The 57,251-nt window shown below is 28.4% G+C and overlaps 2 protein-coding genes and 1 long non-coding RNA gene across 16 annotated transcripts; 2 read left to right on the top strand and 1 right to left on the bottom strand.

Annotated features, from left to right (window-relative positions):
* Window positions 1-201: 201 nt before the first annotated feature.
* On the bottom strand, window positions 202-56,387 carry Prestin (solute carrier family 26 member prestin). Of its 14 annotated transcripts, none has more exons than XM_088197771.1 (18): window positions 56,167-56,387; window positions 30,475-30,624; window positions 7,635-7,723; window positions 4,744-4,905; window positions 4,535-4,680; window positions 4,368-4,449; window positions 4,210-4,286; window positions 3,331-3,495; window positions 3,151-3,255; window positions 2,814-2,947; window positions 2,554-2,716; window positions 2,401-2,481; window positions 2,172-2,335; window positions 2,022-2,102; window positions 1,825-1,948; window positions 1,551-1,751; window positions 1,350-1,476; window positions 202-1,184 (listed from the first exon to the last, which is right to left on the bottom strand). In XM_088197771.1, exons 2-18 carry the CDS (start codon window positions 30,513-30,515, stop codon window positions 1,036-1,038), a joined length of 2,091 nt encoding a protein of 696 aa, XP_088053897.1. In that variant the 5' UTR covers window positions 30,516-30,624; window positions 56,167-56,387; the 3' UTR covers window positions 202-1,035. The 14 variants fall into 14 exon arrangements, with proteins under 14 accessions (XP_088053897.1, XP_088053899.1, XP_088053902.1 ...); XM_088197773.1 differs by lacking the exon at window positions 56,167-56,387 and adding an exon at window positions 31,169-31,228; XM_088197776.1 differs by lacking the exons at window positions 30,475-30,624; window positions 56,167-56,387 and adding exons at window positions 15,316-15,453; window positions 25,755-25,952.
* LOC148229385 (mitochondrial fission process protein 1) lies at window positions 28,550-33,839 on the top strand. Its single transcript, XM_088197787.1, has 5 exons — window positions 28,550-28,609; window positions 28,703-28,848; window positions 30,543-30,670; window positions 30,731-30,828; window positions 30,896-33,839. Exons 2-5 carry the CDS (start codon window positions 28,803-28,805, stop codon window positions 31,068-31,070), a joined length of 447 nt encoding a protein of 148 aa, XP_088053913.1. The 5' UTR covers window positions 28,550-28,609; window positions 28,703-28,802; the 3' UTR covers window positions 31,071-33,839.
* On the top strand, window positions 36,280-41,481 carry LOC148229386 (uncharacterized). The gene is made up of 2 exons (XR_015811331.1): window positions 36,280-37,983; window positions 38,250-41,481. It is a non-coding gene; the product is annotated as an uncharacterized LOC148229386 (long non-coding RNA).
* Window positions 56,388-57,251: the final 864 nt, after the last annotated feature.

The raw sequence follows: 57,251 nt of genomic DNA on the forward strand, positions 1-57,251 counted from the left end.
AAGTATGCATAGAAGGAGCAACACTTCCATGACAACAGTATGGGCACAACTAATATGTGACATTCTTACTCCAAATGACAGCGTGAAATGATTGTCAATAACACTAAAAATATTTTCAGTTGTTCCATATAAAAATCTCAAAAATCACCATTTTAAGTTATGCATGTCTTCTTCCTAATCGATGATATAATAAAACACTTGTTGAAAATATACATATATAATTTTTATTAAGTTATACCTTTATAATGCATATTTAAGAACATCCATCACAGCCTCGAATAAATACGAATATCGTTTATAAACTTTTCATTTATTTATATAATATAATTTGTAAGCTTTGCACTGATGAACGTTTGTTACAATGTTTTTGTTTTACACTAGCCGAATTCATACCGCGACACTTCACAGTACTTAAATATCATTCGCGACACGTGTTCAAAGATAACGAATCTCTAGAGCACGTCATGGCACTGTCTGTTTCAATACTGATAATTTCAAACTCATCGAAAGATTATCTTAAACATTAACACCTGGAAGACACACGATTACCTTCATCGTTGTACTCACGTATTTAATGGAATTTAAAATTCATCACATTTAAGGAATGCTACTTACACGTTAAACTATCACATAAAAATAAATATTTAAAATAGTTTCAAAAAATAATTTGTGCTGATTGGTCGCCGTTTGACGACAATCGTACATTTGTGATCAACGTTAACGTTATTTAATCTATCAAGCTCTTATTTATTTATATTTGGTCTTATACGAATAATATAGGGATTTATATTACCAATTAAGGTAAGCCTCGATAAGCAAATGTCCGTATTACAAAAATGCATCTGTTACACGTCTCCATATAAAATAAATAGTATAATCTCACTGGACAATACTGCCTACGATTGATTTTCATTAAGTGTATTTATTATTATTACAGTTATTATATATGATTTAAATAAATAACATAATGATATGGATGCGTCACAGCATCTTCTCGTTAATGTCAGTGTTGATTGTCACTTTTAACGTCTTTCGTCAGATGCTCGTCATGATCGACGGAGGAACTTGCATTTGAGAGGCGGCAAAGAGTACGGCGTCGTGCACTGACGGGAAAGCCGTAAATCTGATTTTGTTCTGATCTTCTTCGAGATTGTCGAACTTCTCCAAAATTTCCATGATAGGACCTGATAATTAACAATATTAATATTTTTATTATTTAGGTTGAGAAAAAAGGAGTCCAACAAGACCGATCTTTTTTATAATCCACACATTAGATTATCTTTAAACAAGATACGTATTGAAGCATGTTCTTACTTTAACAAAACGAAATAATTAATCGAATCACTTACCATTTGCTCTAGCTAATAGCATCTGGACTCCCAACTTCTCCATATCTTTATAAACACTCCTCAACATTGCTACACCGCTAGCGTCCATATAGCACATAGCAGTCAAATCCATGATCAGGTACTGTATCTATGTAATCAATTTAAAAATATATTTTTCATGACAATAAATAACATAATCAATAATTATTTATCAAAACTTACCTTATCCGTTTGCGAATATTCAAAACTGCTCGACTCCTTCGAGAGAGTGTTTTTGTACAATCCGTTTTCTAACGTGTTATTATTTTTGCAGATGGACGGCAAATTGATCTTTCTATACAACGTCGTTTTAAAACCGCTCTTGCTGGCAAAATTGAGACTTCCGCAATAGTGGAAGATTTTGATTCCGGGCAACTCCATAGCCTGTGCATTGTGAGGTATGATTAAATATTTATTTCAACAGTATTTATTTTTTATGCATATGAATGAAATTTACCGCTTTGTATCTATTAACGTCCAAGTATATATCTGTATTGGGAACACATCCCAAAAGACACGTGTAAGGACTCTGCGCTCTGATGAACAAAGTTCCAATGCTCATGAGCATACCGACGAGTAATCTTAAATCATGAAATAATTATAGATTAGCATATCTCTATCACAGAAAGACTAATTCTTGCTATAAAAATATACCCAATGTCGATATCGATGAGAACGACAACACAGAATGTGACAATCCACACAAAGGCGTCCAATTTACTCAGTTTCCAGAACCTATAATGATTATGATTAATCACAATGTGATATTTAATTACGTTTCTTATTATATAATTGTATGCGTACCTCGCAATGTCTTTTCCTTGGATCAACATTCCTTTTAGAGCTACTACTATGATTGAAGCGAGCACTGCTTTGGGAAGAACCTCAAAGAATGGCCCGATCCATAATAAAACACCCAATAATATAAAGCATGATACAACGCTCGCCAATTGTGTTCTACCACCGGCCTGTAATTAAAAAATTATATTAGATTGTATCATAATATTATTACAATAACTACAATAAAACGTACCTGGTATTGAATCAATGATCTGGATAAACTTGCGCAGAACGGTAAGCAAGAGAAAAATGATGCAAAAATATTTCCAGCGCCCTATAATAATTTGATTTAATTGTTATATGTAATGTATAATATAAAAGACGGTATTCTCATATAAATACATACAATTGCAAACAATTCTTGATTTGAATCGACTTCGTATTTTTCCTTCATGGCGAAGATCAACGCCATTGACATTGTGATTGTGTACGAAACCATAGTTATTGTGAAGCTGTCTAATGCAATCGTCGGCAATAGTTCTAACCGCGGTAACATTGGAGCAGGGATACTGAATCATTCAAAATCTTATTAGTGCTAATATATATATATATATATATATATATATATATATATATATATATATATATAATAACTATATATTTTACCCAGTAGGTATACTTCCGACGAGGTTGACACCATACAATCCTTTAAGATCAAAATACTTTGAAACTAGCGTTCCTGTGACGACCAAGATGAGTTCAATGGGCACTGGTATTCTGCTCTTTTTACTTATCCATGGCTAAAAATGATATTACAAATTTTATTTATATGTTACATTTAAATAATCTAAATCTCAAGAATAGACATGTATATTTTTTGCAAGCATATGTATGCTCTGGTTGTTTTAATAATGTATTACTAGTCGCATAATATTTTCGTTCTGTATTCAGTATTTATTCGTCAAAAAACAAACTTAGTATTAAATATATATTTAATAAGTACCTTCAATAGTTCATTGTTGACCGATAAAGCAGTGATGGACAAGACTGATATTACAAACGCTGCCCAGTTCATGCCCGATAATTTACTGAAGAGGTCAATAACAATCTGTAATATATCAAAAAAATCCAATTAAATCTAACTCCATCAAATAATAATAAATGATAGAACACTATTAATTACTTTGACAATCTTAAATTGACCCTTTTGCTTAGCTAATTTGATTCCAAAAAGATCTGTGAGCTGCGATGACATCACGTGAATAGTAGCGCCAGTGATAAAACCGCTGACGAGAGGTTCGCTAAGCAAGGAGGACATGACTCCCAAACGGAACACCCACATGATTATCTAAAAAAAATACACATAAATTTATATATAAAAAAAGTTTTCTCTGGTTATTCTAAGAATGTATTACTAGACTGTCATACTCAATTCTGAGCAGTCAATTTATGTAGGCGGAGTCATGCTCAGAACGAATAAAATTAATCTATCAGTAATACATTCTTAGATTGATAAGTATATAACTTTATGCAGATAAGGTACTAATGTTTTATTATGTTAACTTTTGTAGCAAATTTTATTCGTATTATTACTGGACGAAACTGGTTAGTCATTAAAATAACATTAAGTAGGAAGTTATATGCCGTGAGTTCTGTGACAGACCACCCTTGAACATACAAATGTGACTGTGAACAATAAAATATATACAGTAGACCCCCCCAATAACACGATAAATTTTGGACGTGTTATTTGTGTCTGTTAATTTACGTGTGAGCGACCCAAAGGGAGAATATCACACCACACGCGCCTGATTAGTATGTATGCATTGCAAAAAATTGTATGGTAATTTCTAGTCCCCCAACTACACGCACCCAATTTATCGTGTTATTGGAGGATCTACTGTATGTATTTACAATGATATCTTAAAATAATAATTTTTGTAATTTAATATTCATATTTTGCATAGTAATTTTGTCAATCATTGTAATCCGATAAGGATCACTAAAATCTACAGTCAAGGTGTTAATTTTTCCTACTTTTACTTATAAATAAATATAATACCTGAAATACTCCGACCATGAAGCATACGGCCGTTCCTATTTCCATCCGCGTATATTGTTCACCAACGTGAGACATATCTAAAATTTTAAGATAATATTAATTATAAATATTTTTTTATTTTAGATACCAAGCTATAAGATTGCATATGGGATACTGACCTGTAACCGTCGTATTGAGAAATGATGATATCGGATTTGCAGTTTTAACATATAAATCATTTTCTGCATATGTTTGAACGGCCTGTGAAAATATGTATAGTAATTAATAAAAATATGCTATATAAATTATTCTTAAAATTGTATTATAACTTCATAACAAACTTTACCTTTCCAGTCATTAAGCATATCACGGCAAACGTTCCCATGGACACGTGCCTAGAAGTGCCGAAGATGAAGTATATGAAGACAGGGAAGAACGCCATATAAAGGCCGACTATGGGTGGACAGCCACTGAGCATGGCGTAAGCCATACCTATAAATTAGTTAATTATATTATTGTCCAATTATTATTGTTTTTTGTATATAAATATTTTACCTTGAGGTATGTGCATGACTGCGATGGTGCATCCTGAAATGACGTCGCTGAGCAAGTCGTCTTTCAGAGAGTACTTTGGCAGCCAGGTCATGATGGGTAAGACATTTTTTATACAGGTGTCTAAACCGCATGCTCTTATTACACTGCCGCATTTTTCCGTTACTGAAAAGAAAATATTTTAATATAGAATTATTCGATTTTACTATTATTGATTGGGTCAGTATTTGAATAGCTTTAATAAATAATATTTCACACATAAAAATGATACCGTTGCTAGACACTATGCATTATGAAATAGCTCAGTAAAAAAATGTGTAATAAAAAATTTAATTAGTTTTATGTATTGTCATTATGACGTGTTCATATCTACAGTCAGAGTCTTACTAGCTGTTTGCTTTTAAGTTACTGACTTATTATTATTAACTAGCCATAAATTAATCATATAACTGAAGATTTATTCTTAAAAAATTACATTTAATTTATTGCCAATAAATAACACTGGAGGCGTAAATGCTAAAAATGTTTATGATGCACACATTTTATATTACTTTCATTACTTATTATGTATTTGATCATTTGATTTATAATATTTTTTTATTGTAAAGCACAGGCGCAGTGTTACAATTCAGTAAACACAATCAACAACTACCAAGTAGTGAGACACCAGACTGAAATCAATTTTTAATAATAATTATTATTACTACAGCTTACAGTCAATTCTATTTTAAATATTTAACCATGAGATTATGAAAATCAATAAAATCGTGCCGTCGCTGTCACGATTTTTTTGCTTTTGACGTGAATTTTTGACTTCTGAGAAGTGATAAGTGTTTTTGAATGCTCATATTGACCAAAATTCGGTTTGAATACACTTTGACCAATACTCTCATATCAGAAGTCGGTAGTAATATCGGTAAGAATAGCTATCATATTTTTAAAACTGTAATATCCAAGTGCAGACAAACAATGAAGTAATATGCGAGACGATTTTTTCCCTGAGAGTTAAGTTGGTTTGGTAAAGTCATGTAGGTTAGGTTTGGGTTTGAACAGCAAATGTACGTGTTGCAACTGTCAAATTGAGTTTCATAGACATATAATTTCAGCTAGCGCCTATCAGTTAAATTATATTTTCGCTAGTAGAAATATATATCTACTGGTGAAAATGTATTTGGACATGGACGTGAAAAAATAACTTCATCGAAAAGTACACATTTACTGTAATATTATACATCGCATGTATATAAATAGTGAAAAGTATGTAAATGTAAATATTTACTACATATGAAAAATTTGAAATCATATCATTTTAATAGGACATGCCAGACATATATTTTCACTAGTAAAAATATATGTCTATCAGTAAAAATCTATTCCGATATGATTTCACTGAAATGACATATTTTATTAAAATATTTACGGAATAGATTCGAGACTGCTTTTTACATTTTCTTCGAAGGATAATTTGAGAATTTCTGGTTTAGAATCAGAGACGTCATTTCAGCCTTTTCCAGGGGGGGAGGGGGTTGAGCCAGTTAATGGTTGTTTTTATTTTGATTTCATTAAATTTCAATTAAATTTGATTTCAATAAATTTAATTTCCTTGGTGTTTCATAGTAAATGTTTGATTTATTTAATATTGTTATTTAGTATAAAGTAACTCGTTCCTCATAAGTAATTTTTCTAATTATAAATATACTTTTAAATAAAAGAGAACTTATTTAATCGTAAAAGAGAATATTCCCCCTCCACTAAACACACAATTTGCTTATTTTCAGATAATATTTCATTTAAGTTTATTTATATCATAAAATATTTTTTTATTCTATGAAATGTTTGTATTTCATAATTGGTGTTTTTATTTGAATTAATTTAACCTATGTTTATTTTTTATGCTTAAAACAAGAATCTTTAAAAGATGTATTAAAAAAAATACCTCATCTCAAAAAAGTATTTACATCTTTGTAAATATTAGTATAAATATCTGATGAACATTAAGCCTATCATTAATATCATTATGATGATTATTTAAAACTATGACGCAATTAAGAATGATATACCGCTTATTCAGAAGTCTGAAATAATCGTTTCAGAATTATGAATATGGATTAGAGATTCTAATTGTTCGACAGCTATTATAGTAAAACTAAAAATATTGAAATAGTTTCTAGAGTATAAAAATCACATGAAAAATTTAAATAAATCACATTACTCATAAGTACATTAAAGTTTATAATTTTAAACCTAATTTATCATAAGCTGTATTGAACGTTTCATATTTAAATATAGTTCCTAACTTTGTCTTGATTGTTCCTGCTGTTGGAAACACCCGCACAGTAGCGGTTGATGTTTAAATGGCAAGTCTCTGTTCATTTTTGGAAATTATTTAAACTAACAGCATTTTAAAGCTCGATTTTATCACAATTGATAAAATCGAGCTTTGCATTTCATGTTGCAAGTTGATGAATTATTCGTGAAAGCAAAAAGTCTCTTCCACGTCGGATTTTTAAAATTCCACCCTTAGAAAATAAACTTGTGTGACTTTTCTTAATAATACTTGCCTAAGATAGCTTCTCTTTTAGTCAGACTCATAACACAAACTAATCATTATTCTTATTAAAAGTTCTTAATTCAATAGTTTACATTTAAAAAAAATGTTAAATTTCCAATAACATAGTGCTGTAACTAAGTTATAACAATATTTAACATAAGACTGTCTAATAAACATATATAATACTATTGTAACTTGAGCTTTTTCTGTATTTACATAAAATATGTGAATTTTCAAATTGATTTCTTGCAAAATAGCAAGTTTGGGTTACTACAGTATTTAACCGATGATGTTTATTTCCTTTGATATAAATTAAAAGTATATATTAAAAAGTGTTTTTTACTTGTCTTGGTAGGCTTGTGATATTCGGCTTGTGTGTTCAATTCTTCTTGCAGGTACACCGGCCGGACGACATTGAACGAATCCGACGTCCTGAAACAATTAAAATATTTCTTATAAGTAAACCTATCAATATAATAAAACCAATTAATTTATCGTCGAATTAAACCCATCTCACTTCGCCTTCTTGAACTGATAATTAAACATGGTAGACATTTTTAGCTATCAGTTCTGAGTAGAATGTAGTCTCTTTCAGACTACATTCAAGCTCGGTGGCTGCGTTTAAAGTGAATCTTGAAGCGTTCGTCTTTTACAATTGAACGCTTTGCACCCGAGCGGATTAGACTTATTTTTTACGACATTGTCAAAACGTAAATTGTGTTATCTAGCACCAATGTAAATTTGCACAATATTCTCTGCTATTGATCTTGCGACGCCCTCTTCTTACGAAGAAACGCCAAGACCTAATTTGACCACATTAACTGAATGAATCAACACTCTGCTAGGTCACGTAGACAATTGAAAGTGTGAATAATTGAAATATTAAAATAATAATTAATTAATATCTAAAAACCCATTCTATGTATGTATTATATATTTGTATATTCGGTAAAGAATTATTGTTAAATGTAGAGAATTTCACTTTATATAAATGATTTGAACAAATAGAATTGATCCACTGCGTTATTAAATGATCTTCAAAATATTTAATAGAATTCATTTTTAGACTAAATATTAAATATTATTTGCACACGCTCAGGCACGCACGCTGAGTTGCCGCATTCTCGAACCTACGTAAGCGATAACGTCATCGTTTCATAGCATGTTTCTCAAACATTGTATACCTGAGATACATTAGCGTTAATTATATTTCTTTTACCTATATAGTTTACTGTCGTTTAAGTGTTTCAACGGGTGCTATGCTAGTTATTTATAATATTAAGTGCGATGCGACAACAATCGAATATTCGCTGTGTGTATCCGGTGGAAACAGCGTAACTCAAACAAAGGTCTAATCAGGCATGTGAAAACGATAATATGTGTAAATATTGTCGCAACAAATATTATTAGTATAGTATAATCGTTCGAAAATAGCTAAGCTGCGACAAACATTTGTTCTCGAACATAAAATCAAACAAATAACGCAAATTCGCCAACTAACTAGCAACAGTCTTACTTTGTAGCTAATCAGATAATTGCTTTAAAAACATCGACGGCGGCTTCTGAAAACAGCTGTGGAACTTCAGCTTAGTTATTCGCTGAATTTAGTCGAATTCACATTATAAGATATTTGATCTTAGAATAGAAAGCAAAATTCAATAAAAGTAAGTTAAGTTTTTCTATTGCATGTATGTATATATGTATATATATATACATATGTCCTCGATTATGATTTTTTAACGGCGTCCTATAATGCATTGTATAAGTACATTTTTCTGAGAAGGTGTTGACGTACGATATTTATCCCTACAATAATTTAGAGCCATATATTCGCTTGTATGACGCAATACAACAATAATTAGAACCAAATCTATTCAGTCATTAAAAATATATTATAGGAAGCAACATTTTTTCCACTCCATTTTTTTCTACAATTATCCTCTACAAGTTAATCATTTTTTTTGTGATTCGAAAAAAAATGTGTTTTGGAAGTAATAAATTCTTTAATGTCGTTTTAAATATCCGTTTTTGTAAAATATTTTTACCCAAATAAAAACTGTTTCAGGGATCTAAATAGATGATGTCGTTTGGATCAATGTCTTTAGTATACAGTGGATGAGAACTGAATATACAAGAAAATCCATCGATTTTTTTCTATCGTCTATTTGGATACACGAGGCCGAGCGCTGTCTTGGTGTAAAATTACCCTTCCTTAATTCATAAGTCTGGGTCGTTTTTAAACGAATTAGATATGCACACTGTGTCTGTTGTAATTATCTGGCTATAATTCAAAAACTCATTATGAATTATGCCTTTCATATCCCATCAAATGCATAACATTATCTTATTAAGGTGTAATTCTGTTCTTGGAATTAGGGATTGATTGCCTCCAACCACTGCCTTTTACGTCGCGTGTTAAAAGTAAAAAATATCCCTTTACCAAATAGCTTCATTGGTACGACTACTATTAATAAACACTAAAAGAATAGTGAAATTATCGTTAATTTATAAAAAGTTTTTTTTTGCAGATATATGAAAAAAAAAACGCAAAGACTTATGGAACAACTTGATATATAGGTACGTTTGAGTTCAATAGATAAAATTAATTTTTAGATACAAGAGATTTATTTATTTATTGCGAATCTTTCGTTGTTCCATTTCAGGCGTTAGCCAATATAAATTAGTCTTCGGAGAATCTGCCTTTTAGCTAGCAATGAGGCATTCAAGGGAACGTCAAGGAATCCGCCCTCATTCCCATCGATGTGTAAGTACTAAGTAGAAAGTTAATACTTATATTGTTTTAAATAACTAGTACCTATGATGAATATTTTTTAAATTAAACTGCACAATGTTTTGTTACAAAGATAATGTAACTGAATGCATTTCAACGTGATAAACACAATCAACAACAACAAATTAAATAGTGATACACCAGACTGTAAATCCTTTATTTATATTTTAATAATTTTAAACCGTTATTACAGACTTAGCTCGATTTTATTTTAACTATTCATCCGTGAGATTAGGAAAATATTATAAAACCTAATCAATGATGATCGACCTCTAGATCTCCCAGATACAATAGAAATTGAAAACACAATTTCTTCAAAACAGTTTATATGGGATTCGAGCCCAGATCTTTCAGGTAATAGTCACCGATTATCATAGCACAATTTTATCCTGAAAGTTAGTAGCCATATTGTGATGTTGTGTAACAATACAGACCTGCACATTTTAAGGCAATAGTCTCAGTGGCGAGTGCACTTGGGAGGCCCATAACATAATTTTGGAGGTCCTCTTTTTCGAATGTTAAAAAAACGCCACACAATTTATTAGAGATTTTCATATTGTTTATATAAAAATATCTCCTTATTAATATTGAAGGCGTTTCATTGAAAGCAATGATTAAAAAATATTGCATTAATTATTTATTCAACAACAAAAAAAAGGAATTCGATAACAATACAAATTTAAAATTTAGACTATATAGATAAAATGTAAAAAAAATAGAGGATATACGTATTATCGATAATACGTTCATAATCTAACGTTTGAACAGCGACTTATCGAATTCTGTAAATAATTTTAAACTCTTTTTAATACAGAAAACGATCGTTCACTACTTGTAAATGAGTATAGCCCTCACCAGCCCTCCTCCCCCCTTACTTCCAAATAGCGTTTCTGTTTGGTGATTACGGCAAAAGCAATACAATTGTGCGGTCACCGTCGCAGTAGAAACACTCAGTTATATTGTGTTCATATTAAAACTCTTTATAACAATAAGTGAGAATCAAATGAAGCACATCTAAACCGAATTTTGACCAATAAGAGAGCGCAAAAACCAATTATCCCTTCTCAGAAATCAAAAATCCACGGCAAAAGCAACAAAATCGTGCCGTCGCCATCGCAGTGCCACTGCGCCGACACGATTTTATTGCTTTTGACGTGAACTATTGATTTCTAAGAAGTGATAATTGTTTTTGCGCTCTCCTATTGACCAAAATTCAGTTTGAATATACTCTAACCAATGCTCTCATGTCAGAAATCCTTAGTTATATCGGTAAGGATAGCTATCATCTTTTTACAATATAGTGTAATATCCAGGTGCAGACTAGCTATGGAGCAATATGCGAGATACAACATCTGCCTGTACTTATTCTTCCGATTATTTTCCCCTAAGATGCTTAGTTTGTATATTAGACTTGACCGAATGAAAGTTTTAAAAGTACAACTAGTTTTAGAATTTTCATTAGGTTAGGTTTGGGTTTGAACAGCAAATGGACGTTTCGCAACTGTGAAATTTAGTTTTATAGACATTATAGAGCAACATATAATTATCAGTTAAGTTATATTTTCGCTACTATAAATATATATCTACTGGTGAAAATGTATTTGAACTTCACTAGTGAAAATATAACTTCAACAAAAAATACATATTCACTGTAACATTTATACATCGCATGCAAATAAATAATGATAAGTATGTAAATGTATATATTACTAGGTATGGAAAAGTTAAAATCATATAATTTTACTAGCACCTGCCAGATAAGTTATATTTTCACTGGTAAAAATATTTATATATATATCTAACGGTGAAAATGTATTACAATATGACATTTTAAAAAATATTTTTGGGATAGATTCGAAACTGTTTTTTTTTAGATTTTCTTTTAGGGATAACCAGAGAATTTCTGGCATAGATTCGGGGACGTCATTTCAGATTTTTCCAGGGGGTTGTCAAAAGTGGGCCTGTCAGTGATCGCTGTTTTAATATTTAGATTTCATTAAAATTCCTAAAATGATATGCATTTTTTCTGGTCAAATTAAAAAAAACTCCCCCAAATGACGTTCCTGATAATATGATAATAATATATGTAATAAAATAAACAAATTAATTTTATTTTACCTATGAATCAAAGCACAAATAACAAAAGATTTATGTATCTTCAACATACTTGAGACCTCGACCATTAAAATTTAAGATCTATAACTTGTTTCTTTCATAAGTCTGTATGCATGCACATAACCGTACCAAGGGAATCCATAGTTCAGTTTGTTTCAACATAAAAAATTGAAAATTCCTGGCTTATATATAAATTATTTTGAGACCCCATATTTATTCACAGAACCTATTGATCCCAATTCACCTTGCCATCGCCATGACATTAAATAAGTCAAAAAAGACAGTAGCTCAATGCGACAATAATTTACTTTAACAACCGAAACAAAGTCTATATATATATATTAGCAAATGAAAATAATTGAACAAAAAGCAACGCCTCCCGGTCAAGTGTTTTATAACAGGCATAGCAAAGTACGAAAGCCAGCAAATCTATTAAATATTTCATTGTTGGATTCAGGCGCGTGACGGAATATGAGTTTTTAAAGAAACGTCCGGGGTCTAAAAATAAAATAAATTCGATTTGGGTGATTTTTCTTGTTTACTTAAAGCAACTTCACGCTTAAGAAAGCATTACTAAAATATACTTACAAAGCAAATAAATGACAGAACGAAAACGAAGTGTGTTTCATATTTTTTTGCATCAATACAAAACTTGAAAAATATAAATGACCATTAAATTTGCACACTAATTACGGCTCATCAGTTCGGATTCGAACCGCTTATAACCAAAAACGTGAAATGAGCGTCGCGCCGTTTTATTTTGGTTAATTGGCGCCGGTCATAACAATAACATACAATTGATCTACAAGGATATTTTGGGCAGTTTTTATAACGAAACTAGATTCTCAAGAAGGTCGCGGTCTTGGGACAGGGCCGCGAAATTCGCACAAAAATAATCAAGGATTTACAATATTTTTTCAGCGAGGCTGTATTAAAAATATATATATATATATATATAATAGTTCAAGACGTACCTATGTTTCTCGATGTTATCGTTTGGTAACATCTGACCTGGGTTAGTGCACAGTTAACTGTTAGGTACTCTTTATCTCTGACGTTTTCCTCTATGCGGAAAATTTATAAAAGTTTTCCTCGGTTGTCCTAGCGCCTAGTCAGCGCTGAGCGTACTAGTCGATAGTTCTAGAGATTTGTATGTACGGATTCCATTATTTTAACCCTAGATTCATAAGTGCAATGAGAAATTGTGTCGTGTGATGACCTTGCTCTGGTTGAAATAATAAAATGAAGACGATTAGATATGGAGTGTTGCTTATATCGCGAGCAATCGATACATGTATTAAGTTGAGTCATTAATAGACACATAAAAATATTTATTTTACTCTTGTATGTCTAGTATTTTTAAATATACATTCAGAAAAAGAAAATCGTTTCACACGTATATGTTAATATTTAACATATATTATCATTATTAGAATATATATGAAGTAATAATTATATTTATTTAACTTATTTTTATTGGTAGTGTTTTTATGCGTTTCGTTGTCTTCCCAAACTTCAATAAATAATCATAAATTTTTTGGAGTGTTTTTTGTAGAAACGCGGTATAATCTAAATATAAACAAGTGGATTATTAGCCAAAGCCACAGTTGACAATATATATAATTACTTGTATATACTTGTTAAATCTGACGTGTGAGTTGCTTCTCAGCTATAAATTGTAATATACCAATTTATATAACACAGCACAAAATGAAATATTTTCATGTAAAGATTACTTGAAATGTATGTTTAGGTGTATTCTTGGTATAGATAGAATTGAAAATAGTCAGTGTTGTCTAAGTGCAAAAGTTCTCTGAGGCGATAAAATATGACTACTCATCCTATAAAGGGTCATATATAATTACAATCGCAAATAACGAAAAGTTTCGCACAGTCAACGAAACAGCAGCTGAAAAAACAGATCGCTTGAAATACCTCTAAGTAATGACGTCATAATTTTTAAAATTAGCGATATGTCGGCCTGTGTTTTAAAATCAAAAAGAAATTACTGAAAATACTTGACGAGATCACCTTTTTATTCAAATAAATCCACAATAAATCACACTATTCAACATATTTTGTTGTATCACAAAAAGTGTGTTGACTATCACTCTTGAAACGTGGTATGGAATTAAGAACTCATATAATCATATATATTTAAGAAGAAAAGTGTTTATTTAGAATCTTCTTATTCCATGACATAAAACGCACTTATTCTATATTTTAAGATAAAATCCTAGGAAATCTTTTCTATGAGAGCTGTTTAATATATAATTTAAATATATCAGGGTGCGATTTAACAGGGAATTATTTTAAGATGCATGTGCATTTAAATAAATACATTGTGCCATAAAACAAATTGTTTGTGTATTTATGTAGGCTTTGAAAAAAATTCATTGCAGAAAGTTAGTCATGGGGTATTCACTGTTCTGACCAATGCTCGTTCACACATACAATTCGTTTTATGTAACGATTTTATTATGTATTTCTCATTTAAATTGTCCTCCATTTTTACAGCCTGTGATTCTGTAAATACGAAAAGCCAATAGGAACAGAACTGGAATTTGTTTATCTACCATATCAAAAATAGCAAATCTTTTTGGTTTAAGTGTTGTAAATTCCCATTACCTTCTATAATTATAATGACACAGTTTTAACCTGAAGTACCCACTCGTATTGATAGTACATACTTATATTTAAATTTGATAAACATAGTAAATAATATAATGTTCCGTCAACACAAAAACATCTTTATTGATATTTAAATATAAAGATCTGCATTCAATTTTTTTTTTTTAATATTTGACAGTTGATAAAAATAATCAAGTAAAATTTTGTTTACGGAAGTAATTACTATATCATCCACTGTTATATACATGAAAACTAAATTTATATTAACCTCAAACTTGTCCTTTGAACGGAAACATTTATTACTGTCTACAGTTTGGCACAGGTGACCATAAAATACGTCAAATATAATACAGACACGAATACTCACATGTAGTATATGCGAGTGTATATGTTTCAGCTATTTTAATAATTCAAATTACCAGTCAAAACGCGTCTAATTTCGGCCATGATTTGACACATTATAAGGGCATATTATTTTTAAACTTACCATTTTGGATAGAGTCTCTCAGTTTCAGAATGTGACATATCGCCAACTTAAAATATTAATATCACAGTTTTCACTATTGCACTCAAATCAGTGTATCAAACACATTTTTTTGCGAGTCTTTTTTTGAAGCACAATACTCTATAAAATGATGTCACACACACACATAATGATAATGATTGATATTGTTTGGCTAACAACGAGTCATTAAGCAAAGTATTAAAACGACGCTTTACTTGACCTGTGCCACGAGATCATCGCGCACTTTGTACGTAAATATGACGGTAAAATAAATACAAAGAGACCGAGTACATTTGATATTAAACAGTAGATAAGATCTAGTGTGAAGTTTAATAAGAGTGTCTTGAAAAATATGTATAATATAATATAAGTTGTATAACCAAAATCGTTTATATTTGATTGAATCATATAGATGAAAATAAATTGTATTTGAGTCAAATATTAGTAAAATTATATATGACCAAAATATCATGAATAAAATAAGTATTAACTTGTTTTTATTTCAAGATACTAATAAAATAACATGTACATATTTGAATTTGATTTTTTTTTAAATTCATACCAAAAAAGTTATTAAAATAATTACTTAAACTTAAAACCATATCGCATTAAAAATATTTTAAAAAAATGATGACGGGTATACATGACATGACCTCAAATATTATTGTCATATTTTTTCGATAAAATTCGTTTAAATGTCTTATTTTTGTAAAGAAAACTAGTCCAAAATTACAGCTGAATATTCAATAGGAGGTAAAGGCATTTTAACAATGATCATAAAATATTTTTATTCGAAGCATTAAAATGATTGATAATAAAATATTTCATTTTACTTGATATTGAAAAAATAATGACAATTTATGGTTAGTGCATTTTGAAAACAATATTACGACTTAAGACAAGTGAGAATCGAATGAAGCACATCTAAACCGAATTTTGACCAATAGGAGGGCGCAAAAACAATTATCACTCCTCAGAAGTCAAAAATTCACGTCAAAAGCAATAAAATCGTGTCGGCGCCGTCGCAATGGGAACGCTCGTTACCGAGCGTTCCCACTGCGACGACGCCAACACGATTTTATTGCTTTTGACGTGAATTATTGACTTCTGAGAAGTGATAATTGTTTTGCGCTCTCCTATTGACCAAAACTCGGTTTGAATATACTTCGATCAATACTTAATTATCACCATCATAGTGTGAATGTTCGGTAAAGATTTATGTCATTGTGCAAAGCATATAGTATTAAAATCCCTTGATTTACGCGTTGCTCGTTTTACGTGGTTTCACTTTTATGCGGTTAAGAAAAAAACATTTTTTTTAAATAATCAAATTCATACACATTTGGTTCCACATATGTACAAATGCAATAACCTACTCCCACTTATTGCATTTGACCTACACCTGGATCATCTTTCACTGTTCATGCAGTGTCGCTGAAAATATTGCTGGTTTACTTTAAAGTTAAAGATATTTGAATTTGAAGATCTTTGCATTTAAAAAAATATTTTTTTATAATTGACAATTGATGAAAATAGTCATCTATTGTTCAATTCCTATTCCTAATCTAAAATTTAAAAAGCACACTGTCCAACCCAATTATAACTACAACGCAACAAACAAAATAACCAGGGTAATCGTCCCTGGGTTCACATAAACTAAGATCTCATTGCGCACCCAAAAACGGGTAGTGTTCCGGTTTATTATTTTTTTAGAACTACACTACTGCTGATAATAAAAGAACACGTGTAACTACGTAGTTAAATGTCAAATCACATTTATATGATATATTTGCTTCCCATAAAATAGCGTAGTTAACTTTTTGGTTCAAAATATTTTTATTTAAAGGAACACATACAATTTATTCTAGTAAATAATATTACTCATATTCGAAAAACTGTCAATTCACATGTTCTTATAAACTTTCAATAAATCAATATAAAATATAGAGTATTCACTTGTCTTATGCATTTTTGAATTCATAATTATTCACTAGTGTTTTTGATGATGATTTGGCACAATGGAATTATGTACATCGATTGGATATTTTTTTAATTAAGCTGAGTAATTATATCGTTTCACGTGTTGTTGAATACTATTTTCACTCAATATGAATGATTATTAAAATGGCCATATACAAAAATACAACACTAATGATGCATACTTAGAGTACAAAAGAAAAATAATATTGCTTCCTATTTGTGTGCTCTAGTACGATTAGTAATGTCAATTTAACAGTTATAGAATAAACAATGAACGCAAATTTTCAATGCACTTCGCATCGATGAGTATGGACGAAGGTGACAACGGTCATTATCGTCACCGTGACAACTATGGCGCAGTCAGGGTAAAAACGATCCGGATCCGAATGATGATATCGCGCTTGAAATCGGCGACATACTGGCGAAATTATTGACAGCCGAGATTTTTTTCTCGGTGATCCGCGAGAGATAGAACGACATACGTGAGGGTCGTATCGCAGATTAATGGAAAATATTTATATTTATCATAGCAAAAATAATGAAATAAACAATACGATTGGCGATAACGCGACTTGCGCATACTCGTGTTTGTGACGTTCAACTGATAGCACTATCGTAATGTTGATTGCTTGTGAAACGTAAATGAGCAGAAATAATTTGAGCAAGTTTAACCGCATAATTTTTATTGAAATCAAAAATACATATTGGTTTAACAGACCTGAGCTACAGTGTGTTTAAAATTGCGATGCTCAATGATACATTACCACCTTGTTTCTGTTTATGAGAATAGTGTCGTAAATTTAAATCAGAAATAAACTTATTTTATAATGGAATAAAAAACAGTAAAAGACCGTCCGCTGTAACTGATGAACTCATTTATAAACTCGGTAACCCAGCGTCGGCACGATTTTACTGCTTTTGACGTGGATTTTTGACTTAATTGTTTTTTGCGTTCTCCTATTGGTCAAAAGTCGGTTTAGATGTGCTTCATTCGATAAGTCATAATATTGTTTTACAGTTTTAATATGAATTTAGGCACATTTTAATTTTTATTTTGAAAGTCACTAATGTAAATAATTATTTGTTTTTATTTTATAATAAATAAATATGTATATCAAAAATGTAACAATTTGTATACTGGGGCTAGCTCCAAACTGACTTAGATTATTCTCATCTCATGGATGAATATCGTACTGATTAATTTAAATCGAGTCGTACATATTAGGTATTAAAAATTAATGAGCTATTTCAGTTTATAAATAATATATATTCAACAAAAAAATAGTAGTGATGCACCAAAGTCTGCAAATCAGTGACATATGTTTTATTAATTTAATATATGGCACATTTTTTTAATTATTTAAATGAATTGAACGGAAATTATATAATACTCATGAATACATGAAATATGGGTTTTGAATCATTAATGGTCTATACCAATGTTCCTTATTAAAATCTTTGCGAGCGTTGGGTGCCAAAAAAGAGACTATAATTGATATCAATGAAATTGTTCCTAGTATTACCAAATGCATTGAGTTCCATGTTAATTAATAAATAAAATATTGTTTTAAATCATATAATAAGTAATTTAAAAATTATTATGTGTACAATGTTGCACCTTTATGATTCATTTTACCACTGAAACCGATAGGAATCGCAATTAAAGTATGTAGAAAACCGCAAAAATGCAGTTACATAAAAATAGAATAATAAAATATGTTTAAAATGTATTAAATTCAAGAAAATATTTTAACTACGCTCTCATTATTTCGCCATTTGCGCTCGCTTTTCGGGGTTTTGACAGATATAATTTTATTAAAAGTTAGTTGAACTTCCGCGTTTAAAGAATCACATTTTGTATTTGAATAACAATGAGTTCCGTATTGAAAGAGAAGAACGTTTCTTTCTGTGTTGATTTTAGTTTCTATTCTCATTGTATTATATTCGAATGTACTAGTTATTTTCTTCGCATATAATATAGGGTCAAATATGTATTTATTTCTGTATTATAAATTAGTATTAAGCAACAATGTGTTAATTAAACAATGCATATTGATAAAAATATATGTTGAATATGACACGTATAGATATATTAATATGTTTTATAGACGTCAAATTACTTATTTAGATAAGAAAATCGATTATTAATCGGATTAGTCAATGGTTTAATTTACGGAATAAACAGAAATTTTCGATAGTAATAGAAATCCAAACATTACTACATACATATGTGGTTAATTTAACATAATGCAATTTATACTACATAGAAAGTTAAAGAAACTCAAAAACAAATTTGTTTATACTTTCAAATATAGTTATTATTAACTATATTTTTAAATGAAAAACTTTAGTGAAACATGATCAAATTTGACGCTGCTTCTCAATAACTGTTAATATGATCCTCAGCTTATTGTACTTTCAAAAAGAGCAAATATATCAATTACGCGCGTACGCACGAATGTCATTTAATTATTGACGTCGAGACGAAATCAATATCGTTGTCGAGAAATGGGAAGAAAAGTGACACATTTTATTCACGAACTGAAAATATAATATTGAAATAAAAACCATCTAAAATGATTACATATATGCACAAAATCCTTCACAACATTCATACATACATTATCTCGTTCAAGGATGAGGTTATATTGTTTGATTTTAATTTTAATCACTATCCATAGCAAAATATATATGTACTCGGATCACGTTTTTGCAATTGCAACAACCAATGCCTTTGGTTGCTTACAGAGGAAGTGGTAAACTTTTTATTACAGTACAACATTTAAAAAGCGCTAAAATACGTGCCACATTTGCAAATTGGGTTTGATGTTCGAATCCCGGTGCGTAAATGAAGATTTTTGTTAGCGAAAATTCTGCAAATTTACACGTATGAAGTCGCGGGCGATACAAAATAAACTAAAATAAGCTTTCATGCGTCTTGGATCTATTTCGAGCGCACTTTGGATTTCAAGTCTCAATGTCATCATACACAATAGTGGCATAACTAAATGAAATGTGCGTGAAAGTTGCGATAATAACACGCCGTAATATCGTCTTAATTATTCGAGATAAAAGTAGTTGTATAAGTACATATAACTATGTATCATTGACATGGACTTTAATATTATAGACTGTCTATAATTTGTGAACCGAAACCGACGTTGCACGAGATTTTGATTTTTTAAATAGATAAATGGAATAATGGTGCTTAAACAAAATGTTTATTTTATTGCAATTAATCATCTGCTCTCTTTTTCGTCATATAATGAAAGTATCCGTTTCATTAAAACTGACTATTCGAGAGACGAGAATCTTGGTCGAACACTTATCGGTTAAAAACGGGAGACTAAGATATATAATATTTAGGGCAAGGTCTACTTTATCACTTTAACATAGTCAACCAATTTTTTTTAAATTAAAGCAAATTTATATTATGTTTTTTTTTGCTTCTAAAGCAATCTAATTATTTTAAGGTAAGTAATAAACAAATTTAAAATATATTTTTGAAAATGGATGTTGACAAAATTATGGCTAATTTAGAATCTTATGTATGTAATGCAATGTATAAAAAGCAATACGTAGTAAAATATAAGTGCATCTTGTTTTTTTTTTCATTGTGTGTACATGAATATTCAAATAAATGAAATATTAACCATTATACATCGGTTTTAATTTTCTATTCAAACATTTTTTTGACTTTTTAATTAAATTTTATTTAAGCAAAATATGAGTACCCCGTTAAGTAATGAAAAAATATCCGAAAACCTGGTCATGAATTTGGCCGGAATTTTTTTTCTGTTAGATATTGACAAAGCTTTCGACAACAAATTTATTAACCATCGTTAATAAATATATTTTGTAAATGTTCCTATTTTTCATTTTATTTTTACCACATATAATATAACAATTTATTTCTAACCTTTAAAATTTCATTTAATTTAGTTTACATGGCATAAATTAACATTTTATTGCATATTATAACTCCCAAGTTTGTTTCGCATGTGTATACATATGCTGTTTCTTAAAAATTAGAATAATTAAATGCTTAGTCATTTTCGCTCGCACGTATGCCACTTTCTGAAGATGATTTGCAAAATCAAACTCTTTCAACATTTATTGCGGAAGTTTCCTAAGGTTTACTTCGATTTTTTCAACTAGACTTACCGCGAAAAAGTGGAAAATCCCGTGAATGGACGTATTGACGTTTCGCGTGTACTATGCATACATTGAGTAGGTAATCGATGAGGCGAAACAACGTGCAGCAATTATGTTAAAATTATTACTAACACGTCAATTGATTTCAATTGTTCAAACAGTAACGAACGTAACAAGTAACTCACTGGAGTTTCACAATAGGGTTTTGTTTGTGGAGAAGACGAAAGAAGAAATTGATTCGCAAATCCTTATTTAATTAGACTACAGAGTTGAATTTGAAATAAAACATAATGGGTTATTAAATTAAATAATTGTGCTAAACGTAAATCTGCATAAATTGTTACTTTGTATAAACATACAAAGTAATTATTTTTAATAATTAAAAATTACTTTTAAAAATATTATACACGATTATTTCAGTACAGCTTAAAAAACGCATTTTTCATATTTACCATGAAAATTATATAGTTTTTTTTTAGAGAAAAACACATATTTTTACAATGAATTAATAAATTAAATATGTGTTTATAGGTTGATTAATAATATCACTCTTCAATGAAACGGCCTTCTTATAAGCGAGTTTTACTGTACAAAAACCCAATCATTTTACTGCACATTTTAATAAAAAAAATACTATTGTAAAACATGAAAATGTTAAGGGTCCGAAATGAGGTCACTATTGACTGTTAACACTAATATTTGATTTAGTATTTGTGAACAATAATTTAATAGTCAAATATATAATACACGAACTAATAGTATGTGAATTTTGCAAAGTCATGATGATAGTGCAAATATATATTTTTAATCGGTTTGAACCAGTATTGAAAATATTTAAAACGATGTTATTTTATATATGTTCTTGAAAAAATGTATTTATGTATTTAGTTACAAAAGATTTTTCTTATTAATTGGCAGACAGAAATAGGCGTTCTAGTTATTTTCATAATTCCGTTTTATTATTTGAGAGTTTAGAATTTTTATTTTCATTTCTCGATTTTCACGAAAATTCTCGATAAATTGTGATATATAAAAAACTACATGTAATTTATAGTATGTAATTATAATAATACAGTATAGTATTGTTGCACAGAGACCTCGATGATCATTGAAGAAAACAAACTTCAATCGGATGATGATTTGTTACAATGGAAGTGAATAATCAAATGACCAGAAGGGATCGATCAATTTCGATTGATTATAGAGCGTCAAGTTACGAAGGAATTTCGTGCTTCTGTATTTATTCCAGAATCGTAGAGAAATTTGCAAATAATTGCTTTCGATTCTTCACATTTTTCATATTTCAAACAAGATACAGGTACAAAAATCTCTCTTAATTATTGAAAAACCGATATTACTATTATTCTACTAACAAGAAATTTGTTTCACTCATAATTTTTCCTTCTATGTATACAGGTACGTCATTTGGGAAGAGCAAGTGGAGGATTTGCCCCCCTTGAATTTGGTCAGAAAAATGCATGACTTTTAATGAAATCGAAATATTAAAAAAACGACCACTGACTGGCCAACTATTGTCTCCCTCCTCCTTGGAAAATATGAAATGACGTCTCTAATTCTATACCAAAAATTCTCGGGTTATCCCTAAAACATTTTTTTTTAAATATTCTTGAAATAGATTTTAGTCTAATGAACTCATATTAAAATACATTTTTACTGGTAGATATATATTTTTACCAGTGAAAATATAATTTATCTGGCAGGTTTTCCATATGTAGTAATATATATATTTACATACAGATGATGTACAAATATTACACTGAATGTATATTTTTTAGTGGAGTTATATTTTCACTAGTGAAGTCCATATACATTTTCACCAGTAGATATACATTTATACTAGCGAAAATATAATTTAACTGATAATTTTATGTTGCTCTAAAATGTCTATGAAAATCAATTTGACAGTTGCGAAACATTTATTGCTGTTCAAACCCAAAACTAACCCAATGAAAGTTTTAATACTAATTATAGTTTTAAAACTTTCATTAGGTTACGTCCAAAATACAGATTAAGCTAATTCATCTCAGGGAAAATATCGTATCTCACATATACTATTTTTTTAAACATGATAGCTATCCTTACCGATATTACTAAGGACTTTTGATATGAGAGCATTGGTTAAACTACATTTAAACCGAATTTTCGTCAATAGGAGAGCGCAAAAATAATTATCACTTCTCAGAAGTCAAACATTTACGTCAAAAGCAATAAAATAGCAGTGGGAACGCTCGGTAACGAGCGCTCCCACGCTGATAGAAAAGTCTCATTATATAATATATGCAATTTTATTTTTGTTGATGTATGCAAATATTATATTTATATAAAAAGTTTATATACTAAATTTTATTTTTGTCTCGATTTTATTATCTCAATATTATCAGAAATAATTAATCATGATGTTGATGTATTTTAATCAAAATATCAACGCAAGTAAAATTTATCTTATGGCTAATATTGATTATATTATTTTTTAAAGTAATGATAACAATGCAATACTATTTTTTTAATATACGTAGAATTTATTAAACAGAAAAAAAATATTTCTATGTACTTTAAATACAATATATAATATTTGCAGCATTAAAATATGCTAATTAAATTGTTTAAAATTGTTGTTAAAAATTGTTTTTGTACTGTACAAAAAGACTATGTATTTGTTTTGAACGTTTTAATATATGTGTAGTTAAAACTCATAAAATACAGGATGTGGTTAAAGACATTAAAATTTTTAAATAAAATGCTATTTTTATAAAAACATATTTTATCAGTGTGTTTACTTTAATTTTGGTACCCTTTGGTTACGAATTTACGATTTATTTGTAGGTTTTTTAACAAGATGCAGTTGTGGACTATTTAATTTAAAAAAACGTCCATCAAAAGCCGCAAAAAATAGTGTGTAAAAAAAAATGTAATTAGTATAATATATTAATATCTACTATATATAATATTTTTTAAACGGAGTTACGATTTTTTGTAACTAGTTGAAAAAATACTTTTTAATTTAAATTTTTAAATGTTTTTATCTCGTGACTTTTTAAAGATTTAATTTTTTTAGCCGTTTATTTACGAGATATATTTTTTGAATAAGTTTTTTAACGTTATCATTCACACTACTGCAGTTATCGTGTCCTCAATAAACCACATAAATGACCATCACAAAAAACATTTGGAAAATCTACCCAATAATATATTATGAGCTAAATACTGTTATCTATTATAAAATATATATATAAGAAAATATAAAATTAAAAATATTGATTAACACTTTGATTGCCATGATCCGATACAACGGCTTTTGTTACTCTAGCGATAATTGTATTTGCTTCAGATATAAATATATATTTTTATGAACATTGTTTTTTATTATGTAATATATCGAAAACTACTATTACTATAAACTTGTTCAGCAGCATTATTTTATTCAAAATTTTCTTCCATTAGAAAATGTTGAGAATAAATATTAAGTAACTCTAAATATTCAAATAAACTAAGTGATTACAATATAGTTGGATAACAATGAAAAAACAGTGCAACAAAAATGCTTGAAAACTTTGACAATATTATTTAATACTAGGAATATAATAACAACTCAAAAAAGTCTTACAAGTAAAATATAAAAATTAATATATAAAAAGAAACTTAACTGTTTAAATCTTTTTTTTGTTATCATAGTGACTTAGTTTTAAGACAAAATAACAAGAGGCACATTTATTAACTGAACTGAGACATTTCAAAGAAAGAATAACAAAACAATATTAACGAGATGCCTTATTCGATACAATTTAAGCGATGTATCTAATATGTTAATATAAAATAATATTTTAGAAACATTAATTTAAGGTAGAATTATTGATCCAGAAAAATATAAATAAATGGCTACAAGTTTACTTATTTATTTGTAGATTTATTTTTACATAGTAAAAGCTTAATGCTTAGTAAAATGTGGATTTCAATATTTATGTGTAAGGAACAAAACCCCATAAAAGCTGATAATATGCACGGTAAATAGCATGAAAAATAATGAAGGTCAATAAAATATTGTGAAAGAGAGAGTTTCATAAAATAGGCACTATCAGCAAAGCTATTCTAGAACTTCGTCGTGTGTTTCGCAAAACAAGTGATCATTTTTGATAGGTTTTCATTTATAGTGTTACTTTATAAACTCAATGTATAATAAAATATCAATAACATCAAAATAAACAAACGATTTCGGTCATATTCTCATGAATGAAACATTGATTTAATGAATGAAAATTCAGTCTTACTGCTTCCAATGCTCTTTTTATTTATGTATTATTATTGTATAGAACAGTATTGTCACAAACACACACAAACGCGAACTGGTCGATAACAAAATAGTATAAAATCGCTATCGACTGTACGATGAGTTAGTTTTGTTTTCAGGTCGATTTTCAGTGCGTAAGTCGAGACATAACCTCGCGCAAAGTGGAAAAATCGCGACTGATGCAGTCGCATTGCGAAGCTGAAACGCCGAGGGGCAAGGGCGAAAGAAGTGGTGGGGCACTGGCCCCCAGGGGCGTCGTCCCTTGGCCACTCTGACCGACAAAACTGTCGCGGAAGCGTTGGAATCGGAATCAAATAGTACACTGGCTCGAATACGAAGGTATAGGTTGCGAATTTCAAGTTAAATATATAATTGTGTATACGAGAGAGATTAAAAACTAAAGAGAAAAAGAGAGCAGCACTAGACTTTTTGTAAGGTCATGTAAACTGTCATTAGTGTCTCTGAAAAGTTTTATATTAACACGTTAATTTTTTACTAGCGTGGATTACATCACTGAAGCAGACATTGTGAACTCTTTGGAAACATCTGGTCTTTCATACACAATGACTCAATGAAATGTTAAATCGCATGGTCTTGTCGGGCGATTGACGTCACCAAAGCGTGAAATAATGCGACCTGGGAATTTTTCACGCAAAACATGTGTGGAAAGTTACGCCTTCTTGTTAGAATCACGTCTTTAAGATCAATATCTTCGATTTAGTACCAAAAATACTTGGTTATCATACACCTAGAGCGTTCACCGTTCACTGTTGCAGTCCGACCTTCATATTTTTCAAAAAAGTTAGGCCCACTGACACCGCCTGACCACAATGCGCACCAAACTACCTTTTGGGCATGTAATGCTCTCTCGTGAATCACATATGTATTTTGTAAGATTTAGAGATAAGAATGAAACCATAACAATTAAATATTATTAAACTCGACACATTAACTTTGTTATGAAATATAAAGAAAGCCACATGGAATGCTAACGAAATGTGTGCACACACCAGCAGTTGCGCTGGCTGAAATTCTTTAAGTTTTATCAGCTTTTCGTCTATATCCGAACCTCAAAAATCACGTAGAAGAGCAAAGATTCGTCAGCATAAGAAAGAGAAAAACGAAGCATTTTCGAGCTAAGTTGTGCTAATGTTACAGAGGTTTCTTAGCACAGATACATAGCAGCTTCACGCCACAAAACACAAATATTTAAGAAAAATGCAAAATAAAAATTTGTAAAATACGAAATTATAATATTCCTAAAAAAAATAAAAACAGTAGTTTATTGATTACGACATGATAAATCTCCTAGCTGCGCTGTTTTATAAACATAATCTACTTTCAGATGGCTACATTTTTATCCCTAGGTATTATTGCAGTCCGCGAAGAATAGTAAATATGATTTGTGTCCCACGTTTAAATTATGGAATTATGAATACATGATAATTTTATAATGTGTCCATAGTATCGTATCGGTAAAGTGCTAGGATCATAATCTATATTTGACTCCCGCATTTTACCATCCATAAGTATGCTATTAATTTAGCGGTTCAAGATATAAAAGCCATATGTTCAATTACATGACAATATAAACAAGTACTTTTAAAAAAATTACAGCCATAAAAAATTAACTTATTAATTTCTATAAATGTATAAATAACATTTAAACTACATTGAAAAATTTTCATATTGTAATTTTTAACTAATATTTATCATTTGTTGTTAATGGAAAAACAGCGATTTTGTAATATGTTTTTTTTTATAAAATAAAGATGATCAATTATTAAACAGGCTATTAATAATGCTTTGAACAGTATCGCCGTACATGTACGGTGGTCAATCTTTCACTGTTTTAAGGTGTCCTAGATAGTTATATATTAAATAATAATAATCAAAAAATATTATAGTTATATAATACATTTATTAATATGATTTAATGTAAATGATTTCTATAAAAAGTAATACCAATAAATTAAAGAGTACAAAATAAATAAACTGAACAAAAACATTTTAAATTAATTTTATAAAAACTATTGAGTGCCTTTGAATTGATATAAAAAATCCACAAAAGTCGAATAACATGTAAAAAAATTAAAGTAATTTACTAATAGGAAAATGTTAAAATAAATTGATAAAATACACTAATACAAAAAAGTAGTAAAATAAATCATAGCAATAAAACGTTAAGAATCACCGATTTTTTCTATATTTTACTTTAAATGCAATATAAAATAATAATACATAAATAAAAACAGAAATAATTATGGAAAAATACTTTAAATTAACTCACTCTCTGTATACTCACAAATTAACAAATGTGTATAAATTAACTCACTACTTAAATCATAAAGGGTTAAGAAATACTTAATCAAACAAAAAAATCATTATCAGTAAAACTGATATATTTTGAATAAGCTTACAGTTTCTAATCATTCAATGAACTTTATTGTTTGCTTAAAGCAAATAGTTATTAATTTATTTATATGTAATCGCACCTATCAGTTGCATACGTCATATTTAAAAAATGCACATATCTTATATTGTATACAATAACAATAAATTATCTATAGAGTTGTATTGCATTTCATTGACGTATTATTTTTTTATTCTATCTTATTTAAAACATGTTAATTAATATGCAATATTGAACAATAATTTTATAAAATAGACGCGAGTGACAAACAAAAAGTTGCTAAAAAACTAGTGAAATTGCGTTTATATTCGATTGACTGTACGTTCAATATGACAATCAGCTGACGAAGGTCACCCTAGTGACCATGGCGACGGCGTGCTACGTAGATCGAACATATCTTACGTCACGCACGAAAAGTTCACGTAAAAAAGCTTCGAATGATTAAGAATTTTCATCACTCGTCGTCGGACCGAGCGCTAAATGAATTTATTTATTTAACAATTTAATTTATTTAGTTTCTTCCGAACAAACGTCAGATGGTGCTGGCCGCTAAAACAAGTTTTACGACCTACGTCACTCGCCTTTTTCTTGACAAGCGGTATCGTGAAAATCAAAATGGCCGAAAAGGACTTCTTCAGAGACCCGCCGGCGAGATATTTAGGTATTTATTAAGTTTTCTAAGTCAAACACGATGTATTATTGTTCAATATCAAGTTTTACGTTAAAGGTAAAACATAACCTAAAAAAGTTTATTATGTAACAAATCTAAAGCATATCAAAGTTTATAGGTTGATAATTTACGTCATATGGCCAAAACCATTGTGATTTAAAATTGTGTTAATTACTATTTTTAATACTTTTATTGACGACGTGGATGTCATACACATTAAATGAAAATATATATTTTTAAAGATGGCGCTTTATAGCTTTTCAAAGATGGCGCACGAAATATTATTTTTAATAAATCATTTTATATTTAAAATCAAATAACAATAATATTTTTATTTTATTTAATAATGTCAAATATAATATATTATTAATTAAATTTTTATTATGCTATTTTAAAAGATGGCGTATTTTATAAAGAAGTATTATATTATTTATTATATGGTAGTATTCATTGAAAATAGTCTATATTAAAAAATAGTATATAAATATTTTTGCGTAAAATATTTTGATCAATTAAATTATTTTTGTTACAATTTCCAATTCTAATATTTTTTTAAAATATTTATATACTTCAAATTCTTCGTAAATTGAGATTTGAATCTCTTAAAACTATATTGTTTTTTCACTAAACTGGAGTACTACTGTTATTTATTTTCTTATTTTATTTATATTTAAATTGTGATATCCCAATTAAATTATAATATTTGTGTTAATTTATTATAAAGAATTTTAAATTTTAATATTTATTTCTAAGATTACCGATAATTTAGGAAATTCTAAATATAAATAACAATGTAAGAGTAAGACAAAGCTCAGGAAAGTCAGTGAATAAAAATTTCTGGCAATTTTCTCTACATGGATACAAAATCTCTTCATGGATAACAAAACAATTTACTATAACATACAATTTTAGGTGATTAATATTAGGGACGTACTATTTGTGTTAGTGAGCCAAAGAAAGGATATCTCACCACACATACGTATTGCAAAGTATTTTCTAGTCCCCAACTACACGCACCCAAATAGCACGTCCACAATTTATTGGGGGCTTACTGTATTTGAGAAAAATGTAAAATTTATGAAATATTCTAAATATTATTTACAAATAAGTAAATTCAAACAAAAATAATAATTTGAAAAAATCGTGATATTTAAGATGAACGTAAAAAGTATATGGCAATTTGCTTCATTACATAAGTTGCAGAAGACGGATATAAAAGGACTTTCTCCAGAACCCAATATTTGAACCACGAATAGATATAACTATACCTACAATATTTTTTTGAGTTAAAACTCAATTTAAATTTAAAAAAAAACATGTTTTCAATTTCGTGAAACAGTCGAATTACATGTGTTTTCAAACTCATTAATCTGCTTCTTACATTAACGATTTAATGTAAGAACTGTTGCCATACAAAGCTTAGATTAACTAAAAAGTAAATGATGAAATTAAATTTAAATTAGCAAAATAACTACGATATGAATACTGAAAAAAATTGTAGTGTTTTTTATATTATAATTTCACTTTACGTGCATGGTTAGTAATACATTCTTAAAACAGCCGGAGTGTACCAAAAAAATGTTTTTAGTATATTTATATTAATTAAAATTTACAAACCTTTCGTCCTTCTTTATGTATTCGTCGCTAAAGAGATCCATTTTTCTTATGCTAATGTCCTATTCCAGGTTACTCTAACGAAGTGGGCGAAGCTTTCAGGAAGATAATCAAAGACCGCTACGTTCACCTCAGCTACGGCGTCGCATGCACCTACGTAGTAGCAGATACAGTTGATAAAGCATACAAAGCAAAACAGGTAATAAAACATAACACAATAAACATAATTATTTTGAACGCGTAATATTGTTGTGTTTAGAGTTCTGGATCTAACTGCAAAATGCTCATAGCAGCTGGTGATACATTACTTTGGCAAATGTTTGCTTCTGTTATCATACCCGGTATCACTATCAATCGGTGAGTGCACTATAATTATGGGATGATATCTTATATGTTATTATAATTCACTATGTTTAATCGTCAGAATATGTGCCGGAACGCGATTTGCACTGGACAAAGGAACAAAGCTACCGGGACGCCAGTTGAAGCTGGTCGCAACGTTCGTAGGATTATTATCCATCCCGTTGATCATTCACCCCATCGATAAAGGGGTACATGTGATCATGGACACGACTTACAGAAAGTATTTCAAAATGTAAATTTGTGCTCAAAATATTTTTTATGGTGCTTACAAAAAATGTTTTATATATTGTGCGGTAAAAGTGTATTATATTTATATATACATATATATATATACCATATGTGCAGCAGAGTGTACGACAAAAGATGTTGCCGAAGCCGTTCACGTGCCTTAAATGAAACGTTTCGGTTTATTCTTTATTGTTTTATTGGTGCGATACGCTAAAAATTGTATCCTTCAAAAATTTATTAGCAAATATCAATGGAACATTATAACAATTTGCGAATCGAAAATCGATGACCTGCAACCTTGATACATAACAAAAAATTTAGGTGTGAATCATTTGATTTTTGAATGTGTAACAATCTGAATATTGCAAAGCTTATTAAGATTTTATTTTGCCATCTACACGTGATGTATGTAATAAATTGCTAAATATGCTTTATTATTGTTTTAAACATGATTTTTATCTCAGAACTACAATTTGGTATCTGAGAGTCGATGAGAGCAAAAATGATTGACAAAACAAAACAAAAAACGTGTTCATAAGAGTTGTACAAGAATGTATCTTACAAGCGTTAAATTAACTTAAAGTGGATCAAATATAATTGGACCGATTTTTTAATTTTATTGATGTATAGTAAATAATATATCTGGAAATATAAAAAATGATATTTTCTATATACAAGGTGCAAATTTAAAAGTCCAGTTTATTGGCCTTAAGAAATTGACGATTGATTGTTGTTATTCTTTTCTTATTTTTTAAATAATAAAAAGTTCAACAGAAATTTTTATATATTATAAAACATTATTTTTGCATAACTTATATTATATAAATATACTGACAAAATTAAAGAAATTGTTTTTAAAATCTACACTAACGATGCGATGTTAAAAACTTTTTTTCAATTTTGTTAAATTATTTTTAAAATATATGTTGGTACTCTAATATGTTAAAACCTCAATGCAAAGACACGTTAATCGATATATAAGCATTCCGAAATATTAATCAATATTATAATTAGAATGTTATTTTAATAAAAACCATAGTTTGTACCATAACTACAGTTTAATCATTCTGATTTATTTTCAATAGTAGTTAAAGACATATTTCATTGTAACTACTAAATAGATTTTTATGAATAAAATAATATTTTATTAATTTTCACTTTACGAAATAGAACAGTATTTCTTATAATGTTACTACAATTTCTACCCACTTTAGAGCATTATAATGCATTTACAAAAAAATATCAGTTTATATATTATTGCTTTTGGGTCTTTTGTATTAATTTGAATGATTTTGAGGAGCAGGTGAAAAATGCCGAATAAATGAAATATGCAATATATTTGTCTAATACATGATTAAAAACGTAATACAATTTAATTTTATGTTTTAGGCAAAAAATATTTATTATGTGAATTTGGCATTCTAAAAAGTTACTATTTAAAAACATTTTAGACTTTTAATGTCACGAATATTTATATTAAAAGTATGTCTAATAAAAAATCACAGTTACGCATAATAACTATGTATTCACTATTTTATTATGGTTATTTAAAAAAATACATACGATTATATTTTAAGGCTATATGCATTTATATTAAAAATAGTGATTGTTTGAAACACATAAATAAAAATCACAAAAAAGTATTATATTATACATAGAAAAAATTTGGAATTATAAAAGTGTTCATTTACTGATGTTTTGACGTTGATCAAATGTATAATCTTGTGCCAATTTATACAAGAAATATATGTATTATCTGCACTTATTAGAAAATCATAGTTACACTCGTTTTAAAATTATTAGATTGTAGCAGTAGTTATGAAAATCTAGACATTTATTGTACTAATTTTGTAGACTTCCTTATGACGTATCACAAGATCAGATAATTTAATAAAATAGTTATAATTCACAATATTAGCCGTGGAAATACATTAGCAATGTATTAGCATTGTTTACGTGAGTGCATTTTTTATTACAGATGCTTTAAATTATTATTAAAAAAATCGATTTGTGCCTTTTCAATAAAATAAAATTGTTTTTACCGACCACTGAGCATTTGCTGGACTGTTGGTTGAACATAGATCTTGGAAGCACTAACAATTTAGGTTGCGAAATTTCAGCAAATTTGATATAATCAAATGCAATTGTTTAGCAGTGTTAGCATCTCTATTTGGTGTTAATTTTAAATTTTGTTATCGTGTAACGTCTGTATAAAAGGTTGTGCCTGACACGTGTAATTATTGTAAAACTGTAAAATATATTTTTTATATCAATATAATTGAGAATAATTTGCAATATACAGTAAAAGTGCAATTAAACTCCGATATATTATATAAGGAGCAATATTGCTTTCATTGTTAAATGAGCTTATCTATTTTTTATGTATTATAATTTAAATCTTACACTCAGCAATACAATTATATTAAATAATAGATATTAATTAGGAATATTGCTTGTTTATTGAGAAAGTTCCTACACTGATTTAAAAATTGGACAATTATTGCTGAAAATCTGACAATGTACGATTGTGCCAATGATACACTGAAATAATTAAAATTTAGAACGTTATTTTGTGAAATAAGAATTATTAGCATTAGACAATTAGGTTAATAGATAAAATGAGACGTGATTCTGATATTTGTTGTTAAAAAACTGATATTCAATTATTGATGTATCATATTGGTTAATAACCGTTATAAATTTATTTGTTATGTTTGAATTATAGTTTTGCAAATGGTTTTGTAGAACTTATAAGAGCAATAAATCTATTATATATACATACAATTATTTATTTACTCAACCTCGACACCTGTTTAATTAATAAGTGATTAAATTATTTTCTTTTTATTGACAACACTGTGACGTAATATATGAGAGAAATTTTAAACACAACTTAATTATTATATTATTAACGTATGCAAAACATACAAAAATTATAATACAATGGATTTTATTCAAACAATCCAAAGCTATTACAACCATGAGACAATTTTAATTGCCTCGAAGGAATCATGTTATATATAATAGATATGTTTCCACTGAATTACACATACATATTAAATTTTCCATTTGACCGTTTAGATAAGACCTTCTTGTGCATTCCTGTCAACTACTTACATTCTACTTTATATAAATGACCTATAAGCCGCTTTGCCAACTAAATCAATAATAGTTTCTTGTTATGTTGTCTTGACATTGTTGAATTTTTTTAATTAGATGTTTACAGAAACAGTGATTTACCACTAAACAGAAGAACAAGTTCATTAACAGCACTATTCAAATTTATGTGTTGTATATGATTATAATGATATGTACATGTCTGTTCTCGCCATAGTACTGCGTCATGTAGACTCAGATTGGGTTGAACTCTTAAGATGCAGATGAAACGGAGCTGCTTTTTCGGACTTCCCAAATAGATTTGGCCGAATTCGATTATTCCAAGTCGAGAGTGAAGTGGCCGAAGTAATTAATTAATTATTGCAGTATTCTGACTTATATACCCTTTAGGATTTTGGGGAAGTAAAAATTCCCTTCCAGACCTCAATCTTCTGATCAATGTCATTGATTCGGAGAGGAACCAGACTAATTGTTATTGTCGAATCTAATTGACTCTGTGGTGTGTATGCTTTTGCATATATTTTCAAGTATCAGGGATTGCATACTATTTAAAAATATAATATGTTAAATAAACAACTGCAAGGAGCAAATAAGACACTTATTGATGTGAAATCCAAGATATTTGGCTTCATCTATATGTATATGTATGAAAATAAATATATATAAAATTAAATCTAAATATAAATATAAAAAAAAAATATAAATATAAAATTAAAGTACTCGCAAAGAAGTTTTTGCTTTTTTAAGCTTTTCCTCTATAACTAAATAGCGTGAATAAATAATTAAAATTAACATGTTTATATTAAGTTAATAAGCTTGGTCAAATACTTAATTGGTTGGGCGTACACCCATAGTTGTTATATCTTTTTCACTTATGAATAATGACGAAATGGAAAGACCTCAAAGTGACTCTGTTAAAAGAAACGGAGTATAAATCATTAGAGGAAATTCAGACAATAGAGTCGTATATGTTAAGAGCTCTTATGGAAAATATAAAACAATCAGTCCAAACTAATGTTGCTATAAAATTCTCTAGGATTACAGAACGAATCTCAATCTCTAAACCAGACTTGGCACACTTATGTTTGTCTTATTCGATCGAGTTGAACGGACATGCGACCATGACATGCTTCGGCAGAATATCTATGGGGTTTAATTCATGAACATATGTATTTTATAAATATAAAAAAATATGATTAATCTGGTGACCTCCTAGTACGGTTCCACTTCCGCGCACCTACAAACCGATAAGCCAATAACCCGCCAATCCTAATCGTCATTGACTGTTCATCAATTAGCGTTCTCGCACGGTGGTCAATGGCGTTCGGTGGTCAATCGAAAGAAGGTGAAGGTCAATCGCAGATGCGGAACAAATCTTACTTATTACTTAAAAGATTTGTTAGATTAACACTTATCGACGTAACATGCTCATGTTCATTATTTTTTTAATAAAAAGAAGAGCACAATCCATGTAGTGAGAAACATTAGTTTAGTTAAAAAAGTGACACCAATAAATTCCAGTGAAAATCAGGCGTTTCCCTTGTTAAGCTTAAACGCAAATAAATATGTGATTAGATAGAAACAGACGTTAGAAAGGGTGTACAAATATAAAAATACTCAATTATGTGATTATTACCACGGTTTATTAAGGGCCCTATGTAGTAACTGAGTACAATTTGGAACATATAACAGACGAATGATATAAGTCAGTGACTGTTACGCAAAAGTGCAGGGTTCGAATCCAATACTGTGTCTGGGAGTTCGGAATTAGTGATTATTATATGATTATAATTCTGATCGATCATCAAAGATTAGGTTTTCCTAGATTTTCCTTATCTAGCTGATGAATTCATAATGAATAAATTAAATAAAATCAACAACAGCGACGTCCAATGAAGCATATTTAAACCGAATTTTGACCAATAATAGGGCGCAAAAAACAATTATCCCTTCTCAGAAGTTAAAAATCCACGTCAAAAGCAATCAAATAGTGTCGGCGTTGTTGCAGTGAGAAGCGTTTCCAATGTGACGGAGGATAAATTCCTGAGGGAGCTATAAAAATGTAATTTCGTATTTTTTTTATTTAAAGAACATATCGGATTTTTTTTCGAGAAGGACAAAGAAGAATAAATTGATATTGTAGTTAAAAATGGTCATTACGGAAATTTTTGTTCAAGAAGGACAAAAGGAGGTTTTTACTCATCAGAGACATCATTTCAAGGAGGGCACAATAAATGTAAATCAAATGAAGCATATATAAATCGAATTTTGACCAATAGCAGAGTGCAAAAAACAATTATCCCTGCTCAAAAGTAAAAAATCCACGTTAAAAGCAAAAAAATCGTGCCGTCGCCATCGCAGTGGAAACGCTCGTTACCGAGCGTATGTATTTATAATTAAAAAAATTAAAAAAATTATATTTATTTGTAATTAAAAATGTGAAAGTTTCCTCTAATTATTAATATAATTTCCAATGTATTTTCATTTAGATTATTTCAATTGTCCCGCAAAATAAACTTTAAGCCAGAGAAAGCCCTTTCAACACTAACTTGTGTTTCTGGAGCTTCTTAAACTACCATTGTAATTTTGTATAAATAAGAAAATGTATTTTTATTTGCCTACCAAAATTCTAAAATACGTTTTTTTCTATTGAATCTTTGTAAACAGCTAAAGTTATTCAATATGAATTCAATGTCAACATCTGTAGAAATAGGAAGTCGATGTGTCTCTATTGCCAATTCTTAACTTATTAAAAAATTCTCTAAATCGCCTACCTTTCATCGAATGTTTTGTGCTTATTTATTTGTGATTGATTGAACATGGACCTAACCGAAATAAACCGATATTTTTTTCAGCTTAGCTCTAACTAATCAATAAAATATTAATTAATATTTAATGCTAATATTTATAAATTAAATATAATTTAATTCCCGTTAAAATTTAACCATTTCTTCAGTGACATCTAGTGAAACGTTAAAAAAATTATTATTTTATGTGAGGCGTTAAAATTTATATTACATACTACAGCTTTCTTTTTCATATATACAAATATATATTTTTGTTAAAACTAAAATACAAAAATCAAGAGAACAAACTCGTTGAAATACATATGTGTTTGATACGTTCATTTTTTAAAAATTAAATTAAATATAATAAAAAAAATTAGTACCTATAACTGTACAAAGAAAAAAATATTTGTATAGTATAAAATTTTACTACTGAAAAATAAAAACCGTGACACGATTTTCCTTATCAAAAGCATGTTTATGATGTAAAAATGCACCGTAAAACTTTAATGCTTTAACAAATATTACGTTTAACTCCATCGCTTTTATTTATTATACATCGTTTTATGCGTTATGGTCAAAGACATTAATTAAAACGGTAATATGAACCGTTTCTTAGATACAATAATACACAAATATTTTTTTTATCATTTATAACAATGTTTCTTATATTTTTTTAACTAAAGCTTTCACGATCCACTTGATTTAATTACATATTTTCCATCAAACTTTGATTTTTAACTTTTATAAATACAAGAGATATGTAGTTTAATTAACAAATTTTAATAGAATACGTAGCTACAAAACGCATGTTGATTTGCAACACGCAAACGAATCACGCGCGCGAACGTATTGTATAATATACTACTGTGCGATGTATATTCAAACCTTTTAAACTGTATCATTGAAGAGAAGATCCGGAAAAAAATCTTACGGCAGTGTTTTGAAAAGAGTACTACCTCTTTAATTAGGATGGTAGTACACAAAATAAAAAATGATTGCCGATGACGCCAGAGCAGTGGCGTAGCTATGGGGGGGGGGGGCGGAGGGGGCGGGCCGCCCCGGGCGGCACTTGCTTGGGGGTGGCATATTCGCGATGGGTGTGGTTCTTAACCCTGAATGCACTAAAACATATATTAATCTACGAACAACAAGAGCTTAATATTAACTAATTTATTATTTTAAGAAATACTGAGTTTTTTCCCTAAAAAAAATGTATTAGGGGGGCGGCAATTTTAAGGATCGCCCTGGGCGGCACATACCTTAGCTACGCCACTGCGCCAGAGGAATAATGTACTGTAACTACAGTTAAGAACACTATTTGACATTGTACATTAAGTACAACGATCTTCAAGTGCATATATTTTTTCCCTCTCTATTTTTTGAGTGAATTTATCAGCGACAAATAAATGGCCTTTTTTTCATCATGAACGACACTTCTTCCGGTTTACATTCACCATTAACATAAACGGAAATAAGTAAAATTTCAGCAGCACGTTCTCATTTCGCACAGATCATTGAACGAAGCTCTTAATTGCTCGGAATATGAATTGACACGGCCATTTTAAGCATAAACATGAAACACAACGTTACTGCAACGAAACTACTTTTTATATTGCCACTAAAATTTAATAATGTATAGTAACGGTGACCTTAACCTTAATCAGATTTTTGTTATAACCCTCTAATGCAATATTTTAATAATGTTGATATATTTTTTATTATGCATTGCTGAAACAATACTTAATATGAACTATTCAAAGCCGCACTACAAGAAAAATTGAGATTTTTTCTTGATGGCTGTTAACGCCATTTACATAAAATTGCTTATGTAAGTTTTTATTATAAATATTTAAGGACTATAGTTGTATTTACACTAGAACTGCGTCACGGTTTTCTTTGGACCATTCTATGTGTTTAAAAAATACGAGGTCTTCGACCGTAACATATTATATTTGTCACGTATTCCGTTATCCCTAATCAAGTCTGTATCATAAAAACTTCAACCTTTTTTATGACTAAAAATATTTATTGATCCGATAAGTTCGAAGAGAGCATAAAAAACGGTCAAAAAACGGTCAGATTGCATCGACAGTAAAAATCACGGCCGGAAAAGTGGCTTCGATTGCGTAACACAAATCGTATTTATTTAATTTTATTGTATTATAAACGACCTCAAGTTCTTCCGATCTAAAAGTGTTTTAACGAAAAAAATAACTGTAATAGTTCGCGGTCTATATCATAATATGATATAATTCGACTTATGAGTGGCACAAAAGGAATCGCCATGAACCAGATTTCGAAAACGATGTCGCAAAAAATAATGAAAAATAAAATGCCTAATTTTATGTGTTTTTGACAAAACGTAATAAAAAGAAATTGGTTATGTAAATCACTCTCAAGAAAAAAGTATGTCTGGGTCAAGTTTGTAAATCTGATAAAATGCTTTGGAATGCATTTTAATTTAAAGTGTTATTGCAAAATATATTTAATTGTAACAAGATAGACAAAATAAACGTAATTTTTCAACTCATGCTTTAAAAAATAATCTCATCGTTTTAATGATTAATGAGCATAGCAACCGTTTAAAGAAACGATCATAAAAAATGTAACAAAAACTTTAAATGCTACAGAAAAAAAATCGCTAAAACAAAGTATTATTTAATATACATATAATATTTTAGAATAAAAAAATGCTGTCGAATATAAGCAATATGTAACAGTAAATGTTTATTTTTTTCAGTGAAATCATATCCGATTATATTTTCACTAGTGAAAATATATATATATATATATGTTAGGCTTAGGTTTGACCAGGGTCGCCGAGAGCGAACCCTGGCCCTAGAAAAACAATGATTCCGGGCCTCAAGACAAAAATGGCACTTTATATATTTTTAAACAGCATAATATAATTACTTAATAAAAGAAAAGTGGTACAAGTTAACCCTTTCTATGCTTCAAATAAATATAAAAAATAGCCACCGATGCGACATATTTTCTGAAATCATATAAGATGCGAAATATTTTAATTAGGCATTAAAAATTATTAAAAATATCTACTCATAATATTTCATAGTTTTATAATATTTATTTTAAATTACATCGGTAAAATTGTATTGTTTATGTATTTTTTTTTTTTTTTTTTGAAAAATAGAAAAATATGTAATAAAAAATAAGCACTAATTTGATACTTTTTTAATAGTTCAATCGATTTTTTTTAAAAAGGGACACAAATAGACATTTCATGCTTTGCAAATGACTAGACCTGTCAGTGAAATCATATTTTCATTAGTAGAAATATATTATATACCAACCGTAAAAATGTATTCCGAAAAATTTATGACAAGAATATATTATATTAACATATTCTTGCCATAAATGTATTTATACTTCGCTCTGTAGATCTACACGTTTTATTATATCGAAAATTACTTCAGGAGGAGAAAAAATTCTGAAGACGTCAATTTATTTATATATAATATTTGATAATACCTTTTAAGATTCTGTCATAAAAATATTGTTAACTATTTCTAATAAAATATGGTCTTTCAAATTTTAGAAAATATTTAAAACAATGTAAATTATTAGTAGTACAGTTATAATTTATTCTTTGAGTCAATTATTGACCCTAAGGTAGCACATGGCTCCTAAAAATACTTAAAAAGTAATCGTTCCTTACACACATATCCTATCAATGGATTTATATTGAAAGTTACTATAATACCACTACTAAAAAATATTTACCTATAAAAGTACACAAAGGAAATTATTGACAAAGTCGAGTTCACTATCAATACATCGAAATTAAATGACTCGACAATTTTTTTTTTGGTTGGTGTATACAATACATATTGCGTATCATAACGAACATCTAAAAATCGGTATGCATTAACAGTTCTAAAATACATATAAACCGTGAACTAAGAATACGATCGGTGCTTAAATATCGCGCAAATGCGATGAAAAAGGTATTAAGCAAAGCATAGAATAACTAATTTTTACTGATTGCGATCGACTGTTACCCAACTATACAGTCTAATAAGATATGTAATATACAATTACAAAGTTTGCTTCCGTTCAGAAACATCGACATTGATCAGATGATAAAAAATTCGAAGGGACGTTAGACTTTCCCTATTTCCTCAATGGTATATAAACTAGAACACTTCCGTAGTGTTTTCGTGACGAAATTATTTGCAGAAAACTTGCTAAAAAAGTCTCATAAAAGTAATTGATATACATATGTTTTTTATTAACGGTCAATTAAAGGTTTCACCGCTCTTACTTTAACAAAGTCACTTAAAAGGAATACGGTGAATATTTTCGCTAAACATGCATCAAAGTTTCGATTATACAGTGTAATAATATCTGTATCAAAAAATTATAGAATCGTCCTTATTAGTCAGAAGATCGAGGACTGTAAGAAACGATGAACTTCTACAATTCTCAAAGGACACTGAATCACTTCCTTCAGACACTTTAGTCCAGAACTACCATTTTGCTTCCGACTTAAGTTGAACTTTCATTTCATGTTTGTTTTTTTATATAATAATCAGTCCTTAAGAAATCTCAAAAGTATAACTTTTTATGCACTGTTATATATAATACAATGACAATACGACATTGAAGGTTAGTATTGGTGGCAAAGATTTGTACTTTCTTTATTATTAACGGTTATGAGAAATCAACATTTTCATATCCGTTATTTTTTTAACTATACTGTATATCAAAGGACATAATGTTTTTTCTATAAATATAAATCATAAAATCAGATATTAAACGGTTAAATAAAACAAATTTTCTCTAGCACTTTTTTAACTGAAAAATTGAGTCAATAGATTGTGTTCATATAATAAAATATATTATAACATATACATATCATTGTATATTTGAATGGTTATAAAAAATATAGGGTAATTGAAAGATGCTGTATTCAGTGACTAGATTTTGCATACTCTTGAAAGTTGGCAGGCCTAAATTGAGGTGCATAAAATATAGTCAATATGAAACGAGCATAATGGGGACACATTCTGTTATATGTATGTGCTATTAGACACAAAAAATATTTTTAACAATTTATGCAGCGGCGTAAAGTATATATCTACATGATATATAAACATATTTAACTATTATATTTTTTGGTAAAAATTACAGAATGAATTATGTCCGAAAATATGAAATAGATAAGAGTACAATGGAGAGGTCGTCTAGCTACCTGTAAGCGGAACGAGTTAATTTGGAACAGTTTTTACGCCGATAATAATACATAACCAACTGTGAAATTCATTTAGTCTTACTTTTAAATACAGAAGCAACATAGTGACAAAATATTTTCACACTGCAAATAATTGGGACAGGCATGTATTATATATATATGTATATACTACATTTTTTACCATTTATTATCAACATAAACAGGAAATAAAAAAAATCGTTCCCACCGAAAGTAATTATCTAATTATGTCAATTTTTTCCCCATAATAAATAAAAAATCGAAATGTTTTTTGTAGAAAATTACCAACGTGAACAATAAATTTGCGGATATGTTGGTCCATTAAAACGCGTAAATCAAACCGGTCAAACGTAAAAAAATTAACGTAGCGATAATTTTATAAATCACGTGACCTGGTCGATATAAAATTCGAATTCTCCGAATAGCAACAAAACTTTAAAAACACAGGTTTTTCGTGTGTCACCTATTGAAGTAGGGTTGCCGATTGAGCGACTTCAAAAAATATAGGTCGTATATTATACTTAACTGATCTTCAGAAATTTTATGGAAAAGTCATTTGAAGTAGCAAATATTTTTTTGTAAAATAGAAAAACCTTGAGTTAAAATTATGTTACAATTTAAGTTGATTAGAACAATTATATATAAGATGCGTTTTAAAAGTACTACTGAAATTTCTTGTATCAGACACAATTGAAGTATTTAATATAAATATTGTAGTAGGCTATGAAAATATTTGCCAAGACATGCTATACAATTTTATCAACAGAATAATATAATATACTGAACCAACTTTCGTACCATTGACAATGTTTTTTGTTATATTATTTTTATTTACCTTGTATGTGTTCTGTTCTTGTGACTTCTTAATTTCATAATAAAGACATGGCGAATTAGGAATTGAAGACGCTTTATGAGAAAGGTCTAATCACAATAGATAGCAATAGCTAATCACAATAAAGGTTATAATATGATACAATAATAAAATTAACACAATCTGTTGTTTTCTTTGATAATTTACATCTCAGATTCAAAAACAGATGAAGATTTTTATTTTATTTTTTTTTTATATAATAATCTTCTGTGACTAGTCTAGTAAAATTGTTAATGTACCTATTTTAAAAAACATCCATATAAATCTGTAGAATAGGGATTTATTTTTTATATTCAATAGTTTATTACACGATTAAAAATACATGTATTAAAATTTAAGTACAAGTTATTGGTATATAACCATTTTCTAGTTTATTAAAAGTTAAACAGTAATAAAAATATCAACAAACAAAGATAAATTGAGGAAAAATTACAAAAATCTTTTACAAAGTAAAATTAAAAATACATAAATTAATTCATTATTTTTTTAATTGAATACTAATTATTTATAGGGATTCTTGACGCATCTTCAATCATCGGCTATCACCAGCAGACTATCTACATATATGTATGTTCACCTATATGTACATATACATTTATCCCTCGTTTTACGCGATTTAGCAAAAACACTTTTTAGCACTTTACTCTAAATCAAACATATTTGGTTCCACACGTGTAGCATGGCAATATAAATACACATGGGTTTACTTCCATTTTTTTTAATTGACCTACGTCTGGAACCTCTCTCATTGGCCATGCAGTGTGCCTTTAGTTACTTTTTGGAATTCAGGCGTATCGCTAAAGATTTTTCTCGTTATTTTATAATTGAAAAAACATTGAAAAGTACACGTGAATAGCATTCGATTGTTTTCTTGATTTCCTTAAACTTCTTGAGGGATAAGTTAATGAATTAGAAGTTGGAATACAAAATATAAGACCAATAAGCAAAGGAGGTATAATAATTACATGTGATAGTAAAGAAGATGCATCGAAAATTACGACAGATGCAGTAAAAAAACTAGGAGATAAATATAATATAAAAGTAGGAAATTTAAAGAAACCAAAAATAAAAATAATTGGAATTTCTGAAGAATTAAAATATGATCAACTAAAAAAGTGTATAATCAAACAAAACACATGTGTAGAAGAAAACAAATGTTATTTAGAAGTAAAACATATTAAAAAAAACAAATTTAATAAGTATGATGCTATTATTGAAGTAGATGTTACGACATTTAAAAATATAATGGATGTAGGCAAATTAAGTATTGAATGGGATAGGTGTAAAGTATACGAAGACATATTCATATACCGTTGTTATAACTGTTATGGTTATAATCACAAAGCCAGTGAATGTAAAAATAAAAAAAATTGTATAAAATGTGGTTCGGAAGAACATTTAATAAATCAATGCAACAAAAAAGAAAACTGTGTGAATTGCTGTAGAGCAAATAAATTACTAAATCTTAATTTGAATGTGGAACACAACTCCATGGATAGAAATTGTTCAATTTATAAAAGATACGAGCAAAATTACTATAATAAAATACAATATAATATAGTATAGCAATTAAAAAAATCAAGTTCATATGAGAAACAAGAATCAGTAACTGGGATATTAATCAATGCACAGGGTTATTTAAAAAATAAAGAGGAAATAGAATTAATTACTGAAAAGGAATATCCAATATTTTTAGGGTTAACTGAAACCCATATCACAAATGACATTGAAGAATTTGAACTAAATATTGGCAATTATAATACAATTAGATGTGATTCTAATTCCAGACATACAGGAGGTGTTATACTGTATATTAGAAATGATATAAAATTCAATACTATATTTAAAAATAATCAAGATAATACATACTGGTCTATCACAGTTAAGATTTTTATTGAAAAAATTCCCATAATATTATGTATAGCATACAGATCTCCAAATAGTAATCCGAACATATTCATAGAATTTATAAATAATATTGCAGAATGGAGTTTTGATCAAATTTTGGATACTGTTTTAATTGGAGATTGGAATTTTAATTGGAACAAATGTGAAGATTTTTACACATCAAAATTAGAAAAAATATCAAATATATTTGATTTAAGACAATGTGTCAAAGAAAATACAAGGACAAATAATAGATCGAGTACATTAATAGATTTAGTATTTACCAATACCAAAAAAATTTATTGTAAAGTAAAATCAACTCCAAGAATAACTGACCATTCTATTGTATATATTTATATAGAAAAACATAATGAACTTAAGGTTAAAAAAACCAAAAAAATTGATATAAATAAAAAAAATAATTTTAATAAATTAAGATTAGAATTACAAAAATGTGACTGGAATGTAGATAATATGGATGTTAACATGATATGGAACAAAATTTATAAGAATATAGTAGATTGTAAAACAAAAAGTCAATATAATTTTAAAAAGGAATATCGTTACAACCCAAAACCGTGGTTTAATGATGATGTTAAAAGTGCTATAAAGAAAAGAGATGAGTCATACAAAATTTTTCTTAAAAACAGAACAAATAGAATATAAAGTCTTTAATGAAAAATGGAAAACATACACACAATGTAGAAATATGGCAGTCAAAGTATTAAGAATGGCTAAAAAGAAATGGTATGAAAAATTGATAGATGAAATACAAAATGATCCAAATAAGATGTGGAAATCAATAAAACAATTAATTAATCCAACTCAGCAAAACGACATAATAAAAATGGAAATTAATGGAAATATATATCAAGATCCTTATATAATAGCAGAAAAAATGAATACATATCACATTGAGAGCATAGAAGAAATTGTGAATTCAATACCAAGGATTAGTAATTTAGTACAATATAATAATAAAGCAATAATTGTAAAATTTAGTAAATTTAAATCAGTATCATTAGATGAAATTCATAACATAATATGTAAATTTAAAAAAGGAACTAGTACTGATGAACTAGATATAAATATAATTAAAGAAACATGGGAAATAATAGGAACTAAATTAAATTATTTAATAAATAAAGCACTCTCCTTAGGAGAAATGCCTGAAAATTTAAAGATTGCTACTATTGTACCTATACCTAAAATAAATAATAGTAAAAAAGTTGAAGAAATGAGACCAATCAACATGCTACCGTGTATAGAAAAAATAATAGAAGAAGTAGTAATCAAACAATTAAAGGAATTTATTACTTCTCAAAACATAATATGTGAACAACAATCGGGATTCAGAGAAAAGCATTCGACTGAAACTGCATTACAAGTAGTGATAAATGATTGGCTGTTGGCTAAGGATACAAACAAAATCATTGGAGCAGTTTTCTTGGATTTCAAGAGAGCCTTCGAAACAATAGACAGAAAAATAATGTTAAAGAAATTGGAGAGTATAGGTATAAGTGATATAGTTTTAAGATGGTTTAATAATTACTTATATAAAAGAAAACAAAAAGTTAAAATAAATAATGTATATTCTGAAGATAAATTAGTGTCTTATGGAGTACCACAAGGGTCTAAATTGGGACCATTGTTATTTGTTTTGTATATTAATGATATAGTTAATAACGTGAAAAAATGTAAAATTCATCTATTTGCGGATGACACATTAATGTATTGCATAGGTGATAACATTAAAGAAATTGTAAATAATTTAAATAATGAATTAAGTATATTAGAAATATGGTTAAAGAATAATGTACTTAAATTAAATGAGAATAAAACTAAATGTATGTTTATTAATTATAAAAATGTGTTAGATAATAGTACCAAAATAGTAATAAATAACTCTAGTATAGAAATAGTGGATAATATCAAATATTTAGGAGTAATTGTTGATACAAAATTAAATTTTAAAGAACATTGTAATTACATATTAAAAAAAATTAGTAGAAAAATAGGTTTATTATCTAGATTAAGAAATATATTAAGTATAAATACAAAAAAAATAATTTACAATAGTATAATATTGCCCCATTTTAATTATTGTGCAACACTATTAAACATGTTAAATAAATTAGATAAACAAATGTTGCAAAAATTACAAAATAGGGCAGTGAGAGTAATTTTAAATAAAAATAGATTAACTAATTGTAAAAGTATGATTGATAGATTAGAATGGTTGAATGTTCAAGAAATATTGAGTATGAATGTTTTAGTATTTATATATAAGTTAGAAAATAATATATTACCAAAATATTTTAATAAGTATTTAATAAGAAATAAAGATGTACATAAATATAATACTAGAAATAGAGAAAATTTAAAGAAAATTAAGTATAAGAAAACGAGTACGGCTAGGGGAATTATGTACGGAGGTTTTGATTTATATAATAGTCTTCCAAGAGAAATCCGAAACAGCAAAAATATAACGGGTTTCATAAATGGAATAAAAAAACACCTTCGTACATATAGAAATAAATTATAATATTAAGACTTTATTATTGTATATTTTCATTTTTTCTTTCTGTTATGTATTTTTTATACATTTTTATATGTTTACTAAATTTGTTAGATGTAAAGATTAGCTATTAAGCTAAATAAATTAATAAAATAAAATAAAATAAATAAATAAGTGTATTATATACATAGTATACTGTGATATAAATGTGTTTGCCTACACAATAACTGTCATATTTTTAATCATATCGATTGATACTCGATGTTTTTCATTTCTTGAGAAATGAGAATTCTTTTTTTTCCTTCTCGATTTTCTAAAGAATTCTCGATCAATATTGATAAAAAATAAATATATGTAATTATAATAATACCGTGTATTCTTGTAGATATCTTTATATTATTAATGAACAGAGATCGATCTACTTCGAGCGAATACAGAGAATCGAGTTACGAAGAAATTTCGGACCCGAATTGACAATAACACCTGTTTTCATATTTAGAACAAGATAAAGATTTAAATTCGTTGACAAGCAAATTTTATGGGGTAACTCTATAAAAAGTCCCCATACATTTTTGCAATCTGCCGATACCCACGCAAAGCGATTAGCTTTTATATGATTATTCATGTAGTTTTTATATTGTCAAAGCAAAGATAAGGGCAAATAGCAGCGATTCAAATATTCACAAAAATTCTACCTATAGAAAATAGTTTGAGATACAATTACACAACAAATAGTGATTTTTATATAATATATATATATATATATATATATATATATATATATATATATATATATATATATATATATATATATATATATATATATATATATATATATATATATATATATTTAATAATCGTGCAGTGAAATTTTAGTGAGGTTTTAAAAATCTATTTAGCTGTGAAATTTAATTTCATAAAAGAACACAGATCACAGTTTAAGTATTTAATTGGAAATATTTTCACTTGAAGTTTTGAAAAAATAGTGCTACAATATCAAACTTAAATCAGAGAAATTTTTATGTTATCTTAAAACTTATTTTTAAGTACATGTGTGTGGAAAATCAGCAGCATTTTCATTGCTTCTTATCTGCAATTGTGAAAGATTTTTTGCTCTTGACATAAAAAACTACAGATCTGTTTCATCGCTGGAGCGAAGTTTAAGAAATGCCTTTGCATATACCTTGAAAACAAATATATCATATAAAATAATATTTTTTGTTTAAAACTTATTACTCCCAAATATTTTTAACGCTATTTGGAGTAATTTACCTCAAGTTTAGAGCAAAGCGTTGTTTTGTTTTACTATAATATGACCTAAATATATCCATCCATTTCGGGATAAAAGTTTACAGGAGTTATCAAAACAAGTTCATTTAAAAAATCAATGACTCAACTGCGAATTTAATAAAACAAGTAAATTAAATAACGATATATTTAGATAACAGTAATTTGTTTCAATCTTAAGTTTAGGGTACAAATGAAATGAATCAACGTCTGAAATACCTGAAAAGTTATATTCTGAACTGTAAAGACTTGCAAATTGATTTAGTAGCTGTTCTTTGATTATTGATTAATTTAATTAAGAACTAACTATTTAAATATGTATATAATTTTTTCACAACTTTGTTGCCACCCATAAAAATTATATTTTTATGAACTTTCCACTAGATGTCACTGGATAAGCGAATTGTTTCTATAATATTTTATTAATCTAGTAGCTTAATAGAGCGACAGCAATAACATGAATTTGCTAAGATTTTTTAAGGAAAAGTGTAAGAATGCAAAAAATATGAATAATTACGTGATTGTTTTTGTGAATCATCACGTAATAGTTTCTGTGAATAATTACACATAAATATTTTTTTAAAAACATTTTGTGTTTTTATAAAATATTTTTTTATATCGTAGTAAAGTAATTAATTACTGTTTTCATTTTAAAATAATTACTATAATTAAAACGTTTAATACATGTATCCTAAAATACAAAACAACATTTTCACTAATCAAATTAATAACAATATAAAACCAAATTGTATTAAGCGAAGCAATATTGAAACAGGGTTATCAACTGAGAAATTACACCGATTTTTTTATGTTGCGTAATGTCCAATTTGCAAACGAAAAACAAATATTTTTTTACAACTATTGTTTACAAATAATAATAGCACACGTATAAAAAGTATTAATGACTAATTTTATCCGAGCAGAGGTCAATTTCAAGGCGAGTTTTTTGAAACTTGCGCAAACAACTGCCATTTTTTAATGCAGATTATTTTTTTTCGAATCCACTTTTTGACCAAATCGTATAATATGATTGTTTAAAACATAATTAATGTCAATAAATCTTAAAATGACACAGCAATCTGATGAACCCGGTTCAACTTTATAACAGCCGCATTTAGAGGTCACGAAGGATTGGAAAGGTATTATTTGTGAATGCAAATGTTCGCTGAATAATTGTTTATGCTATTCTTGCAGTAATCGTTAGGTATTAATTAGTAATACGTGTACGAGAAGAATTGCATGTGGTTTTATATTAAAATTTGCTATGATCTTGCTGACTTGGATTGAGCGTAAAATAACAGCAATTATTTTGCTTTGTGTATGTTTTTATAAATTTATGTAATTATACGATCAAATATCACGGACCTATGTATGTTTTTGGTGATCCTAAGGCTCAGGGCTAGTGATAGAGACAAGGTTGAATTAATTTAAATAAAGAAAATTAAAAACAGTGCGGTTTTCCTTATTTACTATTTACCCTAATGATAAATTATAAAACCTCATAAATGTGACTCAATAATTACACAATTATATTAACTATTATTATTGAATATTTTTAAGCAATATGTACAATTGTAGTTTACGTTGCCATTATCATTTTTTCTATAATTTATTATAAATGAAATATAAAATAATAATAAATAAATAACAAATTAATAAATGTGTGTAAATAAACTCACTACACAAAGGGTTAAAGTTATTTGCAAATAATTGTTTGACTATATTTTAGTGCATATATTATACAATATTTTAGAGCAGTTTTTAAAATTAATTACGAATTATGTATCAATATGTTTTTCATAAGTAATAAATAAATCAAAGTGACTTTAGTGAAGCCATACACCTAAATAAATTTTTATTTTATTTTCCGTCACATTAAAGATTTTAGTTATGAACTAGGAAAATCTCACACAGACCCTAATATTTTTAAATTTTTATCATATCTGGGAGATCGAAATTATGTTTTCTTATATTTTTCTAATATCACAGTTCAATATCATGATAAATATTTCATATAAAATAGAGCTGGCTCGTGCATTATGACATTTATTTATGTGGGTAATAATAGTTCATCATTAAAAAAATATATGTCACTGATTTCAGTCTGGTGTTCCACTACTTACTTAGTAGTTGTTAATTGTGTTTACTATGTAGTAACGCATGATTTACAATACATTTTCGATTTACGTACATATGATATTTTTGTATGTTTCACACAGAAAAAGCATGAAAATCGATTCAAACTTGGAAAGCATATTTGAACTGTTTGAATGTAGTATATTTGTAGATACTTTATCTCTCGCCTATGGCGATTATAACAGTGTGATTGTTTTTACAAATATTTTCAATAAAGTAAAATAAATATTGCTAGTAAATCAAATAAATAATATAACAGATACTCAATAATGAATTTTAAACAGGTTGTTTTTACAAATATTTTCAATAAAGTAAAATAAATATTGCTAGTAAATCAAATAAATAATATAACAGATACTCAATAATGAATTTTAAAAATACAACAATATTTTCAAATAGTTCAAACGGTTTAATTATAATTATTTATATGAAGAATATACATATTTTTTTTACAAATAGTAATTATAGAAAACTTTTGTACTTTTATAAGCCGTATTTTCAACGAATAATATTCTGGTTATTAATATTATTTAATAAACTACGGAACTGACTGAAGAAAATTTAACTAAAATCTGTTTCATATATCATACATATATGTACATACATATGTATAAGATGTCGATTTATATGATTTATGTGACGTTAAACAATAGCTATTACTTTTGAGAATAATGAAAAAACATTGTATATTATTAGTCATTAAACATGTATATTTTATATATTTTTTTATTAATAGTAAGTTATATTATGCATTAAATTTAATGAAAAAAATAAATAGCAGTATTTAAAAAAAAGTTTTTTATGTTTGACCGATACACATAAAAATATATAATATCCTTCAGTTCAGGGTTTATAACGTTAAAAGAAAAATTTAATATTTGTTTATGCAAATATGGGGCAAAATAGTGTGCTATATCAAATAGCACGAGCGTGTTTTGGAGCAAAATACTGAAATTCAGCTAATAAAAAGGAACATCATTTCACCTTGTGAAATTGTAATATGAGAGAAAGATAAACTTGAATAGATATTAAAAAATAAAATATCCATATTTTTTCAGAAACAATTATTTCAGGAGCTTTCTTTGTATCTTGTTTGAGTAGCAGTCGCTTTTTAATTGTACTGATATTTTATACAACTACACGGTATTTCTAAACACAAATTATCATTATACAAAATACTATTAGGTTGTTTCATATCAAGTGGCCGATTTTTATTTTTTTTGTAAAGGACTATATTTGGATACTTTGGTAATAAATAAATATACTTCTTCATTTTATTTCTTATTTGCAGTCAATATTTTTTAAGCTACTATGCATTATGGTGTCAAGAAAATATTTGAAACTTAAACATTCAGTCCACGAGAAATATCAATTTGGGATTTAGCGAGGGTACTGTTAGTCAGAGAACAGTCAGACCTCGGTTTGAAATATTTCATTCTAGCGATATAAAACTTAAAAATAAGCCCTGTGGAAGACCTTCATCCGTTATTGATTAAAAATGATTGAGGAACACTATTAAAGCTATTCCATAAACAACTGCTTAGACCTTCGCAGTAGACTTAGAGTTTTCTACTGCAAATACGTAACATCTAGATGAAATAAAATAGGTGAAAACTGGACAAATGGGTACCGTACGAACTGACCGAGAAGTAGAATAGCAACATTTCAAAGTCAGTCCTTTGTTAATGTCTTTTAGAAACAATAAGGAACCATTCTTGAAGATAATTATTAGCGGCGATGAAAAATAGATAATCTGCAATAACCAAAATCAACCAGGATAATGGTTAGACAGTAAAGATGCTCCATAACATGCTGTGAAATTATGGTAACAGTGTGGTGGTATTTTAGGGGATTCAGATAAAAAGTGGGAAAATATCAAATTTCGCATCACAAACTTTTTTGTTTCATTTTCATTTTTTTAAATAGCAGGGTATATATTTTTATACAATGGCAAAACATTACATTTAATAATGCTGAAGAATACACGGTTTACAAAAGCATATTCAACGCGTCTTAATCATATTGTAGAGATGAATAAGCAGGGATATATTTCGCTTCAATAGATTTAAATATAAAAAAATCTGAGTGAACAATTGCGACGCTAATAATTTATAAATAATAAAAAACAGTGGTGCATAAAAAACAAATTGTCGATGATTCTCCAAATATTTCGAGATAACCAGTGGCGTCATGGAAACAACCTCACTCCAATCACTTAGCTAAATTATTGCCTCTGATTGGTAGTTTTATTTGTTTAAGTATGATATGAATTTTCTTGGAACACATCTTAATTTGAAATGAGCAATATCTAAAAAGTAAGATCTACAAGCCATTTTCATTCATTTTTTTTAACAAATCGCCACCGGATGTCCCTCAGTTATAACATCCTGTCTGAATTACATTAATCTCGACAAGAACATCCATCTTTCTCATACACACATCGAATCGACACACGCATTCGAAGCTATCCTGGCACACTTTATCACGCCCTAGGCGTCGAGCGAACGAAACCTAATAATTAACATTATAATTATTTAGTTTTTTTTTAGATTGCCAATGAAAGTCAACGTTACAAACTAATGTTACGACACAGTAGGAATGGCCGACTCGCGAATTGACTTTTTTTCTTCATCATCTTGTATCAAAGCCACTCTTGACTTGAGGATATCATAAATATCGTTGCTAGACTAGTTGCAGATAGACGGGATTCTACGTACCGCCACACTGCCCCAATGCTGTTAGGCGGGTATTTTTTTTTATTTCTAGTGGTCACATCATTTTGAGCAGCACTGACCTGCAGAACGAGTCAACGGCCATTTAAGAGTGTGACATGTTTAAGAACTGAGTTGAGCGGGAGCAAGAAACAGGATTTATTTTTATTTTGAATAAATATTTTTAAATGTATATTGCATTAAAATTAATGATAAGCCATTAAATTTAAATCGTATTCCAAAAGAACATACTATACACAAAAATGAGTAAAAACACTAAATACATACACAATTGTTAAGTATTTTTTTTATTATGCACGTATATAGTTTTTTGTTATGTGGATTTTATTTTTGATTAGTTCGACAGAGCAATTCTTGCTATTTTACATAAATACATAGATCTGAAAGCGTAGACAAATATAACCTTAATCGTCGGCAAAAATCCAAAGTTACACAGTGGTAAATAAAAGAGTAGAAGCAATTTTTTTTTCAATGAAATGTAACTGGACGCTCCTAGTAAAATTACACTAAGTTATGGTTATAATATGGATACGACTTCACCCACAACGATTCCAGGTCTTTCTTTAAAGAGAGCGAAGCTGAATTTGTGCAAACACTCTGAAAAACTTTCAGGATTATTAATTGTCGCATGTAGATGACCCAAATCAAATCCCTGTTGTACTTCAGAATGAGAGAAATACTCATGGGAGCGACGATTGCGATAGCTCACATAACGACAGTGACTTAAGTAATTCGAAAAAAGCTGACAATCAAAGGATTTGTCACTGCCTTCGAAAGACATAAGAGGTGACCATGGAACGACGCGTACGAAATCACATGTTTGTGTATTAGCGCTATCATATTTATGATATTTTGTATTCGGTGAAATGTCGTAGGGGTGAGACTAAAATAATTCCAGTGTCTTTGAGTATATAATATTATAGAGTATATAATATTATACACATTTATATCAAGAGAAAAGGTATATAGGCTAAAGCAAGCTTGAAAAAGGTCCTAAAATATAGAATATATAGAATACTTTTTATACCCTTTTTACATTTGCGTGCAAAAACTAATGAAGAACTTCATAAATATAATGAAAAAAAATATTTACTGCATATTTTTAATAATTTTTTTTTATCGAAAATGTTTTCAAGAGGAGAGAAAATGATGATGAGAGATGTGTAAAAAAAATATGGGAAAAAATTTGGTAAAACACTGAAAAATATGTTTGAGGTTATGTCATGTATATTTTTCGTAAAAAATACGTCTAATGAAATATGGTATGTTAAATTAAATAAATCAAATATTTTTTTACCTATTATTGAATATGAAACATTGCAGATTGATTAACCTGTAGTTTTGTAATTATATACAGTTTTATAGTTAAAAATGAACATATATGTATAAAACAAATGAAATCAAAATTTAATAAAAAAAATCATATTTTAATTATAAATGACTTTAAAAAGTTCTTGCCTTAGGGTATTAATATATTTATATATGTATAGAGCCACATATCATAAAAATATCCGGTCTACTTTTAAATACAATTAACACAATCTTTAAATAACTGTCTAGTTAGTCTCGAGATTAAATTTCAAAAATTCACAAGCAGCACAATGAACAATATCTCAACTACCAAGAAAGGTTATTGTAGAAATTCCAGATCGAGTGCGAAAGTGACTACAAAGGAAAAAGGAAAATATACTTATATACATAACTACCATTCGGCACACGTTTGTATGGGCTATGATTAATTACACATTTAAGCAATCTATTTGTTTTATCCCTTTGTTTAGCGCGTGAAAATTTCAGCGTGTCACTTTACATAATTTTAATGGTGTTGCACGTGAATGTCCCAATACAGTGAATGACTCAGAAATAACTGCATCGTATTTGAGAACAACCTTTTTTTAATAATACTTAGTATTACTCAGATGAGCTACATTGCTTCACTATTCGATTCGTATCGTACATGTACGATACGACGCGATCTAGCGCATTTAGACTAGGAAAAGTTGGGAAAACCTAACGACAAAAGAGAGTAATATTGGTATAAAAACAATTCTCAGTTCAATGTTGCCACAATAAAACATTTATATCGAGCATGTCACGCGTAATAAACATTGCACACACACTTTCCAGATAACAAACGAGTTTTCTTAATTGAAGCATTTACACCGACGACCGTGTTACATTAATATTGACAAATAATAAATTTCCTGCATGGCTTGCGTTTCGCCAACAAGTATGACAGAATACGTGCGTTTGAGCGGTGCTATTTGCGAAAGCTCACTTGACGCAAAAGCTCCGGCGAATTAACGGGAAAATCGCTCAACAAAGCGTTTATAACCTTTGCTCACATAGTGCGACTCAAAACAATACAATACGCTAATTTTTATTTTGAATGATGTTAAAAAATAAATATATATTAATATTTTATTGAAAGGGGAAATAATGATTATGTTGCGTTATGTTGCTACTGATAATGTAATCTATTTTTCTTAAATTTAATTCAAACGCGTTATTATTAATTTAAAAAAATGAAATCTTACCAATGAAAACATTCAAACGGTCGAGAGCATCTCTTCTTTGCGCTTATATAAATTAATTCAATTTCATAAAGATATATTTGACAGCTGTCAATTTCTTTTTTTTTAATTTGGCCTTAAGCGACTGTTTTGTATTAATTTGAAAAAATCACACACACGATTAGTTCACGAACGTCTGTGTGCGTGCATGCGCGTGCGTTCACTCTCGAACGTCATTCATGACTGAACCGGCGGTGTTCGCGATTCCAAACGCACGCGACAATTCGCCAATGTCGGCCAGGTACACTATCGCATATAAATTTGCATAAATGAATAGAGCGAATAAAAATTTGAAATAATCTAAACGAAAAACGAGGGTATCAACCTATTGAGAGAATCGTACCTTGAATGGCTTTAATGGTGGAAAACTTTCCGGTAAAGCCAAAAACCTAATCTGAAAATTAAAACATTTAGGTGGTTAACAACCTTTTCACAATTTTTTAAATTTATTATTTTTCATAAATCTTTTAAATAAAAATAAATTAAATTAAAATGGCAAATTTCAGTTCTATATTTTTTAGTTTAGGAAAAAGTGTAAATTAAGTTTTATTATTTGTTATGTATAATATGGTTTATATTTCTCTTAATAAAATCGATTAATCACTACAAAATTTAAAATTGGTCTTCCACGTCATTGACTTATAAAGTTTACTATATTTGTTTTTGATATTTCTGGAGTTTTCCATTTTTATTTATCTCTTTTTTAAGAATCATTATTATTGTTTTATGCTAAAAATATTTAGTACAAAATTAAATCTGACATTAAAATTACAGCTAACTACACTTTTCAATAGATATTTAATTTCCACGATTCCTGTTTTTTGTCTCTTTTACACATTTTTATGTACAGAAATTTACCTAATTCTTGCGACCTTTGACAGACGGAATTGTTGTTTTATTTGCTCTAAGTAATGTAACTGATGTTAAGATGTCACGATGTATGTACCTTTATAAAGTCATGTGATAACATTTTCTCATATTATTGGTTAAAATAAGTTTACGTTTTTTAATTCTTAATAGTACATAGTTTGCCATTTTTATATTAACTA

The sequence above is a fragment of the Plectrocnemia conspersa genome, unplaced genomic scaffold (assembly GCF_051122295.1).
Source record: "Plectrocnemia conspersa isolate PC_06_02 unplaced genomic scaffold, ASM5112229v1 ptg000011l, whole genome shotgun sequence".
NCBI lineage: Eukaryota > Metazoa > Arthropoda > Insecta > Trichoptera > Polycentropodidae > Plectrocnemia > Plectrocnemia conspersa.

Bases quoted from the DNA above. Each gene is read 5' to 3' on its own strand.
- LOC148229385 (XM_088197787.1), top strand. From the start codon at position 28,803: ATGGCCGAAAAGGACTTCTTCAGAGACCCGCCGGCGAGATATTTAG. The intron at 30,671-30,730 runs GTAATAAAACAT...TGTTGTGTTTAG, and splicing joins AAGCATACAAAGCAAAACAG to AGTTCTGGATCTAACTGCAA. The intron at 30,829-30,895 runs GTGAGTGCACTA...TTTAATCGTCAG, and splicing joins CCCGGTATCACTATCAATCG to AATATGTGCCGGAACGCGAT.
- Prestin (XM_088197771.1), bottom strand. From the start codon at position 30,515: ATGGATCTCTTTAGCGACGAATACATAAAGAAGGACGAAAG. The intron at 1,949-2,021 runs GTATATTTTTAT...TCATGATTTAAG, and splicing joins CTCATCGATATCGACATTGG to ATTACTCGTCGGTATGCTCA. The intron at 1,477-1,550 runs GTAAGTTTTGAT...TTGATTACATAG, and splicing joins AATATTCGCAAACGGATAAG to ATACAGTACCTGATCATGGA.